Source organism: Bufo bufo, chromosome 4 (assembly GCF_905171765.1).
Source record: "Bufo bufo chromosome 4, aBufBuf1.1, whole genome shotgun sequence".
Taxonomy (NCBI): Eukaryota; Metazoa; Chordata; class Amphibia; order Anura; family Bufonidae; genus Bufo; species Bufo bufo.
Genome location: NC_053392.1, coordinates 233299128 through 233371216, shown reverse-complemented (window position 1 = coordinate 233371216; position 72089 = coordinate 233299128).

The following is a 72089-nucleotide window of genomic DNA, read 5'->3' as shown; positions in this document are numbered from 1 at the left end:
GAACTGTCAATGTATTACAGTGTAAGTGTAACGGTCACGTCCACACACACACAGGGGGAAGGATAGTGACCACTGCGCTCCACCCTCACCTCTGGCCCTGCCTACTTGCCTTACGAGTCCTGATGACAGGGGACAACTGGACGACAGTCCCTTACTTAGGATATGTGCAGGGAAGACAGACAAGACAAAATACGGAACGTGAACGGACCGGGTCAGAACAAAGAGAGCTACGCAGTACAAAGGGTTAAGCAAAGAATGGTGAGGAGAAGCCGGGGTCAAATACCAGGAGAGTAGAGAAGTACCAGAGGAGTCCGCCAAGAGTAGTCAGGTGGGAGCCGAGGTCACAATACCAGGAGGGATGCGCAGTACAGGAGGAGCAGGCAAAGGATCGTCAGGGAACAGGATCAGGTGAGTATTCAGTAGTCCAACAAATAGCCAGGAACCTAGAATTAACAGGCAACCTGTGGCCAGCAGGCTGCCTGTATTCATAGTGGGGTCTGAGGGTCATGTGATGTGGCCAGCGTCACATGACCGACAGACAGACAAGTCGAGCACCGAGAGATCAGCTCGGCGCTCAAGGCGGACCTAGGAGCAGAGAGCCTCCCAGCTAGCAAAGCAGCCCTGGGAATGAGGCCAAACACAGATCCTCGCTCCCGAAGCTAAGCAGCAGGTCTGCGGCTGATGGGAGACTGAGTGCACCTTTGGCGCCCCGTGACAGTAAGTTGCCTAGGAGACCCTGCCTGGGGGCAATGGAGTCAGAGGGTGCCCCCTCCCTCTGGAAACCTTGCATATGCCGTGGTAATGTGAGGGTTAATCCTCTGGCATCTGCAGATACAGCAATGCCAGTGGATGGCTGTCAGTAACAGGGCGGGTGCAGCTTCTGAACTTGCTGATCGGGCTGGTACAGCTTCTGCACTTGCCAGATCAGAACACATACATGTACGTTGGGATGCAGCAAGAGACCGCATTCCTTCACATACATTACGTGATAATGCGGGAGGGGTTAAGAACTACACATACTGTGTGTAAGTGGTGAATAAACTAATTGTGTAAATGATTTTGCTCCTTTTATTAAATAATATAACTGTTAAAATTCATGTACCTAAGAAAAGTGGGAGTGAACTCCCAAAGCCACAATCCAATTGGCACTGGCTAAACCATGACATATCAATTTCCTGTTTGTCCCTCTTTAGGCCTGTACAGAGATCTGGACTTCATTGCAGGCAGGGGTGCACCTAGCCTTTCTGCTTCCTGAGGCAAAAAATGTCATGGTTAGAAGGTGAACTGAAATTTGTCACCAGAAATACAGGCATGGAATGAAAATGACTTTTGTACAAATATTACAAGAAGGGGCTACTTAGGGGCAATAGAGAAAGGCAGAGTTGAAAAGAGATAGGAAAATAAAAATATACTTACCAGTAATGAAAGGGTTAATCCTCTGTCTCGTTCTGTCCATGTGAACACAACAACCGGTCAACTGCCACAATCCCCAGTAGCTACAAAGAAGACAAGAAACAGTTACTGGCGCATTCACAGAAATCCCCACCCTCCCTCCTTAGTTGCGATGATCATTTAATGGGGTAAGTCGCCCAGTCATTACTGGGCGGACTTATTTATGATTTGGTTAGTTTATATATTGGGGTTTAAATATAAAAAGTTGGTTACTATTTGGTTTTATGCTATTATCTAAAAAAAAGAAAAAGAAAGAAGGTTATTATTTACCATAATATTGCGACTTTGATTCGCAATAAATCCAAATTTCCTTGCACTTTATGGCAACAAATCGGTTTTTTTCCTAAAATGGTGGCTAGATGTGTTACAAAGTGAAAGTAAAAAGCCTGGGAACGCAAGCTCACCCATAAAGTTGTGTAGCCGGCCAATCCGCAGATAGCCATCCCCTGTGATGTCACAGACGTATAAAAGCCTCCTCCAGCTTGGTCTCTGCCATTTTACTGTCAGGTGAGCATAGGGACAGACGTGTTAAGCACTAGGGATAGTGTTTCATAAAGCTTTTAATTGAAGAATATTGGATAGGGAAAGTGCAGGGAAAGTGCAGGGACAGTGTTGGGAGATCGTAGGGAGATTTTATAGACACTGTAAAGAGAGCATAGGGAGACTGCGCTGCTCATACTTAATCTGTTGTGCTTTACACAGACTTTCTGTGCGTCAGGCTCATTGTCAACGGGTGGTCTAATATATAGGTTTGTTTATGTAGTTCATCTGCTATGCCATTCATACTTAATCTCTTCTATTATACATAGACTTACTGTGCTTCAGTCTGAGCATCAACAGGTGGTCTAATATAAAGGCACGGTAGCTCAATGGTTAACACTGGTGCCTTGCAGCACTGGGGTCCTATGTTCAAATCTGAGCAAGGACAATATCTGCACAGAGTTTGTATGTTCTCTCTGTGTTTGCAGGGGTTTCCTCCAGTTCTCCAGTTTCCTCCCACATTCCAAAAACATACTGATAGGAAACTTAGATTAGAGTCCAATTGGGAACAGCTTGATGCTAATGTATGTAAAGCACTGCAGAATATACAGTGCTATATAAGTGCATAAAAAAAAAAAAAACATAGTGTCAACAGGCAGTCTAATATATATAGGTGTGTTTATGTAATTAACCTGCTGCGCCATTTATTACTGATTTACACTATGACCAACAGACAGTTGCCTGGGCCCAAGGCACAAGTAGCAGCAGAAGAAGGGTTGGTGGTAGCAGCAGACTCAGCAACAGGACAGAGCTGCCACTGTCATCCAGCGGTCTAGTTTTGACCAACAATCCAGCTGTACTGGAATGGTTGACTCACTCTGCAACATCATCTCAAGTGACATCAGACACACACAGCCAGAAATCAGTGGGTTCCACAGACACCACAGTTAGTTGGCATGGCCCAGGAACTGCCTCTGTGCCCTAACCTGTCCTGCAACTGCCTCTTTCTTTTGTTGCTCCTTCTGCTCAGGAAGTTTTTCAGTCAGGACAGGCTTATTGAGGAAGCTGTTGTTCCTTCCCTTCGTCTATTGCTCCTGATGCTCCTCCTCATCATTACATGTTTCGCCAGCAATTGATCACCAAGGTGATTCAGTTGTTCGCTGCCTACGTGTGCTATTGCTCATCCTCATGAAGGTCTAACTGGTGGGACCCTCTAAGCTGACACTCCACTGCCATGACTGCTGGAGGGGGGTGGGCAGAAGCAGCACCAGCTCCATCAGAAGCAACTTAAGTCTTCAGTCTCTAATGAGCCACCTACTGAAGAGACTACGCAGCAGCAGGAGGACATAGGGCAGAACCTGAACCAGCAGGTGGTGGTATACTTGGACTGAACCCTGTCACCCCAGATCCAAGGTCCCCGGGACTACAGGGCATCCAAACTTGAATTGTGGTCGCAACTCACCTTTCAACACAAAATGTTGAAAGACTAACCTTTATAAAGACGATTTAAGCGTGCCTGCTGCCTCTGCTGCCAACTGCTTGTATTCTGATCTGCCACCATTTTGTGCTGTTACTGCCACTGCTGTTGCCCCCCTCCCACTCTGTTATGGGGCCACTATTGTGACTCTTCATACTGTTGCCTCCCTCACCAAAAAACAGGTCCTGTCGTTTGGGCACCCATAAGGACTCTATCACACAGTCAGTATATTGCATCATGATTTGGACGCCAAAAGCAGGAATGGGTCCAAAACAAAGAAGACATACAAATATTTCTATCACATTTTATCTGTTTTGGACCCACTCCTTACAAATACTGATCAAATGCTGACCAAATACTGACTGTGTTAAGGAGGATAAATAGGAGGAGAATACCGGATCCTCTTTTTTTTGTCCGTCTCTGGGAAAAATAAACAGTGACGTTAACACAACCTTACTGCTTACACCCTCCCCACTCTGTCATGGGGCCACTACTTGAATTTTGGAGCGTATGGCACAGTTCAGTGCACTCCGATAAAATAGACCAGATGCTAACATTAACCTTTAAAGGGTTTCTGTCACCCCACAAAACTCATATTTTTTTTTTGGGATAGTTAGATTCCTCATAGATATAGGAGAATATAATAGTCTTACTTACTTTCATGCGGCCGATTCTTTATAAAACGAAGTTTTATAATATGTAAATGAGGGCTCTACCAGCAAGTAGGGCGTCTACTTGCTGGTAGCCGCAGCAGAAAACCGCCCCCTCGCCGTGTTGATTGACAGGGCAAGCCGTGATCTCCTCCTCCGGCCGGCCCTGTCAGTAATTCAAAAATCGCGCGCCTCTGGTCATTCGGCGCAGGCGCTCTGAGATGAGGAGGCTCGTCTCCTCAGCACTCCCTCAGTGCGCCTGCGCCGATGACATCACCGAAAGAGAAGATGTCTTTATTTTCTTTCACTAAAGAGTCATTTGGACACAGCTTTTGCAGGGGCGCGCAGTTTTTTTGTTTTTTTTGCTTTACTGAAAGCTGCTTCTTTTGGTTTAACAGAAGGTATTAGCCAGGAATGTTGATGGCCTGCACGATGATGTGCACATCCATATACTGTATGTGACCTGCCTCTCATTTTGACGCACAGTAACTGTTTTGCTACCAGAAATGATTGGTTATGCATGTTGGTGCAATGCACACTGATGTACACTGAGATACACTCACCTGCAAAGTTTATCTGCAGGTCAGGATAGACCTGATTTAAAGGGAACCTGTCACCTGCAAAACGCATATTAAACCGACCACAGTACCATACAGTATCCCCCAGTGTGTTGCTAATCATATTTTTCTTTGCTCTTTGTGTTTCTTCATACTTGTTAAAAACTTTGTTTTAATGTCGGTTGGCGCTGTCTCCGAGTCAGGCATGAAGTCAAGGGGGCAGCGGCCTCCTTGCTTCAAGTAAAGCTAAGCCCGCCCCTTACCCCTCTTCTACAATTAGATGGACATGCTGCTGGGATCGCGCTCTTCTAGCGCATGCGCGGTACGCTGCCTGTTACAGCGTGACGGCCGGGCGCGCAATCAAACTGTCCGGAGCATCCGCAGTCAGCAAAATGTAGGCGGGTGAGTGAGGATCGCGCTGTAACAGGCAGCGTACCGCGCATGCGCTAAAAGAGCGCGATCCCGGCAGCATGTCCATCTAATTGTAGAGGAGGGATAAGGGGCGGGCTTAGCTTTACTTGAAGAAATTAGGCTGCTGCCCCCTTGACTTCAAGCCTGACTCGGAGACAGCGCCAACCGACATTAAAACAAAGTTTTTAACAAGTATGAAGAAACGCAAAGAGCAAAGAAAAATATGATTAGCAACACCCTGGGGGATACTGTAAGGTACTGTGGTCGGTTTAATATGCGTTTTGCAGGTGACAGGTTCCCTTTAAAGTGGTTTGTGACAAATACATTTTTAACTAATTTAATTTCTTGGAGAAATTCTGAGAAGCGCCCAAATCAAATTTTTTAAAACTTTGCTCATCTCGAATGGTGGCCTATATCAAACCAATAATATTATAATAAATAATTAATTTATACTTTAAATGGTCTATTTACATTATTTATCTAAATTGTTTTATATTCATATACACATATGAATTATGCCACCATGGCAGACCAAGGTTAATGCAGAAGTGTTGTCATAGTCCAGGTCAGGACTGGAAGGAACACAATGATGACAGAAAAGGTATCCTGAGGACTAGACAGGAGTAGTTATGAGACATCTCACCAGGCCCTGTCAATATTGTACCTGTACCATTGCTCCAAGTAGCTGCTGCCTGAGAAATACAAATGCCAACTGCACATGCACTGCTCACATCTGAGTGCACTCATAGTCGACATTTGCGCTGCTCAAGTAGCAGCAGAGCCTCGGTGCTGCCGCCGCTACTTAGAGGAATGGCGCAAAAGCATCATTAACAGGGCATTGCAAGATGTCTGGCCCTCTCAATCAAGGGGGATAGAGTCTCTTGAGCAGTGGGGCCAACCTCTTGCTGCTCAAGGAGTCTGATTTTAGAATGAATTTGATTTTACAAATCAGTTTGGTGATCTCTAGACAGGAGCAAGGTAAAGTATTGCAGTACCCCAGACCTGGGGTTATCTGCAATTGTAAATAATTGAATGTTATTATTATGTATTGTCATGTATTGGCCGTATGTACCAGCAGTAGGAGGTACGATTGACATTAGTAGGCAGGAACAAGGCTAACCAACCTCTTTCTCCCTCCTTGGTAGGAGTGGGTTCGTCCTGCTTCCTACAAGGGGAGTTCGTGTTTAGCTACTGAGAGGAGAGGAAGGTCGTGCTAGAGTTACTACTCCTGGGAACGACATATGATTCTGCAGACCAATGAAATTCAGCTTCATCAGACTTCAATACAACTTTACAGACAGTGCTGCAAAGTCAGGGACTACGGCTCAGATACCCATCACCTATACCACCACTAGGCCAGACAAAGCTCAAGTCTGAACTTTATAGTGGACACCTTTACCCACTAATGCCAATATATAGTCCTTTAACCTGCCACCTTTAACCTGCCACCATTCCTCCTCAACTGGTGCCAGAAACTGCACTTTGAATTTTCTGCTACCTGATGTACCGCAAGTTATATTTTGTACTAAGTAAAGAGAGACTGTTATACATTTACTTCTGGCCTGATTCTTTAAGGCTACATTTTCACTGCTTGGATCCCCAGAAAGCAACGGCAAGGAATATCTACCATAAATAAATGCTATAAACTTGAAATTTTCATTTTGCATTGTCACCTGCTCATTAATTTCTACAGAACACTTGTGGTGTCAAAAAGCTTACTCATACCATTGATAAATAACTTGAGGGATGTAGTTACCAAAATGGTGTCACTTATTGGGGGATTTCACTGTACATATACCTCAGGGTCTCTTCAAATGTGATGTAGATGCTGAAAACCATTCCAGCAAAAGCCAAATGATGCTCCTTCCCTTCTGAATCCTGCCTTGTGCCCATACAGCAGCTCATGTCCACATTTATGGCATTTCCATACCCAGTAGAACCCACATATCAATTCAAGTAGTGTGGTGTGAGTCTCAGACAATAAAAAGATAGAGTCTCTGAAAAATATACTAGTCTCCTCTAGCGCTGCAAATCCAAAGACAATGTGGGAAAAGTCTATTACTTGACGAAAATGTATAGAAAAAGACTGCGCTGCAAGAGGAAAATCTTCTCTATGTATAAAGTTCGTTTTTTGAATCTTCAACTAGTAGGATCACATGCCACCTCACGGTCCAACATTAGTGTGCAAACCTGTAGATGATGAGAAAACGCACTATGGTGTAGCAGGTTCCAAGCATCTAACGCTCCATGTGAACAGGTTATACTCACAGGATTCCTGGTAAGTGAAGGCGTGTAGAAATCTCGATGGTATCAAGGTAGAACTCTGCTAAAAGAGAGGACTATAGCGTAGTATGTCACAACACTTGGTCTGCCTGCAAACAGATTATACTCACAGGGCTTCACTTGTCAGGTGCGTATGTAAAATCTATTATAGACAGCTCAGATCCTGGATTACAGCTAACATCGATGTCCAAAACCTCCCAGGGAAAAGGTCGCAAGAGAAGTATGTGCGCACCAAAGGTCAGATAAAAACTATTTAATATTGGCAAAAAGTACAACTATAAAACATATAAAAATCTGGAGTATTGCCCGACCCGGGTTTCGCGATGATGCTTCGTCTGGGGCTTGAGGGCTAGTGCGTTTTCTCATCATCTACAGGTTTGCACACTAATGTTGGACCGTGAGGTGGCATGTGATCCTACTAGTTGAAGATTCAAAAAACGAACTTTATACATAGAGAAGATTTTCCTCTTGCAGCGCAGTCTTTTTCTATACATTTTGGTGTGAGTCTCAGATGGCACCAGCTGGGTACCACATATTGGACACTTAAATGGCTTTATCCAAAACTTTAATACTAATGACCTATCCTCTGGGGGTCAGTGGGGGTCCAACAGCCGAGACCCTCACTGATCAGCTGTTTGAGAAGGCAAAGGTGCTCCTGTGAGCACTGCAGCCTTCTTTGTGCTTACCAAGCACAGTGCTGTACATAGTTTAGGGGCTGTGCTTGGTATCGTGCTCAGCCCACATTACTGATGAATGTGTCATCACTGGACTAGTAAAAGCTGAGAAAAGGTTTCAGTAATAGTGTGAGCACCGCTGCAACTGCTACTGTCTTCTCAAACAGCTGATTGGCAAGGGGTCCCGGACTTCCACCGATCAGATGCTGATGAACTATCCAGAGGATAGGCCATCCGTATTAAAGTCTCGGAAAACCCTTTTAAATACTATATCTGTGGGAAATTATCAATTTTCCCTTTTCACGGTCCATGGTGCAGTAATTTCTGCAAAATACCTGTCGCATCAAGATGTTCACTCTGCACCTTAATAAATAACTTGAGGGTGTAGTTTCTAAGTTTGGATCACATGTACAGGGTTTCATTTATAATTTCACCCCAAAAACTCTACAGTACATCTGTCAAATGGACATTATGCTCTTTTACTCCTGAGCCCTGCTTTATGTCCAGGCTAAAGACCAGGGCCATATGCAGGGTGTTTATAAAACTAGAAAGCACAACAATAATGCCTCATTCACATGTCAGTGTTTTGGTCACTGATTGTGAGCCAAAACCTGGAGTAGCTCTAAACACAGAACTGTGCAGATTTTTCCTTTATACGGTACCTTACACCTGTGGAGGCTCCAATCCTGGTTTTGGCTTACAATTGACGTGTGAATAAGGTTTGTATTTCATATTGGCATATGCTGGGCACAACATATTGGGCGCTGAATTGGTATATCTATGTAAAATTTGCTATGTAATTTTTCATTTTCACAGTTTGTTTCTAAATTCTATAGAATGTCAGTGGAGTCAAAGAACTCACTACACTCCTCAATAACTTCCTTGAGGGGGTTTTCACTTCCACTCCAAAAGCCATATGACACTCCTTCCTGTTTTCTTTTGTTATCCTTTGTAAAATTGAAAGGTTTGGGGCTGATGCAACATTTTATTGAAAGAAATTTCATTTTTCATTTTTACAGCCAAATGTTTCTAAATTCTATTAAAAATGCCTGTTGGGTTAAAGCACTCAGTACACCGCTAATTAAATTCCTTGAGGATTGTAGTTTCCAAAATAGGGTCCACTTTTGGGGGTTTCCACTGTAGGGGTACTTTAAGGTCTCTTCAAATGTGATATGGCACTCAAAAACAAAATCTGCACTACAAAAACCATATGGAAAAAATATGGAAAAAAAAACCATATGCCATTTCTTCCCTTCTGAGCCCTGCAGTGTGCCCATACAGCAGTTTACAACCACGTATGGGATGTTTCAATAAACTGTAGAAGCATGGTAATAAATATAGATTCAAATGGAAAATTTTGCAAAAAAGGGAGCATTTTGAAAGGTCACTTCCATTTACCTTTATTTCTTCTGGAACATCTAAAGAGTTAACAAAGTTTGTAAAATCTGTTCTGAATAATTTGAGGGGTGTAGTTTCTAAAATGAGGATATTTATAGGTGGTTTTTATTATGTAAGCCCCACAAAGTGACTTCATAACTGAATTTGTCCTTAAAGGGAACCTGTCATCAACTTTTCGCTGACCTCACTGAGGGCAGCATAAATTAGTGACAGAAATGCTCATCTCAGTGGTGTATCACTCATGAGCTAAAAGTAAGCGGTTGCTGAGAACCAGCATTATAATCATTACAGCCCAGGCCTTGAAAAGAGTCAAATCTACGTGAGAAGAGTCATGGTTATTCCTAATCTCCTGCTCTCTCACCCACCTGCTGATGATTGGCAGCTCTCTCCTAGAGAGGAAGAGAGAAAACTAGGTAGAAGACTGTCAGTCATCAGCAGGTGGGCAGGGAGAGCAGGAATTCATGAATAACCATGACTCTTCTCAGGTGGCCACGACTCTTTTCCAGGCCCAGTCTGCAATGATTGTGATGTTGGCTCTCGGCAGCAACTTACTTTTAACTTATAAATGACAGACCGCTGAAATCAACTCACCTGTCTCTACTTTATGCTGCCGTTTGTATGGGCAGCATAAAGTTGATGACAGATTCCCTTTAAGAAAGTGGGTTGTCTTGAAAATTTGCTTCTAACTTTCTAAGGCTACTTTCACACTAGCGTTTTTTGCGGATCCGTTACAATAATTCAACCGCACGGATCCATTTTCTATTGTGCCAGATTGTATCAGAGAAAACGGATCCGTCCCCATTGACTTACATTTTGTTTCAGGACGGATCCGTTTGGCTTTGCTTCGTCAGGCGGAGGGCAAAACTCTGCAGGCAGCGTTTCGGTGTCCACCTCCAGAGCGGAATGGTGACTGAATGGAGGCAAACTGATGCATTCTGAGCGGATCCTTTTCCATTCAGAATGCATTAGGGCAAAACTGATCCGATTTGGACGGCTTGTGAGAGCCCTGAACGGATCTCACAAACGTAAAGCCAAAACGCTAGTGTGAAAGTAGACTTAGCCTTGTAACATCCTAAAAAAATAAAATGACATTTACAAAATGATTGGCAACATAAAGTAGACATACTGTATGGTGAATGTTAATTAATAACTATAAGCTATCACTATCTGTCTTAAAAGCAGCAAAATTCAAATAGAGAAAATTGATAATTTTTTCAAATTGTAAATTTTGGATATTTAAAAAAAAAAAAAAATTAGAACATAGTGTAGTTTCTAAATTTGGATCACCTGTACAGGGTTTCATTTATAACACAAAAACATGCCAGTACAACTAGATTCTATTGGCATGATGTTGCCAAAAATGGATGCAAAATTCACGAAAGAAAGCACATGTCTGCCCTCACTGTTATGGGGCTTATTTAATCAAAAAGGACATTGATAAATTTATGACCCTTCTTCACATCTCAGAGGTTAGGAAGTACAGTGATAGGGTGACTGTTTTGCATGTGGGTAATCTTTTTGTAATGCTATCACTCTATGTTAATATATTTTATAGAAGTACTCTCTATCTCTCTCTCTTTACATATAGACTTTGACTTTGTCTATGGACTGTTTATTTTGCTATTGTAGAAAATAACTAAAAACTGCAAAAACTATACATTTCTATGTTTGGATGTATTTGTAGCTTTTACTTGGTGGGTGGGGAGCTCTATGATACAAGCTGGTTACAAATTTCTATGAAGCAGCTATGGTTCCAGGCCATTAATGCAGTGTTAGGCTACATGCACACGACCGTTGTGTGTTTTGCGGTCCGCAAATTGCGGATCCGCAAAACACGGATGGCGTCCGTGTGTGTTCCGCAATTTGCGGAACGGCACGGGCAGCCATTGATATAACTGCCTATTCTTGTCCATTTTGCGGACAAGAATAGGACAGGTTATATTTTTTCTGCGGACCACGGAACGGAGCAACGGATGCGGCTAGCACACGGAGTGCTGTCCGCATATTTTGCGGCCCCTTTGAAGTGAATGGGTCCGCATCCAGGCCGCAAAAACTGCGGCTCGGATGCGGACCAAAACAACGGTCGTGTGCATGAGGCCTTACCCACATTAAAAGTCACTCAATTCCAGACTGACGGAGACCTGGAATTCCCATTTTTATGTTTTAAATGTAGATTTCTTTGCATGTGGAGGATTGGACTGTAAATCATTTAAAAATGCTAAGATCAGATGGTGACAAATGTGCAAGGAAGAATCTTTGCTGTAAATGAGCTCTGACATCCTAACGGCACCTGAGAGGATTTGTTGGCTGGCGTTTAATCTGAATCTGAATGTTATAACTTCTATTATGTTATGTGATTGAAAAGCACTTTGCTCAGGGTTTGCCCTTGGAAAAATGTCAGTGAATTAAATAAATAAAATGAAAGTTGATCCTTATGACAATCCTTTATGGCTGCCTAATCACAGCTGAAGACACTGTTCAAACAGTGCTAGAGGGAAAAAAATGAAATACGCTTCACAGACACTATAAATTCTCCACTTTAGTGAAAAAAAATGTATTTTATCATGAGAGAGCTTTGCACAGTTTCACTTGGATGTAGGTTTATTGTTTAACCATTGGGCTTGTTTAATTTCCTTCTCATTTCGCAATTCATGAACACAGAAAAGGGCATGCAATAGAAGACAATTACTTTTTATAGTAGGGAAATTTTATGAAGCAAGTTGCCAATGCTGGATGAAATATTTAAACACGCTTTGTGATTCGTACTGATCAGCAGAAGAATTTAGCAATTTTCAAGTAATAAATGTAACTATATATCACTTTGAAAGGAATGGAAATAATAGCACTTTGGGGATTTAAAACAGAAAACTACTGGTGGCGAGAGGATGCATCAATTAAATCTGGAAACAGAAAGATAGGAGCCATAGATTAATTTCTATCAACTCCAGGCCCCTCACATCCCCACAACACTCAGAACAGCAACACATTGCATACTGGGACTTGAAATGGACTAAAGAACTAGCATTGTGCACATTAAAGTGGTTATTTCCTTAGTGTTTGTTACATTTTGCATGTATCTGTATAGAAAAAGAACAATATACTTTGTCTAATGCCTTATAACGTACAGTGTAAATTTCCAAAGCTCTGAAAAGCTGTATTTTAATCAAATTATTATGTTACTAATGCGAGAAAAGATTGCAGACTTAGGCTTCTTGCACACGAACGTTGTGCATTCATTTCGCGCATTGGGGACCGCAATTTGCGGTCCCCAATGCACGGGCAATGACCGTGAGACGGATCGAGACTAGTGTTGATCGAGCACCAAAGTGCTCGGGTGCTCTGATGCTCGAGTAGAACACTTTGGGATTCTCTACAGAGCACCAGAGCACAATGGAAGTCAATGGGTAACCAGAGCATTAAACCAGGCATCCCCTGCTCTGAAGAGGGGAGGGTGTCTGGTTCACAGGAAAAGGTCAGAAATTGATTGAAACACCACAGAATTGGTTCGGGAACAGCATGGGGAGGATGTCTGGATGCATCTTGGACTCCCAGGTCGCTGCTGGGAACGATGTTGTCCGAATAGTACACCACTTTTAAAGACTGACAATAATACGCACCAAACCAAAGATAAAATTGATTTTACAGTAAAAATTGTTAGGAAACATTCTTTCCTGTATATTTACTTGTATATAAAGTGCAAGTGCTGCCAAAAATTACAAGAAAGAGGCACTCCGATACAACCTGTTTATCACATAAAGGAGGGCCTCATTCACATTGTGGTACAATTGTTCAGGTAGTGGGACTCCTACACTCATAAAGCCTATGCACTAAGTGAAAGCGCTGCCAAAAATAACAAGGAACCGGCATCATACACACCCTTGAAAAATTATGATTGATGGCCTGCTGGTGACCCTCAAAAATATTAGGAGCAAGGGCCTGCTGTTGACCCTCTAAAACATTAGGGGTAAGGGTCTGCTGCTGATCTGACCATCTAAAACATTAGGGGTGAGGGTCTGCTGCTGAGCTGACCCTCTAAAACATTAGGGGTGAGGGTCTGCTTCTGACCTGACCCTCTAAAACATTAGGGTTGAGGGCCTGCTGCTGATCTGACCATCTAAAACATTAGGGGTGAGAGTCTGCTGCTGAGCTGACCCTCTAAAACATTAGGGACGAGGACCTGCTGCTGATCTGACCATCTAAAATATTCGGGGCGAGGGCCTGCTGCTGATCTGACCATCTAAAACATTAGGGTGAGGGCCTGCTGCTGATCTGACCATCTAAAACAATAGGGGTGAGGGCCTGCTGCTGATATGACCATCTAAAACATTAGGGGCGAGGGCCTAATTGTGACCCTCTAAAACATTTGGGGCGAGGGTCTGCTGCTGAGCTGACTCTATAAAACATTAGGGGCGAGGGCCTGCTGCTGATCTGACCATCTAAAACATTAGGGGTGAGGGCCTGCTGCTGATCTGACCATCTAAAACATTACGGGCGAGGGCCTGCTGGTGACCCTCTAAAACATTAGGTGTGAGGGCTAGAGATGTCGCGAACATAAAATTTGCCGTTTGCGAACGGCGAACGCGAATTTCCGCAAATGTTCGCGAGCGGGCGAACCGGGCGAACCGCCATAGACTTCAATAGGCAGGCGAATTTTAAAACCCACAGGGACTCTTTCTGGCCACAATAGTGATGGAAAAGTTGCTTCAAGGGGACTCACACCCGGAGGGGGATCCATGGCAAAACTCCCATGGAAAATTACATAGTTGACGCAGAGTCTGGTTTTAATCCATAAAGGGCATAAATCACCTAACATTCCTAAATTGTTTGGAATAACGTGCTTTAAAACATCAGGTATGATGTTGTATCGATCAGGTAGTGTAAGGGTTACGCCCGCTTCACAGTGACAGACCAAACTCCCCGTTTAACGCACCGCAAACAACCGCAAACAGTCCATTTGCACAACCGCAAACTCCCCATTTGCACAAGGTTGGATACCAAGCTAGCCATGTCCCATTCCTTGTCTTCACTGATGTCATTGAAGGTCTCTTCCTCCAGCCACGTACAACACCAAGGGTCCCCGAAAGGTGACAACAAGCCCCCTGGGATGCCTGCTGTGATTGGTCTTCCACCTCCTCAAAGCCACCTTCCTCCTCTGACTCCTCTTCTTCAGACTCCTCTCTCTGCGTTGCCTCTCTCTGCGTTATTATAAGGTGTGTTAAGTAGTACTATTCCTATTAGTTTAATCCCTGTTACGTCCCCTATCAGGGGACGCGTATATGGAATCGATTTTAGGAACCGGGAGATGGAAAAAGATGCTTGGTCGGTCCTCCTACTTCCAATTTGGGGCACTGCGCGTGCAATCTACTGTGCCACCAGATAGGAGCGGTGTGTTAAGTAGTACTATTCTTATCAGTTTAATCCCTGTTACGTCCCCTATCAGGGGACGTGTATATGGAATCGATTCTAGGAACCGGGAGATGGAAAAAGATGCTTGGTCGGTCCTCCTACGTCCAATTTGGGGCACTGCGCGTGCAATCTACCGTGCCACCAGATAGGAGCGGTGTGTTAAGTAGTACTATTCTTATCAGTTTAATCCCTGTTACGTCCCCTATCAGGGGACGTGTATATGGAATCGATTTTAGGAACCGGGAGATGGAAAAAGATGCTTGGTCGGTCCTCCTACGTCCAATTTGGGGCACTGCGCGTGCAATCTACTGTGCCACCAGATAGGAGCGGTGTGTTAAGTAGTACTATTCTTATCAGTTTAATCCCTGTTACGTCCCCTATCAGGGGACGTGTATATGGAATCGATTTTAGGAACCGGGAGATTGAAAAAGATGCTTGGTCGTCCTCCTACGTCCAATTTGGGGCACTGCGCGTGCAATCTACTGTGACAAACCTGCAAGTGCATAGTGTCACCAGCGCAACTCATATCTGGTGTCACAATCGAATGTGACACCAGATATGAATGACGCTAAAGTGACACTATTCACTGGCAGCTGGGCCTTAAACACACAAACACGTGTGTGCAACTGACTGCTATTTATTCACAGTCAAAATTGTTGTTTTTCTTTAAATGTAATCGAATGTGACACCAGAAATGAATGGCGCTGAAGTGACACTATGCACTGGCAGCTGGGCCTTAAACACACAAACACGTGTGTGCAACTGACTGCTATTTATTCACAGTCAAAAATGTTGTTTTTCTTTAAATGTAATCTACTGTGACACCAGATATGAGTGGTGGCACTGGGCAAGTGGGCACAGTATACGCTGTGAGCCTGACACACACGCTGGCAGGAAACTGCAATTAGATTACACAGGAAAAAAAAGAAAGAAAAGCAGACTGATGTTCTAGCCCTAAAAAGGGCTTTTTGGGGTGCTGTCCTTACAGCAGAGATCAGATGAGTCTTTCAGGACTGGAGTGGACACTGAATACACTAGCCTAGCTATCGATTTCCCTATTAAATCAGCAGCAGCTACACTGTCCCTCCTCTCACTAAGAATGCAGCTTTCGAATGAATCTAAAATGGATGCTGTCCAGGAGGTGGGAGGGTCTGCTGCTGATTGGCTGGAATGTGTCTGCTGACTGTGAGGTACAGGGTCAAAGTTTACACAATGATAAGGAATAGGGGGCGGACCGAACATCGCATATGTTCGCCCGCCGCGGCGAATGCGAACAAGCTATGTTCGCCGGGAACTATTCGCCTGTGAATAGTTCGGGACATCTCTAGTGAGGGCCTGCTGCTGAGCTGACTCTCTAAAACATTAGGAGCGAGGGCAGCCTAATAAGCATGTTGATATGATGGAGGAGGAGGAGGACGAGAAAAGGAAGATTGAACCATATACCCTATTTAGTGTTGGAAGGGGTGGATGAGGATACAGTGTATTCAATACACCATAAAAGCCACATATAAAGTGCCTTTATGTTCAGACGCTTTCCTCTGGTGGAGTAGAGAAGTCAGGGGCAATCCAGGCCTTGTTCATTTTGATAAGAGTCAACCTGTCAGCATTTTCAGTTGACAGTCGGATGCGCTCATCAGTTAATTATGCCCCCAGCAGCACTAAATACACGCTCTGACAAAACGCTGGCGGCAGGGCAGGCCAGCACCTCCAAGGCGTAGAGCACCAGTTCGTGCCACGTGTCCAGCTTGGATACCCAATAGTTGTAAGGCACAGAGGGATCACTGAGGACACTGACACTGTCTGCTACATTCTCCTTAGACATCTTCCAAAACTTTTCCCTCCTTGTGTCATGTGTCTTTAACGCGGGGTGAAAGGGGCAGCTGCCCCGGGCCCAGTTGCTTCTGGGCGGCCCAAGGCAGCTGCCTCTTGAGCCCCGCTGGACACTGGTGATGTTGGGGGCGGCGGCAGGGCAAAGCAAGATGAGCACTTCCATTGTGGAAGCGTTCATCTCCATAGTCATCTGTATCGCCGTCCTCAGGACAGCGATACAGATGGAAGTGCTGCGGCGGGGCAGGGGAGGGAGAGGTGTCTCCCTTCCCTGTTCCTCTGATAGGCTGCAGGCCTAGTGCCTGCAGCCTATCAGAGGCCGCTGCGGGCGGCGCAATGACGTCATTGCGCTGCCTGAGCTGTACAGCGCGTGACACAGGCTGGAAGAGGTCTGCATCGCTGCCAGCCTGATGGAGGTAAGTATGTGTTTATTTTTTTTATATGGTACTACTACTGGCACATGATATCACGGTCGGCGTGGCTATCACATACGTGACACAGAGGGAGGGAACAAGGAAGGCCCTGCCCAAGTGAGAGGGAAGATGGTGACCCCTGACTCACCTGGCGGCTGGCACCTGGCTGCCCTGACGTCCCTAGACGGGTTCCTCACCCGTGCGCCGATCACGTGCCTAAAGCCCTGGCTTTCCCTGAGCTGAGCCCTAGGTAGTGAACAGGGCGATGGGAACACTAGTCCGCACCACTAACTCTAAGGGAAAACACCAAGGGGAGGACAGACAACACAGACTCAACATATATTCCCAGGTAGGCGACAACAGGAGACAACAATAAGCCCAACAGGGATCCGGAGGGTAGCACTCAGGAACGACAACCAGGATTAACCACTCCAGTGGGTCAGTATAGATGTCCAGGCAGGAAGCTCTATAACTGGCAACTAGAGAAGTGTGAGGGGAGAATATAAGGAGGTAGGGAGTGGCAGACAAGAAACAGCTGAGGAGGAGAATCTACGGATCCCTGAGAGAGACAAAAAGGATAGCAAGGCAAACACAGAAAACAATCACTAAGAAACACCGTGATCTTTAGATATAGAGCGCGCAGCCACCCGCTGCGACTTCCTGACCCCGGGTATAACGGAGTCAGACGTGGCTCTTGATACCCTCGTGACAGTACCCCCCCTTTCACGAGGGGCCTCCGGACACTCAGGACCAGGTCTCTCCGGATGAGAGGCATGGAAAGTCTGAATTAACCTGTTGGCGTTTACCTCTGACGCTGGAACCCACATTCTTTCCTCGGGACCGTAACCCCTCCAATGCACCAGATACTGAAGAGAGCGGCGGACCCGACGAGAATCAACAATTCTGGCTATTTGAAACTCCAGATTACCAGCCACAATGACAGGAGGAGGTGGCAGCGGCGATGGTTCTAGAGGTGGAACATACTTCTTGAGTAACGATTTATGGAAGACGTTATGGATCTTAAAAGTCTGAGGTAGCTCCAGGCGAAAAGCCACAGGGTTAATGACGGCTACTATTTTATAGGGACCAATGAACCTAGGACCCAGTTTCCAAGAAGGAACCTTCAACTTAATATTCCTAGTAGACAACCACACATAGTCATTCACTCCTAGGTCCGGACCTGGCGACCGTTTCTTATCGGCCATGCATTTATATTTACCACTCATCTTTTTCAAGTTAACTTGCACCTTCTGCCATACCGATGAAAGAGATGAAGAAAACCTTTCCTCTTCGGGAACCCCAGAAGACCCCCCCTCTTTGAAAGTACAAAATTGGGGATGAAAACCGTATGCACCAAGGAATGGTGACTTGCCAGTGGACTCCTGATAATGATTATTTTGGGCAAACTCAGCTAACGGTAAATATGATGACCACAACTCTTGGTTTTCGGACACAAAACACCTTAAATATGTTTCTAGGTTTTGGTTGGTACGCTCAGTCTGTCCATTCGACTGAGGATGGAAAGCTGAGGAAAAGGACAAGTGAACCCCCAAACGGGAACAAAAAGCTTTCCAAAACTTAGAAATAAACTGGGTTCCCCGATCCGAAACCACATCGGAAGGGACCCCGTGAAGCTTCACGATTTCACTGATAAACACCTGAGCGAGAGTTTTAGCATTAGGAAGTGCGGGTAGCGCAATAAAGTGTACCATTTTGCTAAACCTGTCTACTACTACCAAGATAACTGTTTTACCCGCCGACAACGGTAAGTCAGTGATGAAATCCATTGACAGATGTGTCCATGGCCTATTGGGGATGAAAAGTGGCAATAAAGACCCTGCTGGACGTGTATGAGAGACTTTCGCGCGTGCACAAGTAGAACAAGTAGACACGAAATCCATTACATCCTGACGCAACCTTGGCCACCAAAAACGACGAGATAAAAGCTCCAAGGTTGCTTTACTACCCGGGTGTCCAGCAAGTGCCGAATTATGATGTTCTTTTAATAATTCAAGACGCAGGTTTAACGGTACAAACAATTTCTCTGAGGGGCAAGAGGCCGGGGCGTCCCCCTGAGCCTCTAACACCTTTCCCTCTAGAACAGAGTGTACAGCAGAGACAACCACTCCTCTTTGTAAAATAGGTACTGGATCACAAACATTACCCCCTCCAGGGAAACTACAAGATAATGCGTCTGCCTTGGTATTTTTTGCCCCAGGACGATAGGTGATTACAAAGTTAAATCTGGTAAAGAATAGCGACCACCTAGCTTGTCTAGGGGTGAGACGCTTAGCCGATTCTAGGTACAGAAGGTTCTTGTGATCCGTAATCACTGTGACGGGGTGGATTGCTCCCTCTAAGAAGTGACGCCACTCTTCAAGCGCCAGTTTAATCGCCAACAGTTCCCTATTTCCAATATCATAATTCTTCTCCGCAGAAGATAATTTTTTGGAAAAGAAAGCGCAAGGACGCCATTTGCCAGGAGACGGACCCTGAGACAATACAGCTCCCACTCCCACCTCTGACGCATCTACCTCGACAATAAAAGGCTGGGAGACATCAGGTTGAATTAGAACAGGTGCCGAGGTAAACCTCTCCTTTAGAGAGAAAAATGCATCTTTAGCGGCGTCAGACCATTTGGAAAAATCCGTCCCCTTCCTAGTCATGTCGGTAAGGGGTTTAACGATCACTGAATAATTTTTAATGAACTTTCTATAGAAATTAGCGAAACCCAAAAACCGTTGTAGGGCTTTAAGGTTCTCAGGAAGATCCCAATCTAAAATTGCCTGGACCTTCCCAGGATCCATGCGGAAACCAGAAGCAGATAATAGATATCCCAGGAACTGTAATTCCTGAACAGCGAAGACACATTTTTCAATTTTCGCATATAATTTATTCGTCCGTAGGACCTGCAGTACTTGCCTGACATGCACCTCATGTGTTTTCAGATCAGCCAAATAAATTAAGATAACATCTAGGTATATGACTACAAACCTGCCGATGAGATGACTAAAAATATCATTAACGAAATGTTGGAAGACAGCAGGGGCATTGGTCAGACCGAAAGGCATAACTAGATTTTCATAATGCCCCTCAGGGGTGTTAAAAGCTGTCTTCCACTCATCCCCTCCCTGATACGAATCAGATTGTAGGCCCCCCTAAGATCAAGTTTGGAGAACCACTTAGCACCCGCAATCTGATTAAAAAGGTCAGGAATGAGAGGAAGAGGGTATGGCTCACGGATGTTTATCTGGTTTAACTCACGGAAATCTAAGCAAGGACGCAGGCCCCCATCTTTCTTTTTAACAAAGAAAAACCCTGCAGCCACGGGTGAAGAAGAGGGTCTGATGTGTCCCTTAGCCAGACTCTCGGAGATATAATCTTTCATGGCTTGTCTCTCGGGACCCGAAAGATTATACAACCTGGACTTGGGTAATTTTGCCCCGGGAATCAGGTTAACCGGGCAATCATAAGGACGATGAGGTGGTAGTTTCTGACAACCCTTTTCAGAAAAAACGTCCTCAAAGTCCAAAATAAATGTAGGTAGGGAAGCTATGGAGGCGATTAAGCAATTGTTATTTAAGCAATTCTCTCTGCAATGCTCACTCCACTCCAATATCTCCCTGGCCTGCCAATCCACCACTGGATTGTGCGCTACCAACCAGGGAAGACCCAATACCACCGGAGAGGGAAGGCCCTCCAGAACGTAACATGAAAGACACTCATTATGGTGGTCCCCTACCCGAAGGTGTAAATTACGAACAATGTGGGTGAGGTTTCTCTGAGACAGAGGAGCAGAATCTATAGCGAATACGGGAATAGGTCTCTGCAGCGTACAGAGAGACAAACCCATAGTGCGGGCAAAATGGGCATCAATCAAGTTTACCCCTGCTCCACTGTCTAGAAAAACAGAAATAGACTCCGTCTTAACACCAAAAACAATGACCGCTGGTAACACAAATTGAGATGTTCGTATGGAGGAAACGTATACCCCCCGGCTGACATCCTCTGCACAGCCCGGGGTTAGTAGTTTTCCGACGGTCTTTTGTTTTTGAGAAAGGAGGGACAGACATTAATGAAATGACCCCTCCCCCCACAGAAAAAACAAGCCCCCCCCCTACGGCGAACCTCGGGAGGACGGACCTGACGAGAAGTTCCGCCTAGCTGCATAGGCTCATCTAAGTCAGTACAGGCTGACTGTTGCTTGGGAGAGGTAACCAATTGCTCCGGAATTTTCGATCTCTCCCTAAGATGTCTATCTATTCTGATAGAGAGGGACATAACAGCATCAAGGGAAAGGGGGGTCTCATACAGCGCCAGTGCATCCTTAACCCTTTCAGATAACCCAGAGCAGAACTGACTCCTGAGAGCCGGGTCATTCCACTGAGTATCCGTAGCCCACCTACGGAACTCTGAGCAATATTCCTCTGCTGACCGATCTCCCTGTAGGAGTCTCCGTAACTTCGACTCAGCCAGGGCGACTCGGTCAGGGTCATCATATATGAGACCCAAAGCCCCAAAAAATCCCTCCACTGACCGAAGAGCCTGAGAACCAGGGGGTAACGAGAACGCCCAGGATTGCGGATCCCCCTGAAGCAGGGAAATGACAATCCCTACCCGCTGTTCTTCATGACCTGAGGAGTAAGGGCGCAACTTAAAATATAATTTGCAGGCCTCACGGAACGTCGCAAATTTGTCCCTTCCCCCAGAAAATCTGTCGGGAAGAGCAGCCTTGGGTTCAGTGACAACCTGGTTACCCATAGCAACCGCTGGGGGTGCGGTCTGCTGCATTTGCTGCTGTTGTTGGAGAACAGACGCCTTCAATCCTGCCACCTCCAAAGACAGGCTTTGAAGCTGTTCTGCCAAGGCATCAATAGGATCCATATTGGATTCTAAGTAGAGAGAGAAAAAAAAAAAAAAAAACAACAAACAAAAAATTATAAAATGTATTTTTATTTTTTTTCCTCAAAAAGTAAGGGCCAGTTATAATATCACGGTCGGCGTGGCTATCACATACGTGACACAGAGGGAGGGAACGAGGAAGGCCCTGCCCAAGTGAGAGGGAAGATGGTGACCCCTGACTCACCTGGCGGCTGGCACCTGGCTGCCCTGACGTCCCTAGACGGGTTCCTCACCCGTACGCCGATCACGTGCCTAAAGCCCTGGCTTTCCCTGAGCTGAGCCCTAGGTAGTGAACAGGGCGATGGGAACACTAGTCCGCACCACTAACTCTAAGGGAAAACACCAAGGGGAGGACAGACAACACAGACTCAACATATATTCCCAGGTGGGCGACAACAGGAGACAACAATAAGCCCAACAGGGATCCGGAGGGTAGCACTCAGGAACGACAACCAGGATTAACCACTCCAGTGGGTCAGTATAGATGTCCAGGCAGGAAGCTCTATAACTGGCAACTAGAGAAGTGTGAGGGGAGAATATAAGGAGGTAGGGAGTGGCAGACAAGAAACAGCTGAGGAGGAGAAGCTACGGATCCCTGAGAGAGACAAAAAGGATAGCAAGGCAAACACAGAAAACAATCACTAAGAAACACCGTGATCTTTAGATATAGAGCGCGCAGCCACCCGCTGCGACTTCCTGACCCCGGGTATAACGGAGTCAGACGTGGCTCTTGATACCCTCGTGACACATGATTGGGGGGCATCTATGGGGGCACCTGTTACAGGCACATGGTTGGGGGGCATCTATGCGGGCACCTGTTACTGGCACACGATTAGGGGGCATCTATGGGGGCACTTGTTAATGGCACATGATTGGGGCATCTATGGGGCACTTGTTACTGGCACATAATTGGGGGGCATCTATGGGGGCACTTGCTACTGGCACATGATTGGGGCATCTATGGGGGCACTTGTTATTGGCATATGATTGGGGGGCATCTATGGGGGCACCTGTTACTGGTACATGATTGGGGAGCATCTATGGGTGCTCTTGTACTGGCACATGATTGGGGGGCATCTATTGGAGAACTTGTTACCGGCACATGATTGGGGGGCATCTATGGGGGTACTTGTTACTGGCACATTATTGGGGGAGCTATGGGGGCATCTACTGAGGCCAAAAAGAAGAGGAATATTATATGGGGGAAGGGGGAGAGGAACACTATGGGGGCTTCTACTGAGGCCACAAAGAAGAGGTATTTTATATGGGGGGCTCTGTATAGGGGTATTTTATACTGGGGCACATTATGGTGGGTACTATGGGGAAGGGGGGAGAGGAGAACTATGAGCTTATCTATGGGGGTACTAAGAAGGTGTATTTTATACTTGCAAATTATGGGGGACACTGAGGGCATCTACTGGGGCACTATATATGGGGCATTTTATACTGGTACATTATGGGGGGCACTAGGAAGAAGGGGGGAGAGGAGCACTATGGGGCATTTACTGGGGGCACTATATAGGGGTATTTTATACTGGCATATTATGGGGTCACTATGGGGACATTAGCTCAACTGGGGGCATTAAAAGGGGGTATTTTTGCACTGGCACATTATAAGGAGAATTACTACTGGGGGCATTATGATGGGCTCTATTACTACCGGGGGTCTATGGGGAACATGATTACTAGTATGGGCACTATGGGAGCATTATTACTTCTGTGGCACAGTGGGGACATGTTGGGGGCACTGTAGGAGCACTATTACTACCATGTGTGCTCTAGCAGAGAATTATTCCTATTGGTAGGACTTTTGGGAGCACTATTACTGGGGGCACCTTGGTACAGTATCAGCTTACCACAATTATTTTTGGGGGACGTTATGTTTACACTATTAGTGTCAGGGGCACTATTTGCTGGGCGCAGTTATTTTAGGGAACTGTGTGCCAATAATTATTGAAGGACACTATCTGCATGGTACTACTATTATCAGGGGGTTTATCTGTTTCTGCAGTATAGTATTGGGATGCACAGCGGCACAGTATTGGGGGTGGTAGGATGATTTGTCCAGAAGATGGGAGGATGATGGAAAAGTAGTAAACTAAGATTTTGTTTGTCAAACTGCAGAGACGAGAAATGACTGAAAAATGGTGTCTGGTCTGAAGGTCTGAAAGGAGAAGATGAGGAAAGAGAACATTTACATTAAAGAGACATCACTGGATGTAAGAGGTATGTGGGGCGCTGTATTACACTGTATGTAGGGGTGGATGGAGGGGTTAGTAGTACAGTACTATCTGCACATTGTTTAAAAAAAAAGTAATCTGCAAAATACTATATATTTGTGTAAGAAGTTGTGCTTTTTTTAATTTTTAGAATAATGATCCAGCCATTCTATTTGATACATTTGTGCTGATTCTTTTTTTTCTCTCTATATTAAGGGACACTATAGTCACCAGAACCACAACAGCTAAATGCGGTAGTTCTGGTGTCTATAGCATGTCTCTGCAAGCTTTTTAATGTAAACACTGCCTTTTCAGAAAAAAAGGAACACCTCTAGTGGCCACTCATCATTAATAAAGTTTACTACTCTTCAAGGTGTGTGTGTTGTGGTGGAGGACGTGATTACATCCTAGGGTGTGGGAAGGCGGGATCAAGGGGGCCCAAGTAATTTCTTGCCCAGGGTCCAATCACTATTAAATGTAACAAAGAAATCCCAGTGGGCGCTGATTCTTCAATTCATGTATCCTTTATTTCATCTTGGTAACAATGTAACAATGGACGCGTTTCGGCCCGTCCAGCTATCGTCAGCTCAAATTAATACAATGGTTCACCATCTTAAATAGCAGTGGAATCAATCACCTGTGGTGACGTCAGACGCCCACAAAAGTGGGCTGCATCCAAATCAATACTATCAAGTTCTCTTATACAATATAACTATAAACAAATAATTAAAACAATAAAACAGTGAGATAATGCTGATATAATTCACCTTGCAGCGTCTAATTTCTGATTTGCTGTCTGTAAAGAAAAGCAATAATCATTAAAGATTTGATATAGCGGCAACATAGTTCACATATGCATAATCTCGTATTTCCTATTCAATCCTCTGGGTTGTAATGTGCCCAGAGTATGAATCCAATAGGCTTCTCTCCGTAATAATTGTGTCTTGATGTCTCCCCCTCTCCTGTGTCGTTTCAATTGCTCCAGCACCTGGAATCTCAATTGAGAGATTCTATGTTGGTGCTTATGAAAATGAAAAGGTAGGGGGAGCAACAAATTGCCTGTGCGAATATCCGATTTATGCTTGCTAATGCGATCTTTTACCACTTGTATGGTTTCCCCTATATATACCAAACCGCAGGGACATTTCACCAAATAAACAACATTTGCAGAATCGCAAGTAAAAAAAACGTACATTTTAAAGGTTTTTCCTGTATGAGGGTGGTGGAAGGAATCACCTTTAATTATATGGGAACACTGTACACAGTGCAAACAAGGGTAAGTGCCATTCTTGCCACTACCAATTGTCCTCTGTATTAATGTAGTTCTCATAGTGCCAATATCTGCATGTACCAGTTGGTCTCGGTAAGTGGCACTTCGCTTGTTGCAAATCAAGGGTGCAATATTAAATTCAACGATCTGTGGGTACGCCTTAGGCTACTTTCACACTGGCGTTTCTGGGTCCGCCTATGAGATCCGTTTCAGGGCTCTCACAAGCGGCCCAAAACTGATCAGTTTAGCCCCAATGCATTCTGAATGGATAAGGATCCGTTCAGAATGCATAAGTTTGGTTCCACTCTGCCTCCATTCCTCTCTGGAGGCGGACACCAAAACGCTGATGTCCGCCTGACGATGCGGAGCCAAACGGATCCGTCCTGACTTACAATGTAAGTCAATGGGGATGGATCCGTTTTCACTGACACAATATGGTGCAATTGAAAACGGATCCGCCTCCCATTGACTTTCAATGTAAGTCAAAACGGATCCGTTTGCATCATCATGAACAAAAAATAAATAAAAAATTGTTCATGGTAATGCAAACGGATCGGTTCTGAACGGATACAAGCGTTTGCATTATAGGTGAGGATCCGACTGTGCAGATACCAGACGGATCCGCACCTAACGCAGGTGTGAAAGTAGCCTTACCTAACAGTGGCCAATGCTTACATATAATACCATCAAATTTTCCTATGGATGGTATTTGTGGGTAAATGCAATACGTAGATCTCTCTTGTTTTTCTTTGTTTGTACTGAGGTGGAAGCCTCTGTTAGTATCTGCAAGGGGTAACCCCTCATCTTAAATCTCTGCAACATCTCATCTACCCTCTGTCCCTGCAGTTGGGGATCAGAAACAATTCTTTTCACCTTTTGCACCTGCGATTTGGGAATAGATTTCTTTAAAGGTAGTGGATGTGCACTTGTGTAATGTAGCACACTATTCTTATCTGTCTCCTTCCTATAGAGATCTGTATGCAAATTACCCTCCTCATCCTTAATGATCAATGTACCCAAAAAACTGACCTCAGTTTGATCGTATGTGAATTTTAACTTGACAAAAACTCCATTCAGCCGATCTAGGAAGGACGCGAGGGGCTCGAGTGGCCCCGCCATATGCAAAACACGTCATCAATATATCTTTTCCACAACAAAACATACTTCTCATAACTCGGATCTTTAAATACATGGTTATCCTCAAATGATGACATGAAAGCATTTGCGTAGGGCGGGGCCACATTCAAGCCTTTTGCGGTCCCCCTCCGCTGAAGGTAGTAGACGTCACCAAACATAAAATAATTTTCCTATAGCACCAAACGCAACAATTCCATAAAAAATTCTCTCTGTATGTTAGTATAATTACTAGATTGCAACAAGCGTGATACTGCCTCCATTCCGCCATCATGACGGATGGAGGTGTAGAGGCTGAGCACATCTATCATGATAAGCCAGCTTTCCTTAGGAACCGTGCGTATCTGTTCAATAATGCTCAGAAAATGTGATGTATCTAAAAGGAAAGATGCGGTTTTTTTTACCAGGGGTGTCAGAACTTTTTCCAAAACAATGGCTAAAGGTGACAGAATAGACTTAAAGGATAACTTTTGTATTATTTTTTTGGGAGTAATGGATTGTGGTGATTAATATCACCTTGGTGGCCCTATTTCAACTTTTCACTGTGTATTCAATTACCCCTTAATTCCACATTTTTGTTCCCTGTACTGCCTACTTTTACCTGTGCTTAAAATAGGGTTGCTAGGCATGGTCCGTCTATCTGTTGAAGGACGGAGCACGCAGAAGCAGGCTGCGTGCAAGGTCATATTACTGACAGCCAGGGACTGTGCAAGGTCATATTACTGACAGCCAGGGACTGTGCAAGGTCACATTACTGACAGCCAGGGACTGTGCAAGGTCACATTACTGACAGCCAGGGACTGTGCAAGGTCACATTACTGACAGCCAGGGACTGTGCAAGGTCACATTACTGACAGCCAGGGACTGTAAGTAAATGATTAAAGGGAACCTGTCACCGGGATTTTGTGTATAGAACTGAGGACATGGGTTGCTAGGTGGCCACTAGCACCCCCGCAATACCCAGTCCCCATAGCTCTGTGTGCTTTTATTGTGTAAAAAAAACGATTTGATACATATGCAAATTAACCTGAGATGAGTTAGAGCTTGAAAATATGACTCTTCTCCGGTCACACAAGTAAGATATGACTCTTTTATGTTAATTTGCATATGTATCAAATCGTTTTTTTTACACAATAAAAGCACGCAGAGCTATAGGGATTGGGTATTGCGGATGTGCTAGCGGCCATCTAGCAACCCATGTCCTCAGCTCTATACACAAAATCCTGGTGACAGGTTCCCTTTAAAGCCAGGTCCTCCCCAGCAGCTGATAACAGTGCCTGGGCTGTGTGCACTTCTCCCTGTCCCTGCGCTTGGCAGACGCTCCCTCACTCAGCAGAGCTGGAGGATGCAGAGTTGGAGCAGCGCAGACCAGGGAAGGGAGATCTGCCATCTGCCTTTGTGAGATTAACCCTTTAGGGGGAGGGCTCTGGTTACTGACACTTTTGGGGGGCTATTGGTACAGGCTAGTGCATGTGAGGAGCTCAATGCATTGTGGGTAGTGAGGGCATGCGGGATTAGCCTCAAAGTGAGGGCAGTGGCGGCCATCTTAACTGAATAGCGAAATTGCAGTTTTATGCAGACTGGTTGCTAAGGGCTGAATCTTAATAAATATGGGGTAAGTCAGTCTAATAGTAACTGATTCTGGAATATCATGTTATTAGTAACTACATATATGAAAATTGAAATTAGGGTCTAAATGTGACAGTTATCCTTTAACTGATGCCACTATAGGGCCTCCTGGGGATCCACTAATGTTTTATGTACCTTGGGGAGTACATAGAACACCGGAGTAATCAGTGATTGAATAATTAAAAATTCACAATTTTTTTTATCTATCACTCCCAAAGATGCATAATAATAAATGATCAATATCTTATTTTTGATCCTAAACACTGGATCACTGTCAAGAATCATATAAGTATCTTTATCTGACAGTTGACGCATTATTTCCCCTCACATAGTTAACTTTATCCAGAATGACAAGCGATCCACCCTTATCAGCAGGTTTTATAATTAAATCATCTGCTAGGGACCGGATCGCCTGTCTTTCTTTAACTGAAACATTACATGTCATGTGCAATTCACCCTTTCTAATGGAATCCATAAAGACCTCAGTCTCTTTAGTAACCAGGTGTACAAACATCTCCACCAGGTGCACATTTTTTGTTGGCATATATCTGCTTTTAAGTCTCAGACCCAAATCCACCAGAGTCACCTTATTTATGTCCATTTCCAGACAGTCACTGGGACTCGGACCAACAATTTGTTCTAAATTAGAAAATTGGGCTTTAAGGCCCCCTGCACACGATCAGGATTGCGTGCGGATTTTCCGCGCGGATTTGCGTGCGGAAAATCCGCACCGTAGGTCATGTCCATTGTACTCTATGAGAATTTGAAATTCTCAATGCACACGATGCAGATTTTTTCCGCGCGGATTTTGACCTGCGGTGCGGATTTTAAAATCCGCGACATGTCAATTAATTTTTTTTTTCCTGACCGGATTTTCTTCATTCACTTAGTGAAATCCGCATGCGGAAAATCCGCACCGAATCCGCACGCTAATCCGTATGCAAATCCGCACCAATTAATGCGGATTGACCGCACGGATTTGCCTGCGAACACCTGCGGATTTCAGTGCGGATTCTCCGCACATGAATCCTGATCGTGTGCATGTAGCCTAAGTCTTATTCTTCTAAATAATTGTTGGAGATCAATGTCCATCTGGAAACCATCAAACTTCATGCTTGGACTAAAGGACAACCCACGTTCTAGTGCCCTCAATTGAACCGGGCTAATAGACTTAGATGACAGAATTATAACTAATGAATAACTAACTGTGAACGGGTCTGCACACTCTGCGACGATCCGGCTACGGTCTGGCTGCCGGTATTTGAAAATTTTATAGTATTTGATGGTTCTATTCTGCTATTAATAAAACACCCATTTTGGGCAAAAATCTTTAATTGCGGCCTAGTCTGCATCTGTAAGTGTGAGATACACCCTTTACATACTGTGGTTCTATTCTGCTATCAATAAAACACCCATTTTGGGCAAAAATCTTTAATTGCGGCCTAGTCTGCATCCGTACGTGTGAGATACACCCTTTACGTACTGTGGTTCTATTCTGCTATTTAGGGCAAGATCCTAAATTTGAGAAATATAAGGAGAGCATCAAATAAGGGACGTGGCCCCGGTCGTGGTGCTGCTGGTGGAGCTCCTGTTGCAGGGAGAGGACGTGGTCGATCTGTGCCAGCTACACGCACAAGTGAAACACCTTCCTCAGGTGCGAGTAGGCGACAGAACCTGCAGCGGTATTTGGTCGGGCTAATGCGGCTCTACGAATGTTGAGGCCATAACAAGTACAAGCGATAGTAGATTGGGTTGCTGACAGTGCCTCCAGTTCCTTCACATTGTCTCCCACTCAGTCCCCTGCTGAAAGATGAGAGTTGGCACCTGCAGACGATGTCCATCAGCCTTTCACCTCACCCCCTTGCAAATCAGCCAAGCAATCTGAGCCCCAAGTCATGCAGCAGTCTCTTCTTCTTTTTGATGACTCTGTTAGCAGGGTTTCCCTGGGCCAGCCACCTAGCCCTGCCCTAGAAGTGGAAGAGATTGAATGCACCAATGCCCAACCACTTATGTTTCAAGATGAGTACATGGGAGGACCATTGCAGCATGACTCAGATGATGACGAAACACAGGTGCCAACTGCTGGGGCTTTCGAAAGTGTGCAAGACTGACAAGGAGGGCAGGGGTGAAGACTGGGTGGAAGATGATGTGGAGGACGATGAGGTCCTCAAACCCACATGGAATCAAGGTCATGCGAGTGACCTGTGTAGTTCGGAAGAAGAGGCGGTGGTCGCACAGAGCCACCAGCACAGCAGAAGAGGGAGCAGGGTGCAAAAGCGGAGCGGCCGTCCCCTAGACAGTACGCCTGCTACTGCTCACCGCAGCAAGGGACCGAGCACACCAAAGCCAGCTCCAAGGAGATCGCTGGCGTTGCAGTTCTTCAGACAATGCGCTGACGACAAGACACGAATGGTTTGCACGCTGGGCAATCAGAGCCTGAAGCGAGGCATAAACGTTCTCAACCTGAGCACAACCTGCATGACCATGACAATGCAAAGCACGAGCTGCAGTGGAGTAGACACCTCAAAACCAAGAAAGGTCTCTGGCTCCTCCTGCTTCCTCTTCTGCTGCAGTCTCGGCCTCTTCATCCACCTCTGGAGTGACAGTGCCACCTGCCACCCCGCAAACAGAGGATCTGCCAGCAACACCACCATCTGGGTCACCAAGCATCTCCACAATGTCCCACGGAAGCGTTCAGCTCTCCATCTCCCAAACACTGGAGCGGAAGAGGAAGTAACCCCCTACCCACCCGCGATCCCTGGCCCTGAATGCCAGCATTTCGAAATTACTGGCCTTTGAAATGCTGTCATTCCATCTGGTGGAGACGCTGAGTTTTAAAAGCCTTAGGCTGCATTCACACGTCCGTGTGTGTTTTGCGGATCCACGGATCCGCGGATCCGCAAAACACGGACATCGGCGATGTGCATTCCGCATTTTGCGGTCCGCACATCGCCGGCACTTAATAGAAAATGCCTTTTCTTGTCCGCAATTGTGGACAAGAATAGGACATGTTCTATAATTTTCAGGATCGGAATTGCGGACCCGGAAGTGCGGATCCGCAATTCCGGATCCTGGCAGCACATAGTGCTGGCCCATAGAAATGAATGGGTCCGCAATTCCGTTCCGCAAAATGCGGAACGAAATTGCGGACGTGTGAATGGACCCTTATGGTGGTGGCTGTCCCACAGTACGTCGTGCCCAGCCGCCACTACTTTTCCAGGCGTGCCATCCCTTCCCTGCACAATCAAGTTGGGGACAAAATCAGGTGTGCACTGCGCAACGCCATCTGTGGCAAGGTGCACCTCACTACGGATATGTGGACCAGTAAGCATGGTCAGGGATGTTATATCTCCATAACAGCACACTGGGTAAATGCAGTGGCGGCTGGGCCTGATGCGACGTGCCCACAAGGTGGAACTCCACCTTGCACATGCTGGCCAGACTGTGCGAGCAGCAGCAGGTGATAGTGGAGTTTCAGCTGCAGAACGCACGGGTGAGTCGCTCTGCGGAAAAGCACCACTTCAACACCAATGACTGGGCCTCCATGCGAGACCTGTGTTCCTTGTTGCGCTGTTTTGAGTACTCCACCAACATGGCCAGTGCCGATAACGCCGTTCTCAGCGTTACTATCCCACTTCTATGCCTGCTTGAAAAGAAACGCTGCTGGCGATGATGGAAGAGGATGTGGCACAGGAGGAGGAGGAAGAGGGATCATTTCGTAGGATTTCCGGCCAGTCATTGACAAGTGGCTCCGAGGGTGGGTTCCTGCACCCACAAACGCTAGGTACACAATTGTCCAGCCAGGACACAGTTCTGGAGGATGACGAGGTGAAGGATGAGGAGGAGGAGATAGAGGAGGAGGAACCATGTTCACAGCAGGGTGGCACCCAGGTCAGCTCATGGCCATCACTGGTGCGTGGCTGGGGGGATACAGAGGACACAGACGATACACCTCCCACAGAGGACAGCTTTTCGTTGCCTCTGGGCAGCCTGGCACACATGAGCGATTACATGCTGCAGTGTCTCTGCAACGACCGCCGAGTTGCCCACATTCTAACTTGTGCTGATAACTGGGTGGCCACGCTGCTGGATCCCCGTTACAAGGACAACGTACCGTCCTTAATTCCCTCACTTTAGCGTGATCGTAAGATGCGCGAGTAAAAGCGCACGCTGGTAGACGCGCTGCTGGTGGCATTCCCACCTGACAGCGGGGACAAATGTAAGCACAAGGCGAAGGCAGAGGAGGAGGAAGACGTCGCCAATGCAGCTGGGGCACTGCCAGCACCTCAGAAGGCAGGGTTAGCATGGCCGAAATTTGGAAAATTACACTGAATGTCATAGATATTTAGGAATGCGTAAACGTTATACAGGAGATGCAGCACAGGTAATGTCGCTGTCACCAGCGACTAAGAAAAAATTATACTGAATGTCACAGATATTTAGTATGCGCAAACATTATACAGGAGATGTAGCGCAGGTAATGTCGCTGTCACCAGCGGCGAAAAAATTACACTGAATGTCACAGATATTTAGGATGTGCAAACGTTATATAGGAGATGTAGCGCAGGTAATGTCGCTGTCACCAGTGGCTAAGAAAAAATTACACTGAATGTCACAGATATTTAGGATGCGGAAACATTATACAGTAGATGTAGCGCAGGAAATGTTGCTGTCACCCGCGGCTAAGAAAAAATTACACTGAATCTCACAGATATTTAGGATGCGCAAACGTTATACAACAGATGTAGCACAGTTATTGTCGCTGCCGGCAGCGGCCAAATAATTGCGCTGAATGTTACAGATATTTAGGATGTGCAAATGTAACACAACAGATGTAACACAGGTTGTGTCACTGTCAGCAGCGACCAAACTATTGCACGCAATTTAGCGCAGGTTGCGCTAATAATATATATTGCAGCCAGTTAAAACAATAGTCCTTAAAAGGACTTTTGGGTCTCTAACACCTTTCAACACTAAACCCTGCCTAAAAAAAATATATTTTCTGTCCCTACACTATCTATCCCTTCTGCTGCAGCTCGCCCTGCCAAACCACGTCTGATCGGGTAACGCGTTCCGGCCATCCAATCACTATAATGCCAGTAACCAACATGGCTATGGCATTACAGTGAGTGCCAGTACCTCCCTGCACGTTTATTGGCTGCGTAGAATACAACAAATGTGCGGGGAGGAGACTCGCCCAACACTAATCGAGACCCATTCAACTTAAATGGGTCCGTGATCCTCCTTTTTTTGCGGTGCGGAGGCACGGACAGAAACACCACAGAAGCACTCCGTAGTGCTTCTGTGGGGTTCCAATCTGAGTTTCCCTTCCGCATCTCCGTGATTGCGGACCCATTCAAGTGAATGGGTCCGCAATACGGCCACGGGCACACAACGTTTGTGTGCAAGAGGCCTTACAAAGTAACATAGTAATATAGTTACTAACATTATAAAATGAACAGAAGCTCATTATACTAAGCACATATAATGACATGCATATGTGCCTACTGCATCAAATGGGGAAATATTTTCGTGATCAGGATGGGGGCAGGATCAGTTTTTAAATAGACGACCCCGTTAAATTTGGACAACCCCTTTAAATTTGCTGCAGAGAAATTCATTATCCAAATTTAAGAAAAGGTAAGGGTGTAGCTGATGGAGAATAGCCTGTTTTAAAATAGGATCACTTGTTATAGTCATTTGTAACAGTTGTTTCACAGTGAAAACCCCTGTCTGTATGTCCTCTGGACACCCACCCCCATTCCTTTATATCTGGAATGAAGAGATGCACTTTAAGAAGGGTTCCCATTCTCTTGGACCTGGCACATCCATGCATTCAATGGCTGGCATTTGTGACAGGCCACAACTTCCCTTAAAGGCAACAAATGATCACTAGATGGCTGATAAACTGGACAACTGATCATCATGTTCTTTATGAGACAGTAAAATAGTTTGGAAAGCTGAAAAAGATATATTTTTAAGTCCATTTCCTTCAGCCTATATTCCTCCAGTGTTCATCCACAGAACAGCAAAATCACCATGAAGTAAAATCCATTTTTCAGAGTCCTAAGGAAAAAAATTCTTCCCAGCCCGTTATAACTTGTTAATATCACAAAATGCATCCAGGAGGCTCACCATCACCACCTCCTCTGGCAGAGAGTTTCATAGTCTCACTGCTCTTACAGTAAAGAACCTTCTATGCAGGGGCATTGCTAGGGTCTAAAACATCCGGGGCCCAAGCACCAATGCATATGACCCAATTTTCTAAGGTGAACAACCGCACCTTCCCCCCGCCCCGCCGCAAACACTAGCACTGAAGACATTTTGCTGTACTTGCTTTACCTCTCACATCCAGGGCCTCCCAGGTGACGTCTCCTCTAATGTAGATCTTCTCTGTCATCATCTTCTCCATTCAGTCCGGACACTTCTCTCAGCCGCCTTGTCTCTGCAGAGTGTAAGCTTCCTTACTTTTCTGTACCCCCCAAATACTATCCTGAAGAAAAATGAGTGCCCCCCCATAGTAATAGTGCTCCTCATAGTCCCACCAATAGTAATTCCCTTCTAGAATGCTCTCATTAGTAATACTGCCCCCTACAGTGCCCCCAACAGTGATAATGCTCCCCAAGAGTGTATCCATTAGTAAAAGAGCCCTCCAGTATTAATAATACCCTCACAAAGCCCCCCAGTAGAAATAAGGCCCCCCATAGTGCTCTTAGTAGAAATAATGCAGATCCCTCCTATAGAGCCCCCAGTAGTAATAAGAACGCCTAATGTCCCCTGGATTTAAAATGCCCCCACAGTGCCCCCAGTATTTATACTGCCCCCTACTGTTATAATGCTCGCCCTGAAGCACCCCAAGTATTTATAATGCCGTCTGCAGTGCCCCCTGTAGTTATATCGCCCCCTACTGTTAAAATTCTCGCCCTGAAGAGCCCCCAATATTTATAATGCCACCTGCAGTGCCCCCTGTAGTTATATTCCTCCGTTTAGTGTCCTCAGAAATTATAATTCCTCAGCACCTCCGCCATACAGTCCCATGTAAATACCACTATTTCCCTCCCTCTGCCATAAAGTCCCATATAAATACCATCACACCATCTCTCCAGCCCCCTCCAATATACAGTCCCGTGTAAATAACATCCCTCTCTATCTACAGCCCCCTCCAAAATACAATCCTATGTAAATAACAACACACCATCTCTCCTGCCCCTTCCAACATACAGTCCCATGTAAATAACATCACCCCCTCCCCAGCCGCCTTCAACATACAGTCCCATGTAAATAACAACACCTCCTCAATATTCAGTCCCATATAAATAACATCACTCCCTCCCCCAGACACCTTCAACATACAGCCCCATGTAAATAAAATCACCCCCTCCTCAGCCACCTTCAACATGCAGTCCCATATACACTGCGTGCAGAATTATTAGGCAAATGAGTATTTTGACCACATCATCCTCGTTATGCATGTTGTCTTACTCCAAGCTGTATAGGCTCGAAAGCCTACTACCAATTAAGCATATTAGGTGATGTGCATCTCTGTAATGAGAAGTGGTGTGGTCTAATGACATCAACACCCTATATCAGGTGTGCATAATTATTAGGCAACTTCCTTTCCTTTGGCAAAATGGGTCAAAAGAAGGACTTGACAGGCTCAGAAAAGTCAAAAATAGTGAGATATCTTGCAGAGGGATGCAGCACTCTTAAAATTGCAAAGCTTCTGAAGCGTGATCATCGAACAATCAAGCGTTTCATTCAAAATAGTCAACAGGGTCGCAAGAAGCGTGTGGAAAAACCAAGGCGCAAAATAACTGCCCATGAACTGAGAAAAGTCAAGCATGCAGCTGCCAAGATGCCACTTGCCACCAGTTTGGCCATATTTCAGAGCTGCAACATCACTGGAGTGCCCAAAAGCACAAGGTGTGCAATACTCAGAGACATGGCCAAGGTAAGAAAGGCTGAAAGACGACCACCACTGAACAAGACACACAAGCTGAAACGTCAAGACTGGGCCAAGAAATATCTCAAGACTGATTTTTCTAAGGTTTTATGGACTGATGAAATGAAAGTGAGTCTTGATGGGCCAGATGGATGGGCCCGTGGCTGGATTGGTAAAGGGCAGAGAGCTCCAGTCCGACTCAGACGCCAGCAAGGTGGAGGTGGAGTACTGGTTTGGGATGGTATCATCAAAGATGAGCTTGTGGGGCCTTTTCGGGTTGAGGATGGAGTCAAGCTCAACTCCCAGTCCTACTGCAAGTTTCTGGAAGACACCTTCTTCAAGCAGTGGTACAGGAAGAAGTCTGCATCCTTCAAGAAAAACATGATTTTCATGCAGGACAATGCTCCATCACACGCGTCCAAGTATTCCACAGCGTGGCTGGCAAGAAAGGGTATAAAAGAAGAAAATCTAATGACATGGCCTCCTTGTTCACCTGATCTGAACCCCATTGAGAACCTGTGGTCCATCATCAAATGTGAGATTTACAAGGAGGGAAAACAGTACACCTCTCTGAACAGTGTCTGGGAGGCTGTGGTTGCTGCTGCACGCAATGTTGATGGTGAACAGATCAAAACACTGACAGAATCCATGGATGGCAGGCTTTTGAGTGTCCTTGCAAAGAAAGGTGGCTATATTGGTCACTGATTTGTTTTTGTTTTGTTTTTGAACGTCAGAAATGTATATTTGTGAATGTTGAGATGTTATATTGGTTTCACTGGTAAAAATAAATAATTGAAATGGGTATATATTTGTTTTTTGTTAAGTTGCCTAATAATTATGCACAGTAATAGTCACCTGCACACACAGATATCCCCCTAAAATAGCTAAAACTAAAAACAAACTAAAAACTACTTCCAAAAATATTCAGCTTTGATATTAATGAGTTTTTTGGGTTCATTGAGAACATGGTTGTTGTTCAATAATAAAATTAATCCTCAAAAATACAACTTGCCTAATAATTCTGCACTCCCTGTAAATAACATTACCCCTCAACATACAGTCCCATGTAAATAACATCACCCTACCCCAGCCACTTCCAAATTTCAGTCCCATGTAAATAACATCACTCCACATCACTGTCCCATGTAAATAACTTCCCTCCCTTCAGCCCTAATATACAGTCCCAGTTAAATAACTACAACTCCCAACATTGCTCTGCCTCTCACACTTCTCTTCACTGCTGAGCACTCCTATCTTGCACTGGTCACTTTTCAGCTACTACATTTAGAATTGATCACATGACCTGTGAGGTCTTTACAGGTCCTTCAGCTCTTGCCGTGCATTAGATTCAATTGTATTGCCGTCCTGAGGATGGCAATACAGTTATATCTAACAGGCAGGCAGGACATTCGGGGCCTGGGACAAAACATCAGCAACGCCTAGCAACTCCCCTTGCTTCTATGTTGATGTACAAACCTTCTTTCCTCCAGACGCAGTGGATGTCCCCTTGTCATAGCCTTGGGCATAAATAGATGATCGGAGAGATCTCTGTACTGACCCCTGATATTTTTACACATAGTTATTAGATCTCCCCTCATTTTTTATTTTTTTTACTAAACTAAATAACCTCAATTGTAATAATCTCGTCTGCATTCCGTATTTCCGTTTTTCCGTTCCTTTGAAAGATAGAACATGTCCTATTATTGCCCGCAAATCACGTTCCGTGGCTCCATTCAAGTAAATGGGTCCACAAAGAAAAACTGAACACATACGGAATGTACTCCGTATGTCTTCTGTATCCGTTCTGTTTTTGCAGAACCATCTATTGAAAATTTTATGCCCAGCCCAATTTTTTTTAATGTAATTACTGTATACTGTATATGCTATACGGAAAAACGGAACGGAAAAATGGAACTGAACCGGAATCACTGCTGAAAAAAATAAATCGAAAAACGGATTAGAGAAAAATGGCCTGCAAAACACTGAAAAAGACATATGGCCGTGTGAACGAGCCCTTGGGGCTCATGCACACAAACATATTTTCTTTTCGCTTCCGTTCCGTTTTTTTGCGGACCATATGCGAAACCATTCACTTCATTGGGTCCGCAAAAACAACGGAAGGCACTCCGTGTGCATTCCGTTTCCGTATTTCCGTTCCGCAAAAAAGTAGTGCAAGCCCTATTACTGTCCGCAAATCACAGTCCAGGGCCCCATTCAAGTCAATGGGTTGGCAAAAAATACGGAACGCACACGGAACACATCCGTATTTCATCCGTATTTTGCGGATCTATACTGTAGAATTGCTATGCCCAGCCCATATTGGTCATGTGTTTGGTGATTAATAAGTTACTGTTTCCGATCTGCAAAAAACGGATCGCATACGGAAACCATACGGATATGTTTTGTGGAATAACGGAATGGAAGAGGACTCAAATCAGAGAAAAAAAACCCCTCAGATACTGAACAACGGATCCGTGAAAAACGGACCGCAAAACAACAATGGTCGTGTGCATGAGTCCTTATGGAAATTTCATGACGTTTTCCAAATATTAATTGTACCACTAGATGCTTTAGATTAATAGCAGATTTGTTTTTCATCAGAAACCAGAGGAGCAGAGGGTCTTAAATAATACTGCCTACAACCATGGCACCTCTAACGTTTAACAGACCCTAGTGTATCCACCTTAGTTTTTTTTATACAAAGGCATACAGAGGTTTTGCTTGTTCATATGTTGTATTGCCGTAGACACCATATAAGTGGCACATTGAGTGCCTATTGCTCTGTATAAAGGTCCTCCATGTGTTCAGTGCATGAAGCTCTGGCATGTGCTTGAGGCCTAATTTTGTTAGTAGCCTCCCTTTACGACATTAGACAAAATGACAGCGGCATTAATCCTAAATTAAAGAAGAAAATATTCGAGAAGATGTCTTCAGCAGGTCTCGCTTTCTTCCTTGTGCCGTTTTGAACTCTGTTAGAAATGACTGAGTCAGTAGATGCATGCACAGCTCTCCGCACAGTGGGGCAATGCCAGCTTTCTCTAGACGTACACACAATGCCTTTTATCTAATACTCAGATCACTGTGTTTGCTTTTTTAATATCTGTAGTTTATTTAGCTCTCATTACAGTGTAAGGGGAGTTATAAATTCTCGTTTTTGCGTTGGAGCCTCGGCATGGCCAGCTGTTTCAATATTCTTAAATGGAAAACCTGCCTTTAATCAACATACTCTATGGACATACATTGACTTGTGTCTATAAATATCTAAGTCCTCTTGGCAGGATGGCAGGCTTCCCGGAGAGTTGAGAAACCCACAGTAACTAAACAAAAATGCCTTTTCTTCATAGGACATCTTCCTGCCCATTGTGCTAAATTAATATAATAGGTTAGATCAGTTCTCTGTAGTAAAATAACATAAAATTAGGTAACACGATGGGTACGTCCCTAACGTCTTTGTCTTTATAAACACTGGTCAGAACATTAAAGGTGTTGTCCAGCCTTTACTTAGTGATGGCCTATCCTGTGTAGTGGCCAGAGGACATCACTGCACCGCTGCTTCTACTGACTTCAGTGGGACATGCATTGTGCTATAGTAGTCAGCTCCCTCAGCTACAAGGTTGATGAAGCTGCGTTGATCCAGCACCACTTTCGGTGAAGGAGCTACACCAAAACAGCTGATCAGCAGGGATACGAGGTGTCAGACCCTCGCCAATCAACTAGTGATGGCCTACCCTGAGAATAGGCCATCACTTAGTAAAGACTTGACAACCACTTAACAGGTAGTGGGCAGGGATATGTAGCTCAGTTAGAGCCAGGGCTCAGGTACCAGAGTAGTCAAAACCAGAGCAACAAGAGAAGAAGTTATGGCCTTCTGATTGGGAGCAGGGTATCAGAACCAGCCACAAAGCCGATCAGCTGGTGGCAAGCAAAGCTTGAAGGAGCCTAGGTGTATACAAGCCACAGTGATGTTGGAGAACACAGGAAATTCACATCCTCAGGACAGACATCCCCAGAAAAGCACACCTGGTGTAAGCACAATTGGAATCATTTAGTAAAAACTGGTGTTTCACATGCTGCCAAGGCCACCAGAGAAAGATGGAGCCACTTATTAAGGTGCAGGCCTCCTTCTAATAAATTTGTTGCATCTATGCCGCCTGTGTACAAAAAACTAAAATCTAATCACCTAGGAACTGGCATAGATTTCAGTTATAAATGTGTCCTCTTCCATTAACATCAGTCCATTTTAAATAAACTACTAAGACCAGTGTAGAAATTCAAAAAGTCACACATTTTTGCCCAAGCTGTTTGTTCACAGATGTGTGACTTTTGTGAACCAGAAAACTGACGTACACATTTTTTTAAATGGCTCCAATATTTTTTTTAAGTTGGTGAGCTTTAGAGAGTTTTTAGCATTATGTTATCCTGATAGCTGTTGTTAGCCATATAAAGACTGTTCTTTATGTATATAATGTACATGTTAAACCTAACCTCTCACAGCTCAAATCTGTTTACTACATGCTTGTCAGTAAAGACACTGTTAATTGCAACTACGTCTAAAGGCTAATTCACACAAACGTATATTTTTTCCGTTTCCGTTCCGTTTTTTTGCGGACTGTATGCAAAACCATTCATTTCAATAGTTCCGCAAAAAAATAAAAAATGAAATGTACTCTGTGAGCATTCGTTTCCATATGCCCGTATTTCTGTTCCACAAGATTTTGAGTCTTGTCCTATTATTGTCCGCAAATCACGTTCCGTGGCTCCATTCAAGTCAATGGTTTTGCAAAAAAAATGCATATGGAACGCCTCTGTATGTCATCCGTTTTTTGCGGATCCGTGATTTTCTAATTATAGGTCAAACCCACTTTTGCCATGTGCTTTGTGTTTATCAACATTGTCTTGGCACATGTTCAGGCCTGAAAAGCCCCAGCAAAAAGAGTTTTTTTGAATTTCCTCCGAAACATGGATGTTGGAAAACTCATCTGCGTGATCCAGGGACACCCAGAAATATGAGAAACCAGAAGTGATTGCTACTATGACCGGTTAGCAAAGGAACGGGCCTGGCATGAGGTGGCACATACGATACTGCCACAAGAATGGGAGAAGGTGAACCCCAAGAAGTGGGCAGATTTAGGTAAGACCTCCCATGCCCAATATTTTAGTGTGTTAATTATGAAAACTTTTGTATAGTAAAAACTTGCTAAATTGCCCCTAGCAAACAATCTAAATAAAAGCTTATTTTTGGTCAGCTCATTTTGAAAGGTTTTTAATCTGATTGTTTGCTATGGTCAAGTAAGCCAGTTCTGGTGTAGACAGTTGAATTAATTATCACATATGTATTAGTTAATGTATTTTTGCACATTGTGCATTTGCATATCTATAGGGGAATAATGGCCTACACATGTTGATATGGATTAGCCAATTGTGTCAATGCCCCCACAAGGCATTGTATCTCCCTATTGTGGCTAAATAAAACTTCCATAGAAGGGGTTGTACAGCCATTATCAAACCACATGGCTGAAAAGCAACCTTTCATCATGGGTGATGTCACACACGATGCAAGGCTGCTTGTCGCCGATGTGCTGTGATAATGGCTGTACACCCCCCTCTCTGGAAGTTGTTTTAGCCACAACAAGGAGATACAATGCCCTTTATTGCCGGATTAGAAGTGACACGGGTGTTTGGGACACCAGAAGTATCTTCTATAGAAGGGCCACCCCCATTGTGGGGGCATTGACACAATTGGCTAAACTATTTTGTTTAGCTCTAAATCTGAAAGCGATTTGATTTTGCATTATAATTTGCAGACACACTTTGGGCTGTTAAATCTCATTACTAATTTTATCTAAAAAAAAATACTCTTTTTATTGAATTTCGTATGGTATTATTTCTGTTGTGTTTTCACAGTCAATAAAGTAAAAGCGCACTGGCAATCCTGCAGGAACCAATTTCGACGGGAACTTGCAGCAGCACATGGCCAGAGTGGGGATGGTGGGTCCAAGAAACTGCCGTACCTCTATACGCGCCACCTTCAATTTCTTAAGCCAATTCTGGATTTGAAGCCATAAGAACATACTGTACTTTCTGTGTGTAGAATGGGAGTGCATCTTTTATGTTTGCAAAGGATGGGTTCAAGTACTAAAGGCGACTAGTCCCCCAAACTAGCAATGTATTCGGACAGCACCAAGTTTTAACCTTTTGTCACGGATGGTGTTGCAGAAAGCTGGAACTTATAAATAAACATCCGACTGGCTTGATCGCAAACTAAGGAGCATATGGGTGAGCTCTATAAAACCCCTAGAGCCTTCCCTGACTGCTATGCCCATGCAAAGATCTTTATGGTAGACGATTGCATGTCCACATACCTTATACTATCTGACACCTGAAAACCCTATAATAGTGAGGGGACACGACCACCGGCTCCCTGCACTTAATACGGACGGAGTCAGGGTCACCTACAATCAAGCCAGCAAGTAAACACAAATAAAGGAAAAAGACTTATCTGAGGAATCAGGAGAAGGAGCATCCAGCAGTGAACAACTCATCCAGGAAGAAGTATAGACCGCAAAGTGAGGCAGTATGGGAGGGAATATAAAGGGAGACAATCAGTGCAAATATATGACAGCTGGGAGAAGGAAAGGAGATAACAAAGTGAAACCAAAACAAAGAACTTCATGCAAGAGGTAGCGAAGAAGGTCTAACAGACCTTCTCACAGAGCTGGCGGTGACACCTTTAGGATAACCTGGTACATCTCTCTCTCTCTGTATATATATATATATATATATATATATACAGTCCTGATCAAAATTTTAAGACCACTTGAAAAATGGCAAAATATCATATTTAGCATGGCTGGATCTTAAAAACGTTCCAAGTAGAGCTTCAACATGCAACAAGAAGAAATGGGAGTGAGACAAAACATTTTCTGAGCATTCAATTTAATGAAAACAACGAATAAACTGAAACAGGCTGTTTTTCAGCTGATCAAAAGTTTAGGACCACACCTCCCAAAAAAAACGAAACCCCCCCAAAACAGAAATCCAACTTCCAAACATGAACTCAGTAATGATTAGCTCCGCCGTTATTGTTTATCACTTCATAAATTCATTTCGGCATGCTTGATGCAAGCGTTTTCATGAGGTGAGTGAGAACATTTCTCCAAGTGGTGAAGACGGCCGCACAAAGGCCATCTACTGTCTGGAACTGTTGTCCATTTTTGTAAACTTCCCTTGCCATCCATCCCCAAAGGTTCTCAATTGGATTTAGATCAGGGGAACACGCAGGATGGGCCAAAAGAGTGATGTTATTCTCCTGGAAGAAGTCCCTTGTCCTGCGGGCATTGTGTACTGTAGCGTTGTCCTGTTGAAAAACCCAGTCGTTACCACACAGACGAGGGCCCTCAGTCATGAGGAATGCTCTCTGCAACATCTGGACATAGCCAGCGGCCGTTTGACGCCCCTGCACTTCCTGAAGCTCCATTGTTCCACTGAAAGAAAAAGCACCCCAGACCATTATGGCGCCCCCTCCACTGTGGCGCGTAGAAAACATCTCAGGTGGGATCTGCTTGTCATGCCAGTAACGTTGGAAACCATCAGGACCATCAAGGTAAAAAAAAATCTCATCAGAGAATAAAAATTTCTTACACCTTTGAATGTCCCATGTTTGGTGCTCTCTTGCAAAGTCCAAACGAGCAGTTCTGTGGCGTTCAAGGAGACGAGGTCTTTGAAGACGTTTTTTGTTTTTGATACCCTTCAGTCTCAGATGCCGTCTGATGGTTATGGGGCTGCAGTCAGCACCAGTAAGGGCCTTAATTTGGGTCGAGGATCGTCCAGTGTCTTGACGGACAGCCAATTGGATCCTCCGGCTCAGTGCTGATGAAATTTTTTTGGGTCTTCCACTTGACTTTTTTGTTCCATAACCCTCAGGATCATTTAAGAAATTCCAAATGACTGTCTTACTGCGTCCCACCTCAGCAGCGATGGCGCGCTGTGAGAGACCCTGCTTATGTAGTTCAACAACCCGACCACGTTCAAAAAGGGAGAGTTTTTTTGCCTTTGCCATTACAACGTGTGACTACCTAACAGAAGATGACAATGAATCCACATCTTTGCACAGATTTCGTCTTTTAAAGGCATGTGGTCCTGAAATTTGGATCAGCTGAAAAACAGCCTGTTTCAGTTTAATCGTTATTTTCAATTAATTGAATGCTCAAAAAATGTTTTGTCTCACTCTAATTTCTTCTTGTTGCATGTTGAAGCTCTACTTGGAACCTTGTTAAGATCCAACAATGTAAAATATGATTTTTTTGCCATTTTTCAAGTGGTCTTAAACTTTTGATCAGGACTGTATATATATATATATATATACAGAGAGAGAGAGATGTACCAGGTTATCCTAAAGGTGTTACCGCCAGCTCTGTGAGAAGGTCTGTTAGACGTTCTTCGCTACCTCTTGCATTAATTAACACATGTGGAATTATATACATAACAAACAAGTGTGAAACAACTGAAAATATGTCATATTCTAGGTTCTTCAAAGTAGCCACCTTTTGCTTTGATTACTGCTTTGCACACTTTTGGCATTCTCTTGATGAGCTTCAAGAGGTAGTCCCCTGAAATGGTCTTCCAACAGTCTTGAAGGAGTTCCCAGAGATGCTTAGCACTTGTTGGCCCTTTTGCCTTCACTCTGCGGTCCAGCTCACCCCAAACCATCTCGATTGGGTTCAGGTCCGGTGACTGTGAAGGCCAGGTCATCTGGCGCAGCACCCCATCACTCTCCTACATGGTCAAATAGCCCTTACTTTCAAAGTTTTCCCAATTTTTTCGGCTGACTGACTGACTTTCATTTCTTAAAGTAATGATGGCCACTCGTTTTTCTTTACTTAGCTGCTTTTTTCTTGCCATAATACAAATTCTAACAGTCTATTCAGTAGGACTATCAGCTGTGTATCCGCCTGACTTCTCCTCAACGCCACTGATGGTCCCAACTAGTGTTGAGCGAACAGTTCGAGCATAGTTCGGGTCCGTACCGAATTTTGGGGTGTTCGTGACACGGACCCGAACCCGAACTTTTTCGTAAAAGTTCGGGTTCGGGTTCGTCGTTCGGCATGTATTTTGGCGCATTTTGAAAGGCTAATCAACATGCATCATACTACTTGCCCTAAGATGCCATCGCAGCCATGCCTACTATTGGCAAGGCTGTGATTGGCCAAGTGCAGCATGTGACTCAGCCTCTTTATAAGCTTGTGCGCACGTCGGGACGTGCTCACTCCCGATGTGAATAGAACAGGGATAGACGCAGCTGATGCTAGGGCGAGAATAGGCAGGGATAATTGAATAACTGGAAGAAAATTTCTCTCCTCCACCTGTGATTCATCTGAACAACTGCAGCTGAGCTGCTTTTTTGATAGGGATTGGCTATTTTTAGAGTGGCCAGAGTGATTTTTCCATCCACATGTACCTGGGCTGACCGCCGGCCGCCATTTTGCGACTTGTAGTGCTGCAGCAGAAGCTGCCACAGTGTGCATTCCAAAGCTCCAAACAAGTCAGACATCTACACCTGGGATTCAGACCAATAGCGATTTAGCAGCACAGTCCAAGGCTATTTTTTTTAAAGGTTGTGCAGACCATTTTGTGGCACATGTTACTGGGCTGATAGGCGGCGGCCATCTTGGGACTAGTGCTGCAGCACAATCTCTCCCAACGTCCATTAATCACTTGTAATAGTGGTCTGTGCCATAGAAATCCTACATCAGGGACTTGGGTGTGCTTGTGTCACCCCTACTAATACCAGTCCACCTGTAATCCATACAGTGAAAAGCCATAAAGTATTCCAGTGAGGGAATTTTTTTTTTATTTAAAAAAGGCCAAGTTAGTTTATCTGGCGTTCAATATACTAGATACAGTTAGGCCTGCGTTTCATACATCTGGAATTAGCAAACTAATGTGCTGGGGTTGGGAAAACATATATGTACCCATACTAGAATCTGTCAAAGAAAGCGGTACTCACATATAACAGTCATTCCATCTGTAATCCATACAGTCAAAAGACTGAAAGTATTCCAGTGAGGGAATTTTTTTTATTTAAAAAAGGCCAAGTTAGTTTATCTGGCGTTCAATATACTAGATACAGTTAGGCCTGCGTTTCATACATCTGGAATTAGCAAACTAATGTGCTGGGGTTGGGAAAACATATATGTACCCATACTAGAATCTGTCAAAGAAAGCGGTACTCACATATAACAGTCATTCCATCTGTAATCCATACAGTCAAAAGACTGAAAGTATTCCAGTGAGGGAATTTTTTTTATTTAAAAAAGGCCAAGTTAGTTTATCTGGCGTTCAATATACTAGATACAGTTAGGCCTGCGTTTCATACATCTGGAATTAGCAAACTAATGTGCTGGGGTTGGGAAAACATATATGTACCCATACTAGAATCTGTCAAAGAAAGCGGTACTCACATATAACAGTCATTCCATCTGTAATCCATACAGTCAAAAGACTGAAAGTATTCCAGTGAGGGAATTTTTTTTATTTAAAAAAGGCCAAGTTAGTTTATCTGGCGTTCAATATACTAGATACAGTTAGGCCTGCGTTTCATACATCTGGAATTAGCAAACTAATGTGCTGGGGTTGGGAAAACATATATGTACCCATACTAGAATCTGTCAAAGAAAGCGGTACTCACATATAACAGTCATTCCATCTGTAATCCATACAGTCAAAAGACTGAAAGTATTCCAGTGAGGGAATTTTTTTTATTTAAAAAAGGCCAAGTTAGTTTATCTGGCGTTCAATATACTAGATACAGTTAGGCCTGCGTTTCATACATCTGGAATTAGCAAACTAATGTGCTGGGGTTGGGAAAACATATATGTACCCATACTAGAATCTGTCAAAGAAAGCGGTACTCACATATAACAGTCATTCCATCTGTAATCCATACAGTCAAAAGACTGAAAGTATTCCAGTGAGGGAATTTTTTTTTTATTTAAAAAAGGCCAAGTTAGTTTATCTGGCGTTCAATATACTAGATACAGTTAGGCCTGCGTTTCATACATCTGGAATTAGCAAACTAATGTGCTGGGGTTGGGAAAACATATATGTACCCATAACTAGAATCTGTCAAAGAAAGCGGTACTCACATATAACAGTCATTCCATCTGTAATCCATACAGTCAAAAGACTGAAAGTATTCCAGTGAGGGAATTTTTTTTATTTAAAAAAGGCCAAGTTAGTTTATCTGGCGTTCAATATACTAGATACAGTTAGGCCTGCGTTTCATACATCTGGAATTAGCAAACTAATGTGCTGGGGTTGGGAAAACATATATGTACCCATACTAGAATCTGTCAAAGAAAGCGGTACTCACATATAACAGTCATTCCATCTGTAATCCATACAGTCAAAAGACTGAAAGTATTCCAGTGAGGGAATTTTTTTTATTTAAAAAAGGCCAAGTTAGTTTATCTGGCGTTCAATATACTAGATACAGTTAGGCCTGCGTTTCATACATCTGGAATTAGCAAACTAATGTGCTGGGGTTGGGAAAACATATATGTACCCATACTAGAATCTGTCAAAGAAAGCGGTACTCACATATAACAGTCATTCCATCTGTAATCCATACAGTCAAAAGACTGAAAGTATTCCAGTGAGGGAATTTTTTTTTTATTTAAAAAAGGCCAAGTTAGTTTATCTGGCGTTCAATATACTAGATACAGTTAGGCCTGCGTTTCATACATCTGGAATTAGCAAACTAATGTGCTGGGGTTGGGAAAACATATATGTACCCATACTAGAATCTGTCAAAGAAAGCGGTACTCACATATAACAGTCATTCCATCTGTAATCCATACAGTCAAAAGACTGAAAGTATTCCAGTGAGGGGATTTTTTTTATTTAAAAAAGGCCAAGTTAGTTTATCTGGCGTTCAATATACTAGATACAGTTAGGCCTGCGTTTCATACATCTGGAATTAGCAAACTAATGTGCTGGGGTTGGGAAAACATATATGTACCCATACTAGAATCTGTCAAAGAAAGCGGTACTCACATATAACAGTCATTCCATCTGTAATCCATACAGTCAAAAGACTGAAAGTATTCCTGTGAGGGGATTTTTTTTATTTAAAAAAGGCCAAGTTAGTTTATCTGGCGTTCAATATACTAGATACAGTTAGGCCTGCGTTTCATACATCTGGAATTAGCAAACTAATGTGCTGGGGTTGGGAAAACATATATGTACCCATACTAGAATCTGTCAAAGAAAGCGGTACTCACATATAACAGTCATTCCATCTGTAATCCATACAGTCAAAAGACTGAAAGTATTCCAGTGAGGGAATTTTTTTTTTATTTAAAAAAGGCCAAGTTAGTTTATCTGGCGTTCAATATACTAGATACAGTTAGGCCTGCGTTTCATACATCTGGAATTAGCAAACTAATGTGCTGGGGTTGGGAAAACATATATGTACCCATACTAGAATCTGTCAAAGAAAGCGGTACTCACATATAACAGTCATTCCATCTGTAATCCATACAGTCAAAAGACTGAAAGTATTCCAGTGAGGGGATTTTGCTTATAAAAAATAATATATTTCATTGTGGTGCGAGTTGAATCGCAACAATGAAGAAAAATACTATTAAGGGACGAGGACGCGGTCGTGGTGGTGTCCGTGGAGCCTCTGTTGCTGGTAGAGGACGTGGCCGTTCGGCCCCAGGCGCACACAGTAGGGAACGAACTCCCTCAACTAGCCGGCAGAATGTACCGCAATATCTCGTGGGGCCCAATGCCGCTCTTAGGATGGTAAGGCCTGAGCAGGTACAGGCATTAATCGATTGGGTGGCCGACAGTGCTTCCAGCACGTTCACCACATGGTCTTCCACCCAGTCTTCTGCGGAAAGCGCACAGGTGGCACCTGAAAACCAAGCCCATCAGTCTGTCACATCACCCCCAAGCATATCAGGGAAACGGTCTGAGCCACAAGTTATGCAGCAGTCTCTTCTTCTGTTTGAAGACTCTGCTTCCAGGGTTTCCCAGGGGCGTCCACCTAGCCCTTCCCCAGTGGAGGAAGACATACCATGCACTGACGCACAACCACTTATGTCTCCAGATGAAGAGGACATGGGAATACCACCACAGCAGAGTCACCGACTCTCTGATGATGACGAAACACAGGTGCCCACTGCCGCGTCTTTTTGCAGTGTGCAGACTGAACAGGAGGAGGTCAGGGAGGGAGACTGGGTGGAAGACGATGCAGAGGACGATGAGGTCTTAGACCCCACATGGACTGAAGGTCGTGGCGATGACTTTCACAGTTCAGAGGAAGAGGTAGTGGTGAGACCGAGACAACAGCGAAGCCAAAGAGGGAGCAGGGGGCCAAAGCAGACGAGCCGCCGCCCCCAGAGTTCGCCTGCTACTGGACATCGCCAACAGGGACCCAGCCCCACAAAGGCAGCTTCAAAGAGTTCCCTGGCATGGCACTTCTTTAAACAATGTCCTACCGACAAGACCCGAGTGACTTGCACGCTCTGCCATCAGAGCCTGAGGCGAGGCATTAACGTTCTGAACCTCAGCACAACCTGCATGACCAGGCATCTACATGCAAAGCATGAACTGCAGTGGGGTACACACCTTAAAAACCAGGCACTCGCTGAGGCTCCCCCTGCTCCCTCTACCGCTGCTGCCTCGGCTTCCGCCTCGAGAGGAATGTTGCCACCTGCCGAGCAGCAAACAGAGGATGTGCCACCGACACCACCACCACCGCCACCGTCAACTAGCGTCTCCACTATATCACACAGCAGCGTTCAGCTCTCAATATCTCAAACCTTAGAGAGGAAGCGCAAATTCCCCCCCGAGTCACCCTCGAGCCCTTGGCCTGAACGCCAGCATTTCTAAACTGCTGGCCTTTGAAATGCTGTCATTCCGGCTGGTGGACACAGACAGCTTCAAACAGCTGATGGCCATGGCTGTCCCGCAGTATGTGGTTCCCAGCCGCCACTACTTCTCCAAGACAGCCGTGCCTTCCCTGCACATGCAAGTGTCCGATAAAATCAAGTGTGCACTGCGCAACGCCATTTGTGGCAAGGTCCACCTAACCACAGATACGTGGACCAGTAAGCTGCTTCCACCAGCTCATCCGGTCAGCCACACACCTTCACCACCAACTTCAGCACAGCCCGGGGTAAACGTCAGCAGGCCATTCTGAAACTCATATGTTTGGGGGACAGGCCCCACAGCGCAAAGGAGTTGTGGCGGGGTATTGAACAACAGACCGACGAGTGGTTTCTGCCGGTGGGCCTCAAGCCAGGCCTGGTGGTATGCGATAATGGGCGAAATCTCGTGGCAGCTCTGGGACTAGCCGGTTTGACGCACATCCCTTGCCTGGCGCATGTGCTGAACTTGGTGGTGCAGAGGTTCATTCACCACTACCCCAACATGTCAGAGCTGCTGCATAAAGTGCGGGCCGTCTGTGCGCGCTTCCGCCATTCACATCCTGCCGCTGCTCGCCTGTCTGCGCTACAGCGGAACTTCGGCCTTCCCGCTCAACGCCTCATATGCGACGTGCCCACCCGGTGGAACTCCACCTTGCACATGCTGGAGAGACTGTGCGAGCAGCAGCAGGCCATAGTGGAGTTTCAGCTGCAGCACGCTCGCGTCAGTCGTACTGCCGAACAGCACCACTTCACCACCAATGATTGGGCCTCCATGCGAGACCTGTGTGCCCTGCTGCGCTGTTTCGAGTACTCCACCAACATGGCCAGTGGCGATGACACTGTTATCAGCGTTACAATACCACTTCTATGTCTCCTTGAGAAAACACTTAGGGCAATGATGTTAGAGGAGGTGGCCCAGGTGGAGGAGGAGGAGGAGGATGAGGGCTCGTTTCTAACACTTTCGGGCCAGTCTGTTCGAAGTGGCTCAAAGGGAGGTTTGTTTAAGCAGCAGAGGACAGGTTCACAAGTCGCCAGCCAAGGCACTGTACTGGAGGACGAGGAGGATGAGGAGGAGGAGGTGGAGGGGGACGAGGATGACGCAAGTTCACAGCCGGCTGGCAGCCCAGGCCCATTACTGGTGCGTGGCTGGGGGGATACGGTGGACGATGACGATACGCCTCCCACAGAGGACAGCTTGTCCTTACCCATGGGTAGCCTGGCCCACATGAGCGAATATATGCTCCAATGCCTGCGCAACGACAGCAGAGTTGCCCACGTTTTAACGTGTGCAGACTACTGGGTGGCCACCCTGCTGGATCCCCGGTATAAAGACAATGTGCCCACTTTAATTCCTGAACTGGAGCGCGACCGTAAGATGCGCGAGTACAAGCGCACGCTGATAGAGGCGCTCTTGAGAGCATTCCCACATGTCACAGGGGAACAGGTGGAAGGTGAAGGCAGAGGAGTGGCAAGAGGTCGCCAACGCAGCTGTGTCACGGCCAGCTCATCTGAGGGCAGGGTTAGCATGGCAGAAATGTGGAAAAGTTTTGTCTCCACGCCACAGCTATCTGCACCGACACCTGATACGGAACGTGTTAGCAGGAGGCAGCATTTCACTAACATGGTTGAACAGTATGTCTGCACACCCCTCCACATCCTGACGGATGGTTCGGCCCCATTCAACTACTGGGTTTCGAAATTGTCCACGTGGCCAGAGTTAGCATGTTATGCCTTGGAGGTGCTTTCCTGCCCGGCGGCCAGCGTTTTATCTGAACGCGTATTCAGCACGGCAGGGGGCGTCATTACTGACAAGCGCAGCCGCCTGTCCACAGCCAACGTGGACAAGCTGACCTTCATAAAGATGAACCAGGCATGGATCCCACAGGACCTGTCCCTCCCTTGTGCAGAGTAGTCCTTATTAACTGCCTAAAACATGTCTTGTTGTGCTACGGGCCACTTCTTTATTTGATACAAATTTTATGAAACCCACAGTTGAATGAAACTCTTCTCTGTCTGGGCGCCGGGGCCTAACCAGATGAAAGTGGCCGGTTAAACTAACGGGTGACATGAAGCCATAACCTCTGCCATGCTACCTCTGTCTTCTGTCTGGGTGCTGAGGCCTAAGTCAAATAAAGCGGTCTTCTGCTGTGCTGGGGGATATGAAGCTAATCTCTGACCTCTCTCCTCTGTCTGGGTCCAAAGGCCTAAATCACTGAAAGAGGCCTTCTCCTGTGGTGTGTGATATGATGCCAGAATATGTGCTGTGGGGCCTCTCTCCTCTTCCTGGGTGCAGGGGTCAAATAAACTAAATTGTGGCCTACTCCTGTGGTGGTTGATATGATGCCTGATTCTCTGATGTGGAACCTCTCTCCTCTGTTTGGGTGAAGGGGTCAAAGTAACTAAATGGTGGCTTCTCCTGTGGTGGCTGATATGATGCCAGAATATGTGCTGTGGGGCCTCTCTCCTCTTCCTGGGTGCAGGGGTCAAAGTAACTCAATGGTGGCTTCTCCTGTGGTGGCTGATATGATGCCAGAATATGTGCTGTGGTGCCTCTCTCCTCTGTCTGGGTCCAAAGGCCTAAATCACTGAAAGAGGCCTTCTCCTGTGGTGTGTGATATGATGCCTGAATATGTGCTGTGGGGCCTCTCTCCTCTTCCTGGGTGCAGGGGTCAAAGTAACTCAATGGTGGCTTCTCCTGTGGTGGCTGATATGATGCCAGAATATGTGCTGTGGTGCCTCTCTCCTCTTCCTGGGTGCGGGGGTCAAAGTAACTCAATGGTGGCTTCTCCTGTGGTGGCTGATATGATGCCAGAATATGTGCTGTGGGGCCTCTCTCCTCTTCCTGGGTGCAGGGGTCAAAGTAACTCAATGGTGGCTTCTCCTGTGGTGGTTAGTATGATGCCAGAATATGTGCTGTGGGGCCTCTCTCCTCTTCCTGGGTGCAGGGGTCAAAGTAACTCAATGGTGGCTTCTCCTGTGGTGGCTGATATGATGCCAGAATATGTGCTGTGGGGCCTCTCTCCTCTTCCTGGGTGCAGGGGTCAAAGTAACTCAATGGTGGCTTCTCCTGTGGTGGCTGATATGATGCCAGAATATGTGCTGTGGTGCCTCTCTCCTCTTCCTGGGTGCGGGGGTCAAAGTAACTCAATGGTGGCTTCTCCTGTGGTGGCTGATATGATGCCAGAATATGTGCTGTGGGGCCTCTCTCCTCTTCCTGGGTGCAGGGGTCAAAGTAACTCAATGGTGGCTTCTCCTGTGCTGATTGATATAAAGCTGATGGTTGTGCCATCTGACATGGTTGCCAGGGTCTGATTCAATGGGGGCCTACTCCTGTGGTGGGTGATCTAAATGCCTGATTCTCTGCTGTGAAACCTCTCTCCTCCGTCTGGGTGTAGGGGTCAAAGTCTTTCAAAGTCGCCTTCTCCTGTGCTGATTGATATGAAGCTGATGGTTGTGCCATCTGACATGGTTGCCGGGGTCCCATTAAATTGGGGCCTACTCCTGTGGTGGGTGATCTAAATGCCTGATTCTCTGCTTTGAAACCTCTCTCCTCCGTCCGGGTGTAGGGGTCAAAGTCTGTCAAAGTCGCCTTCTCCTGTGCTGATTGATATAAAGCTTATGCTTGTGCCATCTGACATGGTTGCCGGGGTCTGATTCAATGGTGGCCTACTCCTGTGGTGGGTGATCTAAATGCCTGATTCTCTGCTGTGTAACCTCTCTCCTCCATCTGGGTGTAGGGGTCAAAGTAACTAAATGGTGGCCTACTCCTGTGGTGGGTGATATGATGCCTGGTTCTCTGCTGTGGGACCTCTCTCCTTTGTCTGGGTGCTGTGGTCAAAATAATAGTAAGTGACCTTCTCCATTGGTGGGTGACTTGAAGCCTGATTCTGTGCTATGGGACCTCACTCCAATTAATATTGTTTAATTTTTATTTATTTTATGTTAACTCATCATTTCCCTATCTACATTTGTTTGCAGGGGATTTAACTACATTTTGCTGCCTTTTGCAGCCCTCTAGCCCTTTCCGGGTGTGTTTTACAGCCTTTTTAGTGCCCAAAAGTTCGGGTCCCCATTGACTTCTATGGGGTTCGGGTTCGGGATGAAGTTCGGGTCGAGTTCGGATCCCGAACCCGAACATTTTTCGAAAGTTCGGCCGAACTCGTCGAACCCGAACATCCAGGTGTTCGCTCAACTCTAGTCCCAACCCCATTTATAAGGCAAGAAATCCCACTTATTAAACCTTGTGAAAACCATTTCAGGGGACTACCTCTTTAAGCTCATGAAGAGAATGCCAAGAGTGTGCAAAGCAGTAATCAAAGCAAAAGGTGGCTACTTTGAAGAACCTAGAATATGACATATTTTCAGTTGTTTCACACTTGTTTGCTATCTATATAATTCCACATGTGTTAATTCATCATTTTGATGCCTTCAGTGTGAATCTACCATTTTCATAGTCATGAAAATAAAGAAAACTCTTTGAATGAGAAGGTGTGTCCAAACTTTTGGTCTGTACTGTATATATATTGCCATCAGTCAATGTTGACTTCTCCTCTCTTTACCAATAGTTGTTCATAGGGTTCTTAGGAATCATGTACTTTTTATACAGTGATGTTTGTGCCCTTTGTGAATTGTCTGACTCTTGGTTTGTTACAAGGTAAATGGCTTCCCTACTAGCCAGAGATATCAGGGTACATTATGTTTGAAGTTTTATTTACTTCTACTATTCTGACTTTTCCATAACCAAGCCAGCCTTTGCAATGTGTGCAACTTTTGGCCGAATGATAGCAAAATATTAACTTTCAAACATTTCCAAAAATAATTGAAAATTATGTTGTATTTTTTTTAACCACATACAGTATACCCATTGAGCAATTATTGGTTCAACTATACTAATATGTATGAATAAAAGACAGTTATGAATAGTCAATTTATTACATGGGTCTAATTATAATTAGCTCTTTCCTAGAACCATTGACAGCCTTGAAGAGCCAGGGGCCCATGAAAACTCTTCTTCTGAAGAAAAAGCTGGCCCACATGAAGGATCCACACAGCCAGTGTTGCCTGATGTTGGGGCAGGAAGCAAGGAGCCAGAGATGAAGAGTCGGGCATGGAGGCAGCTGGGGGCCAACTAAGTAGCCCCCAACCCCAAACACGACAGGCAAGTCGGAGAAGGGGCGGCTAGAGTCACTCCTGTCTCTAGCTCAGATAGTAGATCAAGGCTAGATGCTGAAATTTTGCAGTATCTGAGCCAGAGAAGGAGTGAAAGTCCAGAGGAGAGGATGCTGTGGGACCTAGCTCCTCTTAGCCAAAATTGACCTGTTCAAAAATTGCGCTTGTATGTCAGCGGCCACTGTAGCTGTGATAATGTACTCCCCCCTGGACCAAGTGGAACTACATTGGTTCCTTGACCACATGAAGCAGCGGGCGGTGGCGATGACAATGGATCCCCAGCCAGGACCAAGTTTTTACCCACAACATCCCCACCCAGCCCCTTCATCACAGCCCCTATTTTTGCATGAATGGGAGCATATGTTGCCACATCATTCATCCAGGCCACAACAAGAATACCACCAACAAGTTCCTGTGGATGGGCAACCAGGCCCTATGCCGTGCCCCTTCACCAGGGAATTGTTCGATTTTTAATAGTTAGGTTCAGAATTTTACATTATTATTTCAGTGCTGAAAATGAAGCTACATTTTATTTATATTTGTTGAACAATAAAAAAGATGCCTTAACTACTTAAGGACCACAGGTTTATACCCCCCTAAAGACCAGGCCCTTTTTTTACAAATCGGCACTCCACAACTTTAGCGGTTTATTGCTCGGTCATGCAACTTACCACCCAAATGAATTTTACCTCCTTTTCTTCTCACTAATAGAGCTTTCATTTGGTGGTATTTCATTGCTGCTGACATTTTTACTTTTTTTGTTATTAATCGAAATTTAACGATTTTTTTGCAAAAAAATGACATTTTTCACTTTCAGTTGCAAAATTTTGCAAAAAAAAACGACATCCATATATAAAATTTTCTCAAAATTTATTGTTCTACATGTCTTCGATAAAAAAAAAATGTTTGGGTAAAAAAAAAATGGTTTGGGTAAAAGTTATAGCGTTTACAAACTATGGTACAAAAATGTGAATTTCCGCTTTTTGAAGCAGCTCTGACTTTCTGAGCACCTGTCATGTTTCCTGAGGTTCTACAATGCCCAGACAGTACAAACACCCCACAAATGACCCCATTTCGGAAAGTAGACACCCTAAGGTATTCGCTGATGGGCATAGTGAGTTCATAGAACTTTTTATTTTTTGTCACAAGTTAGCGGAAAATGATGATTTATTTTTTTTTCTTACAAAGTCTCATATTCCACTAACTTGTGACAAAAAATAAAAACTTCCATGAACTCACTATGCCCATCAGCGAATACCTTGGGGTGTCTTCTTTCCAAAATGGGGTCACTTGTGGGGTAGTTATACTGCCCTGGCATTCTAGGGGCCCAAATGTGTGGTAAGGAGTTTGAAATCAAATTCTGTAAAAAATGACCAGTGAAATCCGAAAGGTGCTCTTTGGAATATGGGCCCCTTTGCCCACCTAGGCTGCAAAAAAGTGTCACACATCTGGTATCTCCGTATTCAGGAGAAGTTGGGGAATGTGTTTTGGGGTGTAATTTTACATATACCCATGCTGGGTGAGATAAATATCTTGGTCAAATGCCAACTTTGTATAAAAAAATGGGAAAAGTTGTCTTTTGCCAAGATATTTCTCTCACCCAGCATGGGTATATGTAAAATGACACCCCAAAACACATTCCCCAACTTCTCCTGAATACAGAGATACCAGATGTGTGACACTTTTTTGCAGCCTAGGTGGGCAAAGGGGCCCATATTCCAAAGAGCACCTTTCGGATTTCACTGGTCATTTTTTACAGAATTTGATTTCAAACCCCTTACCACACATTTGGGCCCCTAGAATGCCAGGGCAGTATAACTACCCCACAAGTGACCCCATTTTGGAAAGAAGACACCCCAAGGTATTCCGTGAGGGGCATGGCGAGTTCCTAGAATTTTTTATTTTTTGTCACAAGTTAGTGGAAAATGATGATTTATTTATTTATTTATTTTTTCTTACAAAGTCTCATATTCCACTAACTTGTGACAAAAAATAAAAACTTCCATGAACTCACTATGCCCATCAGCGAATACCTTGGGGTGTCTTCTTTCCAAAATGGGGTCACTTGTGGGGTAGTTATACTGCCCTGGCATTCTAGGGGCCCTAATGTGTGGTAAGGAGTTTGAAATCAAATTCTGTAACAAATGACCAGTGAAATCCGAAAGGTGCTCTTTGGAATATGGGCCCCTTTGCCCACCTAGGCTGCAAAAAAGTGCCACACATGTGGTATCGCCGTACTCAGGAGAAGTTGGGGAATGTGTTTTGGGGTGTCATTTTACATATACCCATGCTGGGTGAGATAAATATCTTGGTCAAATGCCAACTTTGTATAAAAAAATGGGAAAAGTTGTCTTTTGCCAAGATATTTCTCTCACCCAGCATGGGTATATGTAAAATGACACCCCAAAACACATTCCCCAACTTCTCCTGAGTACGGAGATACCAGATGTGTGACACTTTTTTGCAGCCTAGGTGGGCAAAGGGGCCCATATTCCAAAGAGCACCTTTCGGATTTCACTGGTAATTTTTTTACACATTTTGATTTCAAACTTCTTACCACACATTTGGGCCCCTAGAATGCCAGGGCACTATAACTACCCCACAAGTGACCCCATTTTGGAAAGAAGACACCCCCAGGTATTTCGTGATGGGCATAGTGAGTTCATGGAAGTTTTTATTTTTTGTCACAAGTTAGTGGAATATGAGACTTTGTAAGGAAAAAAAAATAAAAAAAAAAATCATCATTTTCCGCTAACTTGTGACAAAAAATATAAAATTCTAGGAACTCGCCATGCCCCTCACGGAATACCTTGGGGTGTCTTCTTTCCAAAATGGGGTCACTTGTGGGGTAGTTATACTGCCCTGGCATTTTCCAGGGGCCCTAATGTGTGGTAAGTAGGTAAATGACCTGTGAAATCCTAAAGGTGCTCTTTGGAATGTTGGCCCCTTTTCCCACCTAGGCTGCAAAAAAGTGTCACACATGTGGTATCGCCGTATTCAGGAGAAGTTGGGCAATGTGTTTTGGGGTGTCTTTTTACATATACTCATGCTGGGTGAGAGAAATATCTCGGCAAAAGACAACTTTTCCCATTTTTTTATACAAAGTTGGCATTTGACCAAGATATTTATCTCACCCAGCATGAGTATATGTAAAATGACACCCCAAAACACATTGCCCAACTTCTCCTGAGTACGGCGATACCAGATGTGTGACACTTTTTTGCAGCCTAGATGCGCAAAGGGGCCCACATTCCTTTTATGAGGGCATTTTTAGACATTTGGATCCCAGACTTCTTCTCACGCTTTAGGGCCCCTAGAATGCCAGGGCAGTATAAATACCCCACATGTGACCCCATTTTGGAAAGAAGACACCCAAAGGTATTCAATGAGGGGCATGGCGAGTTCATAGAATTTTTTTTTTTTTGGCACAAGTTAGCGGAAATTGATTTTATTTATTTTTTTCTAACAAAGTCTCCCTTTCCGCTAACTTGGGACAAAAATTTCAATCGTTCATGGACTCAATATGCCCCTCACGGAATACCTTGGGGTGTCTTCTTTCCGAAATGGGGTCACATGTGGGGTATTTATACTGCCCTGGCATTCTAGGGGCCCTAAAGCGTGAGAAGAAGTCTGGAATATAAATCTCTAAAAAATTTTACGCATTTGGATTCCGTGAGGGGTATGGTGAGTTCATGTGAGATTTTATTTTTTGACACAAGTTAGTGGAATATGAGACTTTGTAAGAAAAAAATAATAATTTCCGCTAACTTGGGCCAAAAAAATGTCTGAATGGAGCCTTACAGGGGGGTGATCAATGACAGGGGGGTGATCAATGACAGGGGGGTGATCAATGACAGGGGGGTGATCAGGGAGTCTATATGGGGTGATCACCCCCTGTCATTGATCACCCCCCTATAAGGCTCCATTCAGATGTCCGTATGTGTTTTGCGGATCCGATCCAAAATCAAAAATCGAAAATCATACGGACATCTGAATGCAGCCTGACAGGGGGGGTGATCAATGACAGGGGGGGTGATCAATGACAGGGGGGTGATCAATGACAGGGGGGGTGATCAATGACAGGGGGGTGATCAGGGAGTCTATATGGGGTGATCACCCCCCCTGGAAGGCTCCAGGGAGACGCCTGTATGTGTTTTGCGGATCCGATCCATCTATCAGTGGATCCGTAAAAATCATGCGGACGTCTGAATGGAGCTTTACAGGGGGGTGATCAATGACAGGGGGGTAATCAATGACAGGGGGGGTGATCAGGGAGTCTATATGGGGTGATCACCACAGTCATTGATCACGCCCCTGTAAGGATTCATTCAGACGTCCGTATGCGTTTTGCGGATCCGATCCATCTATCAGTAGATCCGTAAAAATCATGCGGACATCTGAATGGAGCTTTACAGGGGGGTGATCAATGACAGGGGGGTAATCAATGACAGGGGGGTAATCAATGACAGGGGGGGTGATCAGGGAGTCTATATGGGGTGATCACCACAGTCATTGATCACGCCCCTGTAAGGATTCATTCAGACGTCCGTATGCGTTTTGCGGATCCGATCCATCTATCAGTAGATCCGTAAAAATCATGCGGACATCTGAATGGAGCTTTACAGGGGGGTAATCAATGACAGGGGGGTGATCAGGGAGTCTATATGGGGTGATCACCACAGTCATTGATCACGCCCCTGTAAGGCTCCATTCAGACGTCCATATGCATTTTGCGGATCCGATCCATCTATCAGTGGATCCGTAAAAATCATGCGGACGTCTGAATGGAGCTTTACAGGGGGGTGATCAATGACAGGGGGGTAATCAATGACAGGGGGGTGATCAGGGAGTCTATATGGGGTGATCACCACAGTCATTGATCACGCCCCTGTAAGGCTCCATTCAGACGTCCATATGCGTTTTGCGGATCCGATCCATCTATCAGTGGATCCGTAAAAATCATGCCGACGTCTGAATGGAGCTTTACAGGGGGGTGATCAATGACAGGGGGGTAATCAATGACAGGGGGGTGATCAGGGAGTCTATATGGGGTGATCACCACAGTCATTGATCACGCCCCTGTAAGGCTCCATTCAGACGTCTGTATGCGTTTTGCGGATCCGATCCATCTATCAGTGGATTCGTAAAAATCATGCGGACGTCTGAATGGAGCTTTACAGGGGGGTAATCAATGACAGGGGGGTGATCAGGGAGTCTATATGGGGTGATCACCACAGTCATTGATCACGCCCCTGTAAGGCTCCATTCAGACGTCCGTATGCGTTTTGCGGATCCGATCCATCTATCAGTGGATCCGTAAAAATCATGCGGACATCTGAATGGAGCTTTACAGGGAGGTAATCAATGACAGGGGGGTGATCAGGGAGTCTATATGGGGTGATCACCACAGTCATTGATCATGCCCCTGTAAGGCTCCATTCAGACGTCTGTATGCGTTTTGCGGATCCGATCCATCTATCAGTGGATCCGTAAAAATCATGCGGACGTCTGAATAGAGCTTTACAGGGGGGTAATCAATGACAGGGGGGTAATCAATGACAGGGGGGTGATCAGGGAGTCTACAGGGAGTGCAGAATTATTAGGCAAGTTGTATTTTTGAGGATTAATTTTATTATTGAACAACAACCATGTTCTCAATGAACCCAAAAAACTCATTAATATCAAAGCTGAATATTTTTGGAAGTAGTTTTTAGTTTGTTTTTAGTTTTAGCTATTTTAGGGGGATATCTGTGTGTGCAGGTGACTATTACTGTGCATAATTATTAGGCAACTTAACAAAAAACAAATATATACCCATTTCAATTATTTATTTTTACCAGTGAAACCAATATAACATCTCAACATTCACAAATATACATTTCTGACATTCAAAAACAAAACAAAAACAAATCAGTGACCAATATAGCCACCTTTCTTTGCAAGGACACTCAAAAGCCTGCCATCCATGGATTCTGTCAGTGTTTTGATCTGTTCACCATCAACATTGCGTGCAGCAGCAACCACAGCCTCCCAGACACTGTTCAGAGAGGTGTACTGTTTTCCCTCCTTGTAAATCTCACATTTGATGATGGACCACAGGTTCTCAATGGGGTTCAGATCAGGTGAACAAGGAGGCCATGTCATTAGATTTTCTTCTTTTATACCCTTTCTTGCCAGCCACGCTGTGGAGTACTTGGACGCGTGTGATGGAGCATTGTCCTGCATGAAAATCATGTTTTTCTTGAAGGATGCAGACTTCTTCCTGTACCACTGCTTGAAGAAGGTGTCTTCCAGAAACTGGCAGTAGGACTGGGAGTTGAGCTTGACTCCATCCTCAACCCGAAAAGGCCCCACAAGCTCATCTTTGATGATACCAGCCCAAACCAGTACTCCACCTCCACCTTGCTGGCGTCTGAGTCGGACTGGAGATCTCTGCCCTTTACCAATCCAGCCACGGGCCCATCCATCTGGCCCATCAAGACTCACTCTCATTTCATCAGTCCATAAAACCTTAGAAAAATCAGTCTTGAGATATTTCTTGGCCTAGTCTTGACGTTTCAGCTTGTGTGTCTTGTTCAGTGGTGGTCGTCTTTCAGCCTTTCTTACCTTGGCCATGTCTCTGAGTATTGCACACCTTGTGCTTTTGGGCACTCCAGTGATGTTGCAGCTCTGAAATATGGCCAAACTGGTGGCAAGTGGCATCTTGGCAGCTGCACGCTTGACTTTTCTCATGGGCAGTTATTTTGCGCCTTGGTTTTTCCACACGCTTCTTGCGACCCTGTGGACTATTTTGAATGAAACGCTTGATTGTTCGATGATCACACTTCAGAAGCTTTGCAATTTTAAGAGTGCTGCATCCCTCTGCAAGATATCTCACTATTTTTGACTTTTCTGAGCCTGTCAAGTCCTTCTTTTGACCCATTTTTCCAAAGGAAAGGAAGTTGCCTAATAATTATGCACACCTAATATAGGGTGTTGATGTCATTAGACCACACCCCTTCTCATTACAGAGATGCACATCACCTAATATGCTTAATTGGTAGTAGGCTTTCGAGCCTATACAGCTTGGAGTAAGACAACATGCATAAAGAGGATGATGTGGTCAAAATACTCATTTGCCTAATAATTCTGCACGCAGTGTATATGGGGTGATCAGGGGTGATCAAGGGTGAATAAGGGGTTAATAAGTGACAGGGGGGGGGGTGTAGTGTAGTGGTGCTTGGTGCAACATATTACTGAGCTACCTGTGTCCTCTGGTGGTCGATCCAAACAAAGGGGACCACCAGAGGACCAGGTAGCAGGTATATTAGACGCTGTTATCAAAACAGCGTCTGATATACCTTTGAAGGGTTAAAAAAAACACATCTCCAGCCTGCCAGCGAACGATCGCCGCTGGCAGGCTGGAGATCCACTCTCTTTCCTTCCGTTCCTGTGAGCGCGCGCGCCTGTGTGCGCGCGTTCACAGGAAATCTCGGCTCACGCGAGATGACGCCAATCGGCGTTAGCGTAGCCTGGGGGAGCCGCCACGATGACGCCTTTCGGCGTTACAGTTGCGGCAAGTGGTTAAAACATAGTTTGAATGTATTTTATTGATGTTCAAATTTATCAATTAGACATTACTTTAATTCAAATTAAATTCTTCAAACACAGTTATAGATGAAAATACTTTGTCCAAAATTAGGTTTTGAACATTTAATTAGATGTTAGGCCATGTCTTGAAAGCAGAAGTGGAATTTCCAGTCAGAATTGTATGTTACCTCATTCAAATATCAGGCCCATACACTTATGGTACCTTGGACAGTGCCTTCAAGTGTCAGTTCGTAACAAGTTTTTCCAGGATGGCCAACATGCAGCACCACATCTGCTGTCAAACTACAACTCTAAACAGGCCTTGCTGAAGAATAATAGCTGTAGGCCATCATGAGACTTGATATTTGTCAACAGCTTGATGGCCGCAGTTTACGCATCCTTTGAGTATTGCCTAGCACAAATCAACTACATTTGGCTACATTTACACATAACACACATCACAATACATGTTAATGTGGTTTTTATTTAATCCAAAAAGAGGTATTTGAGGATTACAGTAGGCCAAAAGATGTTGGCTTAAACATTATCTATACCCGTACACATTTAAAATGCACTCGAAATCAAGATCACTTTTGCAAACACATTTTGTCCTGCTATCAATCCCAGCCCGCAAGCCCACATCATCTACACTATCTTCTAAAAATAAAATAAAAGCTGTCTACAAATAAAAATTAATGCAAACCTAGGCCAAGTCCAGATGTAATTATTGTCTTCCCTGAACTGCATCCATCTGCCATGGTAATGCACCCTCAGGGCTAGAGAAGTACTCGGCATAGAGGTCTCAAACTGCAAGTTCTACAGTTCCAGGCCGGCCATGACGAATCAGGTCCAATCTGCCAGATGAGGAAGAATATGTTCCTGAATCCTCCAAATTAGCATCTAAGAGAGCATGATGAATCCTGACAAAGTTGTGCAGGATAACACATGCTTGAATTTCTAAAGTGGCATTGTCCGGTGCCATCTGTAAGGATGACAGGAATACTCTCCACTTGAAGTAATTGAAAGGAAAGCAAAATCTTCAAAAAAAATTCAGTTTATATAGTGAATGTTTGAGTTTGTATAGAAGAATACAAACACTGCATTTTTTTTGAATAATATATAGTCTCATATTTGTGTCCTGCCGTGTGATGCCAGGATGCAGAGTCGCTAACAAAATGTCAAAGCTGCTCACAGACATACAGTCGGGTCCATAAATATTGGGACATCGACACAATTGTAACATTTTTGGCTCTATACACCACCACAATGGATTTGAAATGAAACGAACAAGATGTGCTTTAACTGCAGACTGTCAGCTTTAATTTGAGGGTATTGACCTCCAAATCAGGTGAACGGTGTAGGAATTACAACAGTTTGCATATGTGCCTCCTACTTGTTAAGGGACCAAAAGTAATGGGACATAATAATCATACATCAAACTTTCACTTTTTAATACTAGCTTGCAAATCCTTTGCAGTCAATTGCAGCCTGAAGTCTGGAACGCATAGACATCACCAGATGCTGGGTTTCATCCCTGGTGATGCTCTGCCAGGCCTTTACTGCAACTGTCTTCAGTTCCTGCTTGTTCTTGGGGCATTTTCCCTTCAGTTTTGTCTTCAGCAAGTGAAATGCATGCTCAATCGGATTCAGGTCAGGTGATTGACTTAGCCATTGCATAATATTCCACTTCTTTTTCTTAAAAAACTCTTTGGTTGCTTTTGCAGTATGCTTTGGGTCATTGTCCATCTGCACTGTGAAGCGCCGTCCAATTCCAGTTCTGAAGCATTTGGCTGAATAGGAGCAGATAATATTGCCCGAAACACTTCAGAATTCATCCTGCTGCTTTTGTCAGCAGTCACATCATCAATAAATACAAGAGAACCAGTTCCATTGGCAGCCATACATGCCCACGCCATGACACTACCACCACCATGCTTCACTGATGAGGTGGTATACTTAGGATCATGAGCAGTTCCTTTCCTTCTCCATATTCTTTTCTTCCCATCACTCTGGTAAAAGTTGATCTTGGTCTCATCTGTCCATAGAATGTTGTTCCAGAACTGTAAAGGCTTTTTTAGATGTTGTTTGGCAAACTCTAATCTGCGTTCCTTCTTTTTAAGAAAGTTCCAAACAGTTGTTTTGGCCACGCCTAATGTTTTTGCTATTTCTCTGATGGGTTTCTTTAGTTTTTTTCAGCCTAATGATGGCTTGCTTCACTGGTAGTGACAGCTCTTTGGATCTCATCTTGAGAGTTGACAGCAACAGATTCCAAATGCAAATAGCACACTTGAAATGAACTCTGGACATATTATCTGCTCATTGTAATTGGGATAATGAGGGAATAACACACACCTGGCCATGGAACAGTTGAGAAGCCAATTGTTCCATTACTTTTGGTCCCTTAACAAGTGGGAGGCACATATGCAAACTGTTGTAATTCCTACACCGTTCACCTGATTCGGATGTAAATTCCCTCAAATTAAAGCTGACAGTCTGCAAATAAAACACATCTTGTTTGTTTCATTTCAAATCCATTGTGGTGGTGTATAGAGCCAAAAATGTTACAATTGTGTCGATATCCCAATATTTATGGACCTGACTGTACGACAAAACCGATGAAATTTATCATGATGCTGTCACAGATCCATGTACAGCATGTGGAAGTGGCCCTTCCTGCATCGCTGAGAGACAATTGGATGAATCCAATGCCTCCTCCTCGGTTCCTCATCCAGCATAGTTGGCTGCTGTCATTGTTGCCGAGAATGCAGCCAGCACAGAAGAACCTCTTCCTCAGTGTCATCAGCCATAATAGAACCAATAGCAAGAGTGAGAAACCAATGCAAGAAAAACACCAGCTTCAAACCAAACTATCAAAGCTGCAAAAAGCTGTCAATAATGGAGTGTTGGGTATCACATGTCCATTAAATAAAGGGGGGGTGAAAAATGGGCAGAATTTAAAGTTAACTCATTCATTGTTCAGTCTTATCTCCGCAAAAAACAGAACAGCGATGGAAAGCATACTGAAGCCATACGGACAGTTTTTGCGGAATCACGGAACGGAAACACAGCAGAATGCAAAAACAGAAAAACGGATCCATGGAAAATGGACCGCAAAACACATACAGTCGTGTGAACAAGCCCTAAGTCTGTTTGTCGCCCGTCCACCTGCACCTTCCAGGTAACAATGCACTAAGCATGGATTTTCACAGAGATACATGAAATAGAAGATCCACATGCTGTATAGTAGGTGCGGTTAAAGGGAACCTGTTAGCAGGATTTTGGCCCCAAAATTGCAAATAAACTGAAAAATGCAGCAAAAGAAGTTTGAATGATGTGTTCCAATTCATTCACAGCGGTGGAGCAACTCTTCTTAAGGTTTTATGCACACGACTGTACTTTTGGTCTGAATACCCCGTGCTGTCTGCATCCAAATGTCTGTTCCAAGGTCCCACAAAACAGATAGAACATGTCCTATCTTTGCCCATTTTGTGGGCAATGATAGGACATTTCTACAGGAGTTTAAAAAAATGTCAGCATTCACTTGGCCGGTATCCATGTTTAGAAAGACCGTACTAAGGCTTCAGCCTGGGGGGAGGCCCCATGATAACATTTTTGTGAGCGGAGAACAAGGGGTTTACGATACACAACAGATGTAGCAGAGGTTGTGTCACTGTCAGTAGCGGCCAAACAATTGCACGCAATTTAGAGCAGGTTGCGCTAATAATATATATTGCAGCCAGATAAAACAATAGTACTTAAAAGGACCCTGCCTAAACAAAAAAAAATTCCTGTCCCTACTATCTGTCCCTTCTGCTGCAGCTCGCCCTGACTGAGACTGAGCCGAACCACATGTCATAGGGTGCTATATAGCACCCGATGACGCGTTACAGAGAGCAAATCACTGTAATGTCAGTAACCAACATGGCTACAGCATTACAGTGAATGCTAGTACTTATTGGCTGCGTAGCAGCAAACAAACGAGCGGGGAGGAGACTCGAGCACACGCGGTGTACGGCCAAACACTGCGATTTGCCGAGCATCGCGATGCTCGAGTCAAAATGGTGTTCGACCGAGCATGCTCGCCCAACACTAGTCATCGACAGAATTAACAGCCAGATTAAGTATTGTTTTTCTGTGTCACGGATTCAAAGGAGGTGTATCTCACCCTAAAAATGACTTTATGTCACCAACAGAATTAACAGACTGATTAACAGTACTATTACAATGTGACAGATGCAAAGGAGGTGGTTTGCACCCCAAAAGTGGGTTTATGTCACCAACAGAATTAACAGACTGATTAAGTATTGTATTTCTGTGTCACGGATGCAAAGGAGGTGTATCTCACTCCAAAAAATGGCTTTATGTCACCAACAGAATTAACAGACTGATTAACCCCAAAGAATGGCTTTATGTCACCGACAGAATGAACAAACTGATTAACTGTACTATTACAATGTGATGGATAGAAAGGAGGTGTATTGCACCCCAAGAAAATGGCTTTAGGTCACTAACAAAATTAACAGCCATATTAAGTATTATTTCTCTGTGTCATGGATGCAAAGGAGATGTTTTGCACCCACACAAAAAAAAATTGCTACCGATCACCCACAGAATTAACAGCCTGATTAAGTATTGTATTTCTGTGTCACTGGTGCAAGGAAGGTGTACTGCACCCATCAAAAATGACTACAGGTCACCCACAGACCTAACAGCCACACTTGAAGTCTGACACAGTCCCTCACTGCAGCAGTGTCCTGTCTCTACACTAGCTAGAGCAGAATGGCAGCGCAACACATGATCCGGCATTTATGCATGCAGGGTCACATGCTGCACCTGCCAATCACAGCCATGCCAATACTAGACAACCTTTCAACAAGCTTTATTAAAAATCCGAACACCAAACCCGAACACGGACTTTCACTGCAAAGTCTGTGTTTGGGTTCTGGTACCCGGACACTGTAATGGTTGGATGGTTGGTACAAACCCTACTTACTAACATTACAAAAGTTGTAGAAGACCTTAAAGGAATACTGTAGGCAAACAGATACAGTGTTATGCTAATACAGGGCTTTGGGCATGAGATTCAACCAACGCCAAAGATTTTCCAAACCTTTAAGTCCTACACTAAAAATCTCACAGTGAAGGAGAATTATTAATCAAAATGGGACCAAAGACACCCATTGAAGTCTATGGGTCCATAAAAAAATCACTGATACAACACGGAAGGCATCCTTGTTTAGTCTGTTTTTCACTGACCACTAGTTGGAGATGCTCTGGAAATTGATTTTCAACTGAGCAGTGTCTGTGGAATAAGGGAAAAACACAGATCCTTAACCACTTGCCATCTGGGCCATTTGCCCCCTTCCTGACCAGGCCTAATTTTGCAAATCTGACATATCTCATTTTATGTGGTAATAACTTTGGAACGCCTTTACTTATCCAAGTCATTCAGAGATTGTTTTCTCGTGACACATTGTACTTCATGATAGTCATAAATTTTAGTCAAAATATTTCACCATTATTTATGAAAAAATCCCAAATTTACAAAAAAATTAGAAAAATTCGCAATTTTCTAAATTTCAATTTCTCTTCTTTTAAAACAGAAAGTGATACCTCATGAAATATTTATTACTTACCATTCCCCATATGTCTACTTTATGTTGGCATCATTTTGGAAATGTCATTTTATTTTTTTAGGACGTTAGAAGGCTTAGAAGTTTAGAAGCAATTCTTCAAATTTTTAAGAAAATTGCAAAAACCCACTTTTTAAGACCAGTTCAGGTCTGAAGTCACTTTGTGGGTCCTACATAGTGGATACCCCCATAAATGACCCCATTGTAGAAACTACACCCCTCAAGTTACTTAAAACCGATTTTACAAACTTTGTTAACCCTTTAGGCGTTCCACAAGAATTAAAGGAAAATGGAGATCAAATTTTTAAATTTCACTTTTTGGGCAGATTTTTCATTTTAATCAAATTTTTTCTTTAACACATCGATGGTTAACAGCCAAACAAAACTCAATATTTATTACCCAGATTCTGCGGTTTACAGAAACACCCCACATGTGGTCATAAACTGCTGTATGGGCACACGGCAGGGCGCAGAAGAAAAGGAACTCCACATGGTTTTTAGATGCCATGTCCCATTTGAAGCCCCCTGATGCACCCTTACAGTAGAAACTCCCAAGAAGTGATCACATTTTGGAAACTAGGGGATAAGGTGCCAGTTTAATTGCTACTATTTTTGGGTACATATGATTTTTTGATCATTCATTATCACACTTTATGGGGCAAATTTATTTATTTTTACAGCGTTCACCTGAGGGGTTCAGTCAAGTGACATTTTTATAGAGCAGATTGTTACGGATGTGGCGATACCTAATATGTATACTTTTTCTTATTTATTAAAGTTTTACACAATAATAGCATTTTTGAAACAAAAAAATTATGTTTTAATGTGTCCATGTTCTGAGAGCTATGTTTTTTTTATTTTTTGAGAGATTTTCTTATGTAGCGGCTAATTTTTTGCAGGATGAGGTGACGGTTTTATTGGTACCATTTTGTGGGACCTACGCATTTTTGATCACTTGGTGTTGCAGTTTTTGTGATGTAAGGTGACAAAAATTGCTTGTTTTGACACAGTTGTTTTTTTTTTTTTTACGGTGTTCACCCGAAGGGTTAGGTCATGTGATATTTTTATAGAGCTGGTTTTTACGGACGCGGCAATAACTAATATGTATACTTTTTTTTATTTGTTTTACTTTAACACAATAATAGCATTTTTGAAACCAAAAAAATGATGTTTTAGCGTCTCCATGTTCTAAGAGCTATAGTTTTTTATTTTTTGAGAGATTTTCTTATGTAGGGGCTCATTTTTTGCGGGATGAGGTGACGGTTTTATTGGTACCATTTTGTGGGACATACGCGTTTTTGATCACTTGGTGTTGCAGTTTTTGTGATGTAAGGTGACAAAAATTGCTTGTTTAGACTTTTTTTTTTTTTTTTACGGTGTTCACCCGAGCGGTTAGGTAATGTGATATTTTAATAGAGGTGTTTTTTACGGACGCGGCAGTACCAAATATGTCTATTTTATTTTATTTTTTCTATTTTTAACATTTTTTTTTATTCCTTACTTGGGGAATTTTTTTTTTTTACATGTGAAACCTTTTTTTTATTTTATTTTTTCAACCCTTTATTTTTTTTTATTTTTTTTTATTTTTTTTTACACTTTTCGTCCCCGATAAGGTCATACAAGACCTCTGGGGGACACTTACTTCACTTTTTCTTTTTTTTTTCACTGTTGATTTCTCCTATAACTGGGGCTGACATAGTAGCCCCAGTTACAGGAGAAATACACCCCCCAGAGAGGCTGTACAGCATAATTCAGCGCTGTACAGCCTAGGTGCAGGGCTGATCGAAGTCTCTGAAAGACCTCACACAGCTCTTGCACTCTCCGGTCACGGCGGTCACATGACCGCCGGGCCGGAACAGGAAGCGTATAGCGCTTCCTGCTCTGCATACACAGCGCTCGGCGAGCGCTGTGTATGCAGCGATCTAGAAGTCAGGGACACCTGGGCACTGTCCCTGCCTTGTCTTAGGGTTGCCCTGCTGTCACTGGCAGCGGGCAACCCGATCAGCAGCTGCACGATTAGCGTGCAGCTGCAGTTTCTGAACGGACGTTCAGGAACGTCCATTCAGAAATAGAGAACCACCTCCCGGACGTTTATATCCTATGGGCGGATGGGAGGAGGTTAAGGGACATCCTCAAAGATGAAACATGGAGGTCAAACGGACACAGAAATGTGAATGAGGCCTCACATTGCATCTTTTCTGCCCAAAAATCTGAGCGGACAAAATGCAATGTAATGTAATCTACAATGTGTGCAGGTAGTCTAAGAGGGTACTGTATCAATAGGCGACTTCTCACTCTTTTTTTGGAGTGTCTGATTTAAAGGCAATTTTTTCTGACAAATGTATAAAATGTCACACATCATTATTTAAAATTTGTCGCATGAAATACCTATCGATTTTACAATCTAATGTTTAGTCATATTTAGGCTCTGTCAGTTTGGATATCAATACAATTACAATTTGCAAAAAGTTGCAATGATAAACCTGGCTATAAAATGTAGTTCCACTCACGGAACATCTGGCTGTCTCTCAGTAAATGCAAATCCACTTTTCTGGTACTACACACATTATTCCTAAGATCTGTCATTTTCAGGAGTTGTCTCTAAGGCCCAGAGAATGGACAGACATTCATATATGGGCCAGAATAAACATTTAGGAGCTGCCATAAACTAGATTTGAACTGTGCCTAGTCCCCATTCTCAATCACACAAGCTCGTATGTTTTCTGTATACAGTATGAGCGCCCAATGTCTAGATGATATGACAGAAAGGATTTTTGAAATTGACTTACAGGTATGTTAAAGGGAACCTGTCATCATCTTTATGCTGCCCATACTAACAGCAGCATAAAGTAGAGACAGGTGAGTTGATTTCAGTGGTCTGTCATTTAAAAGTTAAAAGTAAGTGTTTGCTGAGAACCAACATCACAATCATTGCAGACTGGGCCTGGAAAAGAGTCATGGACACCTGAGAAGAGTCCTGGTTATTCATGAATTCCTGCTCTCCCTGCCCACCTGCTGATGACTGACAGTCTTCTACCTAGTTTTCTCTCTTTCTTTCTAGGAGAGAACTGGCAATCATCAGCAGATGGGCAGGAGAGCAGGAGATTAGGAATAACCAGGACTCTTCTCAGGTAGATTTGACTCTTTTCAAGGCCTGGGCTGCAATGTTTATGATGCTGGTTCTCGGCAACCACTTACTTTTAGCTCATGAGTAGAGTTGAGCGAACACCTGGATGTTCGGGTTCGACGAGTTCGGCCGAACTTTCGAAAAATGTTCGGGTTCGGGATCCGAACTCGACCCGAACTTCATCCCGAACCCGAACCCCATAGAAGTCAATGGGGACCCGAACTTTTGGGCACTAAAAAGGCTGTAAAACACACCCGGAAAGGGCTAGAGGGCTGCAAAAGGCAGCTAAATGTAGTTAAATCCCCTGCAAACAAATGTAGATAGGGAAATGATGAGTTAACATAAAATAAATAAAAATTAAACAATATTAATTGGAGTGAGGTCCCATAGCACAGAATCAGGCTTCAAGTCACCCACCAATGGAGAAGGTCACTTACTATTATTTTGACCACAGCACCCAGACAAAGGAGAGAGGTCCCACAGCAGAGAACCAGGCATCATATCACCCACCACAGGAGTAGGCCACCATT